A 71,365-nucleotide genomic window follows, 5' to 3' on the forward strand; every position below is an offset into this window, starting at 1 on the left:
AGTGGGAAGCAGCAGCATAGCACTGGGAGATCAGCTCGGTGCTTTGCGATGACCTAGAGGGGTGGGATAGGGAGGGTGGGAGGGAGGCTCAAGAGGGAGTGCATATGGGGACATAAGTATGGGTATGGCTGATTCACTTTGTTGTACAACAGAAACTAACACAGTATTGTGAAGCAATTATACTCCAATAAAGATCTATTTTTAAAAAAAGCAAAAGGGAAAAAAAATAAATGCTTTGTAAACCGCAACTTGTTACACCAGCGTTAATAAGTATTATGTAATATTACTGTGCTCAGGTCGGTTATTTGATATTGTTGGCCTACTCACCCATTTGATCGTAACTAATATCACATTTCAATTACATCATTCTGGTTCCTTATTATGCCCAATACTAATAAAGGCTACCACTTACTGAGCATTTAACCTGGGCTAGACTCTGCGGTGAGATTTTACATGTGTGATCTCATTTATTCCTCATTATAGCAAGCTAGGTATTATTATAAGCATTATCCCCATTTTTCAGATGAAAAAAGTAAGGCAAGCTCAAAGAGGTTAATTAGCTTTCCCAATAGCAAATAGCCAGATTTTGAATCCAGAAACTTCGAGTTTATGATCCAAACCCTGATTCTAATCATCTCCCACTTCTGCCAAAGTCTTCAGATAAGGACACTATCAACAGAGTGAAAAGCAACACACAGAATGGGAGAAAATATTTGCAAATCACATATTTGATAGGGTATTAATATCCAGAATATATAGAAAACTCTTAAAACTCAACAAAAAAAAACCCGATTTTTAAAATTTTTATTTGTTTCTTGAAATATAACTGATGTACAATATTATATGTTACAGATGTACAATATAGTGATTCACAATTTTTAAAGGTTATTCTCCATTTATAGTTATTATAAAATATTGGCTGTATTTCCTGTGTTGTACTGTATATGTTCTTGTAGCTTATTTTATACCTAATAGTTTGTGCCTCTTAGTCCCCTACCCGTATGTTGCCCCTCCTCCCTTCCCTTTCCCCACTGGAAAGGGAACTAGTTTGTTCTCTATATCTGTGAGTCTGCTTTTTTTTGTTAAATTCACTAGTTTGTTGTATTTTTTACATTCCACATAGAAGTGAGATCATACAGTACTTGTCTTTCTCTGTCTGACTTATTTCACTTAGCATAATATCCTCCAAGTCCATCCATGTTGTTGCAGATGGAAAAATTTCATTCAGCCACAAACAATCCTTTTTTAAAATGGGCAAAAGACTTTCTCCTAAGAAGATGTACAGGGCTTCCCTTGTTGCGCAGTGGTTGAGAGTCTGCCTGCAGATGCAGGGGACACGGGTTCGTGCCCCAGTCCGGGAAAATCGCACATGCCGCAGAGCGGCTGGCCCCGTGAGCCATGGCCGCTGAGCCTGCGCGTCCGGACCCTGTGCTCCACAGCGGGAGAGGCCACAGCAGTGAGGGCCCACGTACCACAAAAAAAAAAAAAAAGAAGATGTACAAATGGCCAATAAGCACATGAAAAGATGCTCAAGTCACTAGTCACTAGGTAAATGCAAATCAAAACCACAATGGTATGCCACCTCACACCCATTAGGATGGCTATTATAAAAAGAAACAACAGAAAATAACAAGTGTTGGCAAGGCTATGGAGCAATTGGTACCCTTATGCATTGCTGGTAGGAATGTAAATTGGTGCAGCCACTGTGGAAAACAGTATGGTGGTTCCTCAACATTAAAAATAGAATTACCAGGGCTTCCCTGGTGGCGCAGTGGTTGAGAGTCCACCTGCAGGGGACGCAGGTTCATGCCCCAGTCCGGGAAGATCCCACGTGCCGCGGAGCGGCTGGGCCCGTGAGCCATGGCTGCTGAGCCTGCGCCTCCAGAGCCTGTGCTCCGCAACAGGAGAGGCCACAACAGTGAGAGGCCCGCGTACCGCAAAAACAAACAAACAAACAAAAACAAAACTAGAATTACCAGGACTTCCCTGGTGGTGCAGTGGTTAAGACTCCATGCTCCCAATGCCCAGGGCCCGGGTTCGATCCCTGGTCAGAGAACTAGATCCTACATGCATGCCGCAACTAAGGAGCCCGTGAGCCGCAACTAAGGAGCCCGCCTACTGCAACTAAGACTCAGTGCAACCTAATTAATTAATTAATTAATTAATAGAATTACCATATATCTAGCAATTCCACTTCTGGGTATATATCCAAAGGAAGTAAAAGCGGGGTCTAGAAAAGATATTTGTATACTCATGTTTATAGCAGTATTATTTACAATAGCCAAAATGTGGAAGCAATCCAAGTGTCCACTGATGGATAAATGGATATGCCTACAAGAGAATATTATTCCGCCTTCAAAAGGAAAAAGTTTTGGCACATGCTACAACATGAATGAACATTTGAGGTCATTATACTAAGTGAAATACGCCAGTCACCAAAGGACAAATACCATATGATTCCACTTATTTGAGATACCAAAAGTTGTCAGATTCACAGAGACAGAAAATAGAAGGGTGATTGGCCAGGGCTGGAGGGGGTGAGGAACGGGGAGTTGTTATTTAATGGGTTCAGAGTTTCGCTTTTGCAAAATGAAAAGAAGTTCTGGAGATGGGTGGTGGTAATGGTTGCATAATAATGTGAATGACCTTAAGAGTAAACTGTACGCCTAAAAATAGCTAAAATGGTAAATTTTACATTTCGATATTTTACCACAATTTATAAAAGAAGATCCAAGCCTTGATTTTACCCATTTCCCAGTCCTGCCAAAGTCTTCAGATAATTTCCTTCTGATGAATGTTTGCTGCTTTCCCTCCAGATAACCTGCCCTTTCTTTCTTTTTCCTCCTAAGACCAGACTGCTCTCTGCCAGGATCTCTAGAGCCTCGCATTGGTCAATGCCCCTGAAGAGGGCAGAGTCCAGCCTCAGGCCTCCAGCCCACCCTCTTCCTGGGAAGAAAATGCCTCTGCTCCGAAGGCAGCCAGCACATATTTTACTCACAACAGTCGGCAGATGGCTGTGGATCCCTTCTGTTCCCAGGAATCACATCGGAACTAACCGCGCTGTGCATTTTCCATCACTGGTAGCTATCCCAACGTGACGTGGGACATCGTTATTAATAGGTGAAGGACAAAGAGAGAGGGGAAGTGGCTTGGGCTGAGTCACACAGCAAAGTTAGAACTCTGATCTCCCAGCAACTACCGTCGCCCTGGGCTCTGTCCCACACACCTGGCAGCTCCAGAGACTTGCTCCTTTTTGTACTCTGGGCAACGAACTCTCTAGCTAACCAAGCGGGTCTGACTTGTCTTACAGAGAAATGAAGCAAAATCTTCTTCGGGATGGTGTATTATGATCTTTCGGTTTCTACTGGTTGGCAAGAAACCGAGTCCCCACTACTTACTGAATGACCTGGAACACATCATCGAAAGTTTCTGGACCCTCAGTTTTCCCTTCAGTAAAATGTAGACAAGATTTATTGGTGCCTACCCCCAGAGAAGCTGGGTGCGCTAGGGAGAGGAGTGGGGTGCCCTTATCCAGTCTATTCTGCGTTACCCTTTACACGGGTGAACTTCAAACCTGGCTGAGCATGGTAATCACATGGTGGCCTTTAAAAATACAAATTCCTGGGCCTTGCCCAGCCTGGCTTACTTGGATTTCTTCTCCTTTCTCCCGGCCAAGTGGCCCCCAGGGTGAAGGGAACCCCCTTGATTTGAGCATCGGGGTGGTCTTTAACTTTTCTATGTAAATCCTCTCCAACTCAGCTTAAAGGAACCTTTGCTACGAGATGGGAAGCATTGCGTTCTGTCTCCTTTGAGCTCTCCCTTGGACTCACTGTTCCCCCAATTTTGGCACTTCTCACATACTGCTTGTTATTTTTACTTAACTGTTTCAAATCTTTGCCTCTTGTTTCCTCAGTTAGCTACTGGAGGGTAAAAACCATGACCTACCCTTCTCTTATTGCCCCGCAAATGCCAGCTCCATTAGCACCTAGTATCTCTTCAGTAAATATTTGTTGAATGGCAAATCTTGTAATTCGGAAATCTGAAATAATTTCTTATTTATTTGGGAGACGCTCTGTGTCCTTTGGAAGCTTTCTGGTCACATGGAAAGAACTTTAAACAAAGAGGCAAGAGCCCTAGCTTCCAATCTTGGCTCTGTCACAAACTCCCATTGTGACCTGCAGCAAGTCGCTCGCCTTCTCTAGCCCTTGGTTCCCTCACTTGTGAAACCGGGGCTGATCTGTAAAGTTTCTTTTAGCTTTGGATTTTTTGGCTACTCTAGATAGCAAGGGCAGCCTTTTTCATGTCAATGTCTTTAATGCCCACCATGCCTAATTTTTTTTCCTCTAAGGACTACATAATCGATGGATCATCTCCAGTTTATAAAATGAGAAACTCAAGTAAAGAACAAGTAAATGCTTTGGCCAAGCTTCCATGCTTAGTGTGAGTGTGTGTGTGTGTGTGTGTGTGTGTGTGTGTGTGAGAGAGAGAGAGAGAGAGAGAGAGAGAGAGAGAGTGTGTGTGGCGGTGTCGCTCATTCCTCACTGCAGCTCCCTGGCTTTGACTGGATTCTTCCATCCCAGAGCTGTTACCAGTCCTTCCCAAGTGTAGGACTGTTAACCCTTAATTATCTGCATGCCCTCTCTCTCTGTGAACAACCCAGGGCAAAGGTATGACATATTCTAGCTGGGTTTCCTCTTGTCCCTCTGCACACTCCCATGTAGGGTCAGAATGTCCACTGCAGTGTTCAGTACGGTCTGTTCAAATACTGTCCCCTGAGGAGGAAATGAAAGACATAAGACACTAGTCCTTGCCCTCTAGTTGGCCTGGGAGGCCGGGACAAGAATGTGTGGGGAAAAGCTGCCACCATATATAAGGGAGGACCTGGGAGCGAAGTGCTGCTTTGATATATCTCCAATACCTAGAACAGTGCCTGGTACATAGAAGATGCTCAGCAAATATGTTAAAAGAGGTGAAAACTGCTACAGTTTTCAAACTTTTTAATTTTAAGGAAGGGAAAGCCTTTCTTCAATGAAATCATCCCCAAAGCTCACTACATGAAACAGGTGGACACAAGGTTGCCCTGGTTGAGGGGAGCTAGAGTCGAACCCTGCCTGCTGTCTCCTCTGGGCCCCAGCGAGAATCCTCAGGGCCCAGTTGGAAAACTTGCTGTAAGTCAGTTGAAAAGGAGGAGCGGATCAACTCTTGCTCTTTTTCTTGGTTAACCTTAGCCAGGAGGGGATGCTGGCAAAATAACTGGAGGTTTGAAGGACCCAGCCCTTTAAAGGGAATATTGGCATCTGAAAAAGCGTTCTCAATTTCTCCTCTCCCCTCATCGTCAAGTTCTAGGGAACTTCAATCATTAAGGGCAGAGGAGAAGAAGTTTTGAGTAGGAGATTTGTGAGTTGGTCCACAAATGAATACCAATGGAATGTTTGTTTAAAGAAAGAAGGAAGGACAAGCATTGTGGTAATGTTCTCCAGTATTCAATAGAAACCCACTGGGTGTTATCCTACAGGCAGTCCTGATGTGAAAATGCAACGTAAAACTCTCACGTGGCCTGGTAGTGAGTGGATGGTGCTGCCTTTTGCACCATTGCACCCTGCAACACACTGGCAGCTTTCAACCTTCCTAAGTTCCTGGTTAGCCATGGCACACACAGCTGTCCGGAGGGGCCACCTGATGAGAGCAACTCCACTCGAAGTCTGCAGGACTGAATGAAACCCGCTACCTGACTTGGCCTTCTCCTTGCCTCCTTGCCATGGCGGGTAAGGGAGGGAAGCCAACCCAGGGAATGCTTACTTGTCGACGTGGTCCAGGGAGCAAAGGCACAGCCCAAATCTGCATCTGGAAGACAATTTTGGATAACCAATATCTATTTTTAAAACTTGTCAAAGGGATAAAATTTTTGAATTAAGAGGTCATCATTTTCCATCTCATGGCCCTTTCATATAAATCTCTTTACCTGCCCCACAGATTATCCCTCCTCACAGGCGCCAGAAGGGACAGGCAGATAATTAATGCCTGGAACCCTGCTACAGACTGTGTCCCCCCCCCCCCCGCCAAAATTCATATGTTGAAACCTAATCCCCAATGTGATGGTATTTGGAGGTGGGGCCTTTGGGAGGTGATTAAGTCATGAGGGTTCCTCATGAATGGGATTCATGCCTTTATAAAAGACCTCACAGAGATCCCTTGCCCCTTTCCACCATGTGCGGCTACAGAAAAAAGACAGCTGTCTTGAGCCAGGAAGAGGGTTCTTACCAGACACTGGATCTGCCAGCACTTTGATCTTGGACTTCCCAGTCTCCAGAAATAAATTTCTCTGTAAGCAATAAACGTTTGTTGTTTATAAGCCACCCAGTCTATGACGTTTTGTTATAGCAGCCTGAACGGACTGATAGACGCCATTCAATTAACAGGGGAAACTGAAGGTGAAAGGAGCTCCCCTTAGACAGCAAGTCAGCAGGAGCTCCAGCTTCTCCCCAACTGCCCAGCATAGTCTTCTCCTCCACCTCTTGGCCTCCTGACTCCCCCAGCTTCAAACTCTAGCTCAGGCCTGACCTTGAAGAAGAGGACAGCCATCTAGCCACCCCTGCCCTTCCACTACTACTGCTGACCTCACCCCCTTGTCCAAGCCACCATCTCCCACAACATCTGGACTAGTCTTTTGTACTTAAGTAGTTGAGTTGGGTATCATGACACCTAGTTTTAGGATAGAAGGCTGTCAAGGTTCAAGCTGGAGGGAACCTTGGACATTAGGACAAGACCTTGTCAAACTAAGACCTTGTGGGAGGACTCGCCCAAAGTCTCACAGCAAGTTATGACAAAGCCAGGGCTGCAAGCCAGGTTTTCCGATGTGTGCCTTCTTCCCTACATCCTGAGTTCCTCTGGTTTCTTTTCTTGGTCCCTTTCCCCATGTGCCCGTGTCCCTTCTCCCTTCTGACCCTCTCCCCCCATCCTGTCTCAGAGGGAGGCTCTAAGGATAGCTGCACAGTACCTGTTCTCTGGGACCTTGGTGTTGACTCAAGGGGGATTAATGACCTAAAGAGACACAGCCCGGATGGAGCCTGTGGTTCCCAGCTCTGAAACATAACTAGTCATCCTTGACACTGGTTCAGAAGCCAAAACGATGGCTCCCAGAGTTTTAGATCACTTGCCCAAGGTCACTCAGCTAAGAAATGGCCAGAGCAGGCGCCCATTGTAGGTCCTCAGGCCTCTGCGGCGGCATTCTACCTTGGCCGTGGCTCCAGGCAGTACCGAGAGCCTGCCGACTCCGCAGGCCCACTGAGCCGGAGACAAGTCCAGACCCCACCTCCCTGCTTGGAGCAGCAGGACCCTTATTTGAGCGAGTGGCTCCCGTCCGAAGTGTGGGGGTGGGAGGGAGACGTGGGGTGGGCGGTTCACTCTGGCCTTCTGGAAGGAAGCGGGGCACCCTTGAGACCCCTAGCCGTTGTGAGCCAAGCATCGCGGCTTGGGCGCAGCCCCCCACTGTGACACGCCTGCGTCGGAAGTCTCCGCTCTGGAGCGGCGGACCGGCAGGCAGCGGGGCCGGCCGCTGGAGTGCGCCGGGACTCGTGGACTTTCTCCCGAGCAGCGCTCTGGGTTCCCGCCTTCCGCCCGCCGTTCTCCCACGCCCCCGGAGTGCCCACGGACCCCAGCAGGCCTTGTGCTCGCGGCCGCGCCCATCCTGCCGGTGGCCCCCAGGGCCGGGGCGCCGGCCTCCCGCCCCAGCGCAGGTTCCAGCGTTGGAGGAGAGAGAGGTGAGGAAGCGGGGCGCGCGGGGGGCCTCCTCCGGGCGCTAGCCGGCGAGCGCATCTTCTCCGCATGTCCCTCTCCGCTCAGCGAGCGCCGCCAAACTGCTGAGCCCGCCGGGCCCGCTGCTCCGAGTCTTTCCCGGCACAGGAGATCAAGCGCCCTCGGATAACCGCACTCACTACCTTTGGGGGACTCCTTGGGGAAGGTGGCCAGGGACCCCGGGTGTGAGGAGCCGGGGCCGGTACCCGAGTGGGGGCTGCCCGGGGACCCTCCCAACCCGCTTCCCTTCGCAGACAGCCGCCGTCGCCCCTGGGAGGGCAAGCCTCCGGCGTCCCTAAAGACCTGGCGGACTGCGTGCCTCGAGGTACCGGCCTCTTGAGGGGAGAGGGGACCGCTAGCAGGCGGCTGGCAGAGAGGACCTGTTTGCTGACGGGTTTGGAGGAGGGATGGGGTAGGGTTTGGAGACGGAGAAGTCCAGGAGAAGACGCTGGGTTTTTTCTTTCTCTCCCCGTCTTCCGAAAAGGAACCACATTGCGAGGGGGAACTAAGACAGAGTGTAAATACAAACAACCGCAAAAAGAAGCCAAGAAAAGCTAAGCCCACAGAAGCAAGCACAACACTGTTACAAAACTGTCTGGTTTTGTAACAATCGCCCCGTCGCCGGCCAATGAGCGGCTTGGCGGCGCGTCACGTGGTGTCGTTTTATATAACACTTTGCTGAGACAAGACAGTTATTAGGCGGCGCGGGGCGGCCGGCATGGAGCTCGCGGAGGCATTGCAGGGACCGGCGAGCGGCAGAGCGGCGGCCGTGGCAGCCCCGATTCCCTCCAGCCGCCGCTCCCTGCTCCGCGTCCCCGGCCCCTAGACGCCTCTTCCCCACGCATGTCCCTCTCCCTATGGATTCATTTCAGACTGAACAGATGCTGAGCTTGCCCGCCGAGCTCTGCAGCAACAACTTAGAGCTGGCGGAGCCGGCGGCATCACCGGCCCGCGGAGACACGGGCCCCCACCCAGAAGCGGCTACAGAAGGCCCCGCACCTCTACCGACTCGGCCGCCGCCGCAGGAGCGTCCTCCGAGGGCCTCGACGCCGGAGTGCAAAGTCCTTCTCACGCAGGCCGACGCCCTGGCGTCTGGGGGGCGCCTCCGTGAAGCCCTCGAGGTGTACCGACAGCTCTCGGAGCGGCAGCAGCTGGTGGCCGAGCAGCTGGAGCAGCTGGTGCGCTGCCTGGCCGAGAAAGTCCCTCAAGGCGAGGAGCCGGCGCCGGAGCCCCCGGACGGGAGCCGCGGGGCGAGCTGCGCTCTGGCGGCGGAAGAGGCAGGGGCGGCGACGGCCGCCGAGGCCACCGAGGTGTGGGACGGCTTCAAGTGCCGGAAGTGCCATGGATTTCTCTCAGACCCCGTGTCCTTGTCCTGCGGACACACCTTTTGTAAACTGTGCCTGGAACGCGGGCGGGCAGCCGACCGGCGCTGTGCGCTGTGCGGGGTCAAACTCTCCGCTTTGATGGTGGCCACCGGGCGGGCGCGCGGGGCCCGGCGAGCTGGGCAGCAGGCGCCGCCGCTGCGGGTCAACGTGGTGCTCAGCGGCCTCCTCGGGAAGTTGTTCCCGGGCCCGGCAAGGGCGTCGCAACTCCGGCACGAGGGCAACCGGCTGTACCGCGAGCGCCAGGTGGAGGCGGCGCTGCTCAAGTACAACGAGGCAGTTAGGCTGGGTGAGGCCACCGTGCCGCCGGGGCCGGGGCGGGTGGGGGCACGAGCCCGGCGGGGAGCTGCGGGGTGGGCCCGGGCGGAGGAGGGCGCGCGGACCTTGGGATGGACCGCGACCGGAGTGGGGGAGGGGGGCTCTGGAGTTCCGTCTCCGACTTTTTCTCTGTCTCTGCTGGTTCATGGCCCTTTCTCTGGGTCTCTGTCTATCTCCTTGCTCTTTGTCTTCTTCTGTGTCTCCTGTTAGCTTGTGTGTTTCTGCGTGTCTCAGTCCCTGCTTCTGTTTGTGTCGCTCTGTTTCTCCGTCTTTTTCTTTCTTTCCGTATCTTTGTCACTCTGGCTCTTGCTCCGTGTCACCGTCTGTTTCTCGGGCTCGCCTTCTCCTTCTGTCGCTGCGCGCACGGGCCCCTCTTAACACCTGTCCGTAGCTTTCGGGCCAGCAGGGGAACTTCGCACCCTTCCCACTCGCGCGCCGGGGCCTCTGGGCTCCCGCCAGCCTGGGATGTTCGGTCGGCGCCTGCGTCTGCAGCTCCCTCCCGGCCTGGGGCCGCCGTGGCTGCCGGGAGTTGTCCCTTCCGGGGCCGCGGCTCCCGGTGGGGTGGGTCCGGCGTGGAATTAGGTCAGGAGAGCACTGGTTGCATAAGGGCCGCGAGCGGCCGGGGCCGGGCGGCCCCTCCTCCGCGCGGGCGGGCGGGATTGTGTAACGGCTGAGGTAGCTGAAGTGGGCCACGCTCGCCTCGGAAACCATCCCGGGAGCGTGTGCGGGCGGGGTGGGGGGAGCGCTCGCGCCCCGTCGCCCTGTGACTCATTGTCACCGCTTCCTATCACACGATCCTCGGCTGAAATAGATGCCCCCCCCCCGCGCCCGACCGCCCGCAGCCTGCGCTCTCGCCTCGAACACCAGCCCGACAGACCAGAGGGCGACCGGCCAGGCGACGGCTCGGGGATCCTCGGGGACCGTGGGCTGGCTGCCAAGGGGGCCGCCTCTGTCCCGCTTTCCCGTGCCGCCTGAGGAGGGATGGGTGGTCTTTGCGGCCTCAAGGGCGATGTGGGCAGTCCCGCGCCTCGGGCCGCACTAGGGCGCCCGAGTTCCCTCAGGGAACGACTCCCCCCTCCCCGACCCCCCGCGTCTGGACCCAGGAAGTGGCCGCCGAGCCGCGGGTATTGCCCAGCTCAGGCCGGCTGCCAGGAGCTCGGCGGCGGGGCGCGGTGTCTGGCGAAGCGTGCCGGGGAGGAGGCGACAGGGCTGGGCAGACAGGGCTCTGGGATCCCAGGGTGCCCTGAGCCCCACTCGGAAGGGTGGAGGAGGGGGTGGGCTGGCGCCTCCACGTGTTGCATCTCCACCCGAGCTTGCAACAGGTAGTGGGGGAGGGGGAGGAACGAGACCCCGTGTGCCCAAGCAAAGCACAGTGTGTGCTGCAAGGAAAGGGACAGAGAAGACTGCAAACTCTTGACTGATGTCTTAAGAGCAAGTAATGGGCACCCAGGCGAACCCTCTGCACACCCCTGGGGGAAAAACCCCAACAAAGCCTGTTCCCGCAGCAGAAGGTGGAGCCCAGTCCCTGGGGAAGAGCAGGGCAGTATGACGTAGACAGGTGGCAACCGCTTAAGCCCAGGTCTCCAAGGGAGGTTCCATTCCTTTCAGCCGACCCCCAAGGGCCACGAAAGCCCCTTCCTGCCCTCCTCCTCCTCCCCGTTTGTTGCTGTCACCACTTTCCCCTGGGGGTTCTTCCTTGCACCACCAGAGGAGTCAAGGTGAAAAATGTCAAGACCTCTTCACCCTTCTAAGAGGAAAGGGACCTCCCCAACAAAGAGTATCTTGGTGCCGGAAGATGGCCAGTCTCTCTTCCTTACTATTCGAAGTACTACACTCCCCTTCGGAAAAAAAGGAACCTGTCTCCCACCCCAGATTCAAAGTCTGCAAGTTAGTAATGAGTCTGGCCAGCTAGCTAGACTTGAGCAGGTGCCTTCCCCGCTCTGGGCTTGATTCTCCTTGAAGAATGGGTTGATTGAGCCAGATGATCTCTAAAGGCCTTTCCAGCCCTGGCATCTAGTGGTTCAGAGTATTGATGAGAGCCAACCTCACTTTATTCCCAGAAGCCTTGTCCATTCACATCTGCCTATCTGTAATGAGAGGATGGAGGCTTGCAGATGCATTTCTGTTTTCTTCAGAAGAACTTCACGTGTGCTGGGGTTTGTAGACAGAGATGTCGCTGATATCACCGGGAGACTAACTGGGACTTGTCTTCCTGGTGGCAAGGATGGGGGTCACATCTGGCCATCCCCTTCTCCTTCCTCCCTGGCCTGTTTCCTTGTGGGCAATACCTCACCCAGAAGCTAGGCTGCCAGTTGCTAGCCACGGCCATGAAGCAGGGTGCGAGAGTTCCAGGGTGCGAGAGTCAAAGTTGCTAATGCACCACTGACACCACAGGCCCTCTAAGGAACTGCTTGAGAGAAGGGGAAAAATGACTTTTTTACAGTTGGGGAAGCTCAGACCCAGAGTGGCTGGGGGGTGTGGTAGGCAGGGCAATATTAGGGCTGGAGATCGAGCTTATGCCTTTGGGTCCCTAGCAGAAAAGTCCTAGATAACTTGCCATTTTGCTCAAGGTTTTTTTGTTTGTTTTTTCTCATTTTGGCAGCTCCAAATGACCACTTGCTTTACAGCAACCGGTCTCAAATCTATTTCACCTTGGAGTCTCATGAGGATGCACTGCATGATGCAGAAATAGCATGTAAGCTCCGCCCCATGGGGTTTAAGGTGAGTGTGGGATGGGAGGGATGGGAAGGAATTGTACTGTAGACCGGAACTGGCAGGAAGGACCGCCTCCCTCACTCAGAGCAGGGAGAAGGCTCTTCAGAGGAGCTGGGGGGTCCCTTGAAAAAGGGTGACTTAGGGATCTGCAAGGGAGCTGGATTCCTCCCCAACCTGATCTTCCACTGATGACCCGCAGAGCAGCCTGGGCCTTGTGACTCTCTAGAGCAGGGACTTGGGAGCCAGACTGCCTGAGTTTATGTCCCAGCTCTGCTACTTTTACTAGCTGTGCGGCCTTGGCAAGTTACCTAACCTCCCTGTACCTCATCTCCTCATCTATAAAATGAGGATATTCAAAGCACCTACTTCACAGGGTTTGTTGTGAGAATTACATGAGCTAATGCACGCAGACACTTAGAACAGTGCCTGGCACATAGCGTTGCATGTGTCTGCCGTCAACAGCATCATTCTTTTCCCAGGACAGTAGAAACAGGAGGGAGAGAGAAGTATTGCTGGCTCATTCTGCCATCTCAAGTCCTTAATGTAGTCAGTCAGCCTGCCGGTTCCCCTAAACATGTAGGTCACGTGGAGGGGTGGGGAGAAAGACAGGTTCAGCATCTCTCAAGATGCCAGGGTGCAAAGTGTCACTTTCTGCATCTGTGTCAGGCCTCAGGACTGGCCCTCAGCCACATTTCAATATTTTGTTTAGAAGATTAGATTTGAGCCTGGGCTCTACTACCTGCAAGCTAAGTGACCATGCGGAAGTCGCTTCACTCTCTGAACCCTAAGTGTCCTAGTTTGCAAAAGGAAGATCTTGCTGTCTGCCCTGATCGCCTCACAGGGGTGCAGTGAGGGTTACAGGTGAGCATGGCCAAGAGACCATTCTGTGAGCTGTAACGCTGGCTCTTGGTGTGGTGCTCTCTCTACACAACCCCAACTCATCCAAGGCTGTGATCCCTTATCTGAATCCTGTGGGGCCAGATATGTTCAGAATCCAGAATGTTCCCAATCTCACAAAGCCCAGGTTTGAGCTCTGGACAGCGCCCCATAGTCACACACGCTATTTCTGCAGGATATTACATGAAAATACACACGAAGTGGGACAAAGACTGTAACACACATCGTTTTAGGTGAGGTTTTGCCACCTAATGATTCTGATGTCAAGCTTATGAAAATATTGGATTATCAGACTGTTTTCAGGATCTGGGAACTTCAGATAAAACATTGTGGAGCTGCATACTGGGCCATTAATGTCAGAGTGAATCTCGTATGTTCTTTCATGAGAAGGTTTTCATGAATGATGATGGATTAGTATATTCTCTTTCCCAAGGAGCACAATTACAGTTTATTCAAAGTCACCAAAGTCTTAACCCACAGGAGCTTCAGTGGGAGCTATTTCAGGCCTTGTAGTGGTGCGAGCCAGTGAGCTGCCTGGGCGTAAGAGGACTTCTCTTGCAACTCTTTCTGCTTAGGACCCCTAAGGGTTGGGGCCTCGACAGTGCAGTGGGAAACAAGGCTGAGTAAGCAGTGGACCATCTTGGATGAAACAGGAAAAGTGACTTCCCCAGTGAAGGAAGAGTTGGTGGAAATATTAAACAGGAGTTCATTTCCCCAAAGTGCTGGCGTAAGCAGAGAGGCAGTGACGAGAGACCTCTGCTGACTTGGGGGTCGAGAGAAGACTTGAACGGTGCTTCTGATTCAGAGCCGCCTCACACCCTGATTTGCATATTTCCCACCGTTTCTATATGAAACGCCCTTGTGGGAGGAGTTCATCACGTGCAGCCCTATTCCAGCCCCCCAGCCAGGGCTCGTGCTTCTCAAATTTTCCTGCAGGCGGTGCAGCTCCAGGAGGGTGAGCTGGCGGCCCTGAGCAGCTGGAGTATATACGCGTGGCTGCTTGGTATGATTGGTCAGATCCCAAAGCCTCTCGAGGCTGCCAGCACTTATCCCCTCTAGCCGCCCTGAAATGTCACACAAGCCTTTCTCCTGAGGGCCCCCGGAGCACTGCTGGGAAGATGCAACAAGCCATGCATCCGGCTCCAGAAGGAGGGGGAGTTCTTGGGGAGGCCCCCAAGAGGCTTGGAGCAGGGGCCACTGTTCAGGAAGGCAGATCCCGGCTGGCCCCTGTAGCCAGGCCCGAGCCGGAGGGCACTGCGGCCTGCAGAGGCGTGTCGGAAGGGGAGGCCCCGCATATTAGAGTGCCCAGCAGCTGCACCCTGCATTATTTCCTTCACTAAGTTACACTCGGGCTCAGCCGTGGAGCTGAGGGAGTGGGGAGCAGGCCCCTGAGGGGCAGCCTCCAAGCCAAGCTGCCAGGAGCACCTGTCCTAAGGCACGGAGAGGAGGCAGCCCTCCTCCCACCTCTTTTCTTTTTCCTCACTCTTCCCCGGGATGCACCTTTCCCAGGGCAGTTGGGCCTGGACCCTGAGGAGCCCTAAAACTTCTTATGCTATTTCAAGACGTGGCGAGGGGGCTGAGCCCACCGGAGCCAAAGCGTTTGCGCAGGCCCTGGTTAGCCCTCCAAAGGGCGGTCTGCTTCACGGGGAGGGGCACAGTTCTAGTTCCAGCTTTGCTACTAGCTACCTTCGAGGTCTTGGAGAGATCACATGCCTTGGCTCACTTGGGCCTCTTCTGATAAATGATCAGTGAGTGTAGATGGTCGCTCAGCCGGTAAGATGGACTAGGTCTCTGCTTGACAGACCAGTTACCAGGAAGGTCCATCCAGGCAGGTCCTGAAACCTGGTTAGTATGTGCTCAAATGGGGGTTCTTGCTACATTTGGTACGTCCTCCAATACAGTGGTGGGGCCGGGAGAGAGGGAGGCGGAGGTACAGTGGTTGAGAATTTGGGGTTCGGTATCAGTCAGTCCCAGGCTCAAAACTTGATTCCACAATCTCTCATTATTTTGGGTGAGTCATTTCTCTGGATCTCAGTTTCATCTCCTTGAAAATGGGCTTCAGAACAGTTGCCTACCTAGTAGGGCTATAGATGAGATAGTCCTTTTAAAACCCTTCACACGACAATGAAAACCCACGAAGCAGTTAGCTGGTGTTATGAACGATAGCAGCATCAAGAGGTGGATAAGAATGGGATTGAATGCTCATGTTTTCTTCCAGGCACACTTCAGAAAAGCGCAAGCCTTAGCCACCCTAGGCAAGGTGGAGGAAGCACTAAGGGAGTTTCTATATTGTGTGTCCCTCGATGGAAAGAACAAAAGAGCAAGAGCTGAAGCCCAAAGGGTGAGTTGAGATGACGTCAGGTCCAGCTGCCCAGTGGGCCCCCACCCCTCTGTCTCTCCGGGGTGGGGGGAGTGAGGGAACTGCCCTTCCTGGGATTGGGGGTCCTGAGTGGGTGGCTCCCTGGGTTGAGGGGACAGGAGCGAGACACAAGTGCCAACTGATGGCCCGGAAGCACCATCCTTTTGGCGTGTACAATCAGATCGAGCAGTTCCTGCATTTCTGTAGGAGCTGATGAGGGGTGTTCTTGCTTCTTTGACTCGGGGTTTGGGTTGTCAGTGGGAAACAAACAAAACAAAATAAAACCAAATAAGTTAACATGGGGATGGAGGCCCCCTGAGGAGACTCTGGCTGTTGGCAAGAGGTCCTGTGTGTGAGGCTGCCTGCAGTTGTAGAACTTTTCTTTAGCTAAGTCACAGCTTCACCAGTCACACAGGGCAGCCAGCTCCTCAGAAGGGATGTTGGGTCCCATCTGCCCTGCCATATGCAGAACTCCAACCTTCAGCTCCTTTGCTGGAAATAAAACACATACAGAATATAAGTCAAGGACTATTACAATACATGCAAACAGTCATTCCAACTCTTGAGTCCTGGGAGAATGTGGATGTTACTGTTTAAATACTGGGCGCATTAGTGAAGGCTCAAGCATCCTCAATTCGTGGACTTCGTTGCTTACTGTTCCGCAATGTATTCTCACGGTCTGGCTAACTGGCCTGGAAGTTGGATGTTAGCAATCAGTGGTGGCCTCTGCTCTCCCACTCCCTATTCACCGCCACTCCCCAAGTGCCTCTGTCCCAGTACAGTTTGGCAGAGCAGTGGATGAAGAAAGGACGCAAGAGACAGGAGTGGTTTCTGAAGGCCCCAGAAAGGAATCTTTAGCAAAATCAATGAACTAGGGGAAGCTGAGCTCTGGAGGCTATGCCTCTCACAGAAGGTTTCTTTTCCGGGAAGTTGCTTTGGCCTGGTTAGTCAGAGCGCTGGTGGCAGAGAATTGCTCCAAGCTGTGGACCCTTTCCCAAATCTTAACTGCACTCCATAGTGTGAGTAATAATAATAATAACAGCTAACATTTATTGAGCGTTTCCTGTGCACCCCACACTGTGCTATGGGCTTTATGGGGAAGATATAATTTAATTTCCCCAATGGCCCTATGAGGGTAGGTACTATTATTTATGCCCATGTTACAGATGAGACAGATGAGGAAGCTGAGGCTTGGTGACTTTCCTGAGGTCACACACCTAGTGATTGGTGAAAGAGCAATCAAACCCAACTCCACCTGCTTCCAGAGTCTGCCTTGTGAGCTGCTCCACCATCCTGCTGCCCCAGGAGGCCTTGTCAGGAGTCTTAGCGCCCACCGCTGGGGCTGGGGGGACAGCAGCAATGGAATTATCCGGGTCTGGGATGGATGGACAAAGGCGATTAGAAGAGCCTTGACTTTGGGGGACAGAGTGTGCAAAGGCCAAAAGAGGCAGGTGTTGGGCTCAGGAGGGAGTGGTTCCTTTATTCTCATTTGTCCATTTCCCAGTTGGCCTGAGAGGCTCTGGTATCATCAGTTGGATTGATCTCTCTTTACAGCCCGATTTTACAGACCACCTAGTGTCATTCCCACAGCTGCCTTAGCGGGGCAGGGGAACACACTGTGCTAAGCTCTGAGACCCAGAGAGGCATAAGCCACAGTGTCAGTCCTCAAGGACCTACCTTACAATCTTGCACTTGTTATATAGTGTAATATAAATTTCAGACAATACAAGCGAGCATTTGCCTGTGACGAGTGTTGCAGAGTTCTGAAGCTGGGGTGAGTATTTAGAGGCGAGTTTCCACTGAGTGTGGCGAGGGCATGGCAGTTACCTAAGAACACCGAGGACCTCCGCTGTGCTTATTTACTGGATTGTTCCCATTCCAGGGATAAAGGTATGACAGAGATGGTCCAGGCTCACTTGGGATGAATTAGCTGCCTTAGCCACTCACAGGCCTGGGTTTCTTTTTAATGTTTGTATTTACCTCAGATTCTTTTTTGCCCTCTTGAGCCATTTGGGCCTTTCAAAGGCAGACACTGAAGTGGAATTGACTTCCGTTCGTATGTGGAATGCTCATTCCCACTGAGAGTCGACCCCAAATTTTGTTTTCCAAAGCCACTGAGAAGGCCTAGTCTATCTTAGGTATTAAAGGAAGAAGGTCAGCGCTGCTGTTGCTTCTGCTTTGTTTCCTTCGAGTTCCCTCTCTGCCTCTCTTTCCCTCTCACCGCACTCTACCCTTTTATCCCTGTACCTTGGGATGCCCTATGGCTGATACTGTTCTTTTTGGGAGAATTCCAGGGAGATTGCTTCAGAGGTGGGTTGGTCCTGGTGGGCCACTCGGGAGGAGCCTCTGAAAGGTGGCATTTATGGCCCTGGTCACTGTGAGTACCTCCCCACCTCACTCCTTTACCAACTCCTAGCTGGGAGGAGATAGAGGCATCTGTCTGAAGACTTTGGGTCTGAACCCTAGGCCTCTCCCTGGGCCCTGGAATGGCTAGTGTCTTAATTCAGTTCCATCCAGTGTGATGAGTATTTATTGGACATCTGTCACGTGCCCTCCAGAAGGTGACCAGACTTACATCTGCAATGCAATTTGAGGCTAACACAAGACTGTGTAGTGTAAGGTGCTATCTTATGGTGCAGTCGAGAACACGGAAGGACAGGAGAGATCAGGGAGGCTGGGGGAGTAGGGGAAGGTAGTGCTGGAGCTGAGCCTTGAGGGACGAGCAGGGCTTGGCTATGTGGAAAGTGCTGGCATCAGAAGGAACATCATGAAGGAACTGCTGGGGCCCAGCAAAAGAGCAAGTCAAACCAGAGAGAGTTTGGTCAGAGTTTCGGTCAGATTCTCCTGATGAGTTAATACCCTATTACCCAGAACAAAGGGTGGAGCGCCCTTTAGTGGGTCTCAGTGGCAAACTTGTGAATATGTTTTAGAAGTGAGTGACCTGCCTTCCTGTGTTGTGTTACACATGATAGATACGTATGTATGCTGATGACTGGCGCTTTCACAGGGGAGAACTGAAACAAGGATGTGGGCAGCCGATGGCGCAGCGTCCGCGCGCCCGCACATCTTTGTCTCGCATTCCCTTCTGGGTCTTCTACCTGCCCCCGCACCACTGCCCCCAGCTTATCAATTGCAAAGGAAGCCAGCCATAGACTGGAACCGGCCTGCCCCCGGTCCTGGAAGATACCTGATATTCTCTGGAAAGTGAAGGCCAGAAACGGGGAGGAGAGACTAGGAGAAGAGGAAGGAAGGTTGGGTTCTGCTTTTCCGGACATTTCACTGCTGAAGGGATTCATGGTCCGGGGCTGATGGAGGAGGGAGCAAAATGGGCAGGGTGGGAAGAAGTAGCGAGGAACCTCGATGACATTTGTCACCTTCTACCCATGGGGGTGTCGCCGACACGACTCCAGGTCCCCCAGCTGATGTTTCTCTCCCGTCTTCACCTCTGCCTCTTTCCTCCTAGGTAGGTTTTGAAATCCCCCTGCAGATATTTCTATGGAATGGCAGCAGTGGAGTGGTGGTTTGTACCTCTGGCTAGGGTGACAAAGGCATCTGTAGTGCCTTTTCAAAATCCAGATTCTCGGGCCACACTTCAGACCTGGGGGAGCCGGGCATGGGAACTTAGAACCTGGACTTTCCCTAAGCTCCCAGGCAATTCCGATGCGCTGAAGTGAGGACCCCTACCCCACTGTGTCGGGGTCTGTGGTCCAAGGCTTCCTCCCTGGAGTTTGGCCCCGCAAGCTGTGCCCTTTGCCCCTTCCTCCCCCCACCCTTCACCCAAGCACCTGTAGAAACTTAAGTAGTGAAGTCTTCTGTTTTATGTCACAGCTTCTCCTTAGTTTCTTTTCACCATCATTCCCGGGGGCTTCTCAGGAACATTCTCCCGATATCCTGAAGCTGTTGGCACCTCACCCTAGATTAAAGGAACACGTAGAGTCATTGGCTACTGAAGGCACCAGCCATAATCTACCAAAGTTGTCACAGGTAAAACTCCACTCACCCAGCTCGCTCGTGACTCTTCGTTCGGCTGTTTTGTGGGCAAACATGGGGAGTGAGCCCTCACTCTCCTACCTCATTCGGTTCCCGAGAAAGAAGAAATGGAGTCGCTCATGGCTGCGTTCTTCGCTAGAAGGCTATTTCCTAAAGATGAAATTGGATTTTAGGCGGGGGCCCGGGGTTGATGATTTATTACGTTCAGTTTTCAGTTCTTGGTCGGATCCAGCTGAAAGAGAGAGTTGACAGAACTAGAAAGGATCTGGCCCACTTCCCCTGGAGCCCTTCAGTCGGGGTGGCTTTATCAGCTTAGGGGCGGAGCCTGGGAAGAGGGCCTGACAGCCCCTCCTTTCCTGCTTTTTGTTTGTGCAAGCTGCTCCCAGCTAAGTTCCTTGTGCAAAGACAACTCCATTTGATCCCCAAGGGGAGGTAATTTCATATTCCTGCACCGTGTCTTACACGTAAGTAGACTTCCAATACATATTTGGAGCGGGGGAGAGGGAAGCGACCTAGGAAGTCGCAGGTATTTGAGTCTTTGAAAACGATGGTCTCCAGGCCCTAGCTTTCCCAGCAGAGGGCAAGTGGGCAGAGGCTGGGGCTCAGAAGGGCAGACGTGAAGGCAGAGTTGAGCTCTGAAGGTCTAGGCACCTCGGGACCTCTGCCTGCCCACCATCTGTTATCCGTGTTCCTCCCCTGTATGTGAGCCCTGGGGTCTCTGTGGCTTCTTGGATTCTCTGACAGGTGAGAATCTTACATCTCCCTGACTTCTTTCCCCGCTCTGGAGAATGAATAAAATGCAGGTGTACCTGACTCAAAAAAGGGTGGGGGGGCAGAACTTAGAGTATCTCCTGAAATCAAAGCACCCCTAGTGCATCTCAATACGTGTTTGAGATCATTATTACAGGATTGAGAGCCCTAACACTGAACCAAAGTCCCTGGGGTGACATCTAATGGCAGCTCAATCTGAAATGAAGAAAAGTAGCACCCCTGGCTTTCCCATGTGAGCCAGCTGGGGAGCAGGGATTGGGTTTCCACCCAAACTTTGCCTTGCCAAGCGGTGTACCGTGTAGACTATGCCTGGGGCTCATGGAAAGGATGCGGCAGTGCCACAGTGCTGAAAAAACCCCTGAACTCCCCAGGTTAGGGACTCAGAAAACCCACATCCTTTTTCTCCGTACCTCATCATTTTCTCCCAGCTGTGCACTGCCCATTTTTCATCTATCTACCAATTTTTTTGGTTGGAGTTGGAGGGGAGAAAACAGCGTGAGCGTTTTGACCCATGTGCTATGGATGTGGAGTAGAGAGGGGTTCTCTAGGTAAACCTGCATAAACACCTTGTCATTGGATTTGTTTTTTTCTAGGTCCTTCTCCTGGACAAAAATTCTTTAAAAGGCTAGAGACATTATGGATCGTTTTGCCAAATGATCTTGTCTCTTTTTCAGACTTCTCACCCCAAATCTAGTGAAAAGACTAATTTGTCCCTAGTTTGACCAGTATAACACATAGCTCTGGAGCGTGAGGGCACTCGGCAGGCCTGTGAACACACCTGTGCCAGAGCCTTCCCGAAAGTTCTTTGGGAGTTGGGTGTGGGGCTCGAGGAGGGCCCGGAATGGCAGTGAGGGTGAGAGGAAGTACTGAGTGGCTGGATGTACCCTGGCTGCACTGCATGCCTTGGTTTCCCCCAGGTAGTGACTGGGGACTGATTTGGAGGGGAGCGGGGCCTGGCACTGCACTTGCCATCACCCCCTTCAGCGCGGCCCAAAGACTCTCTCCCCGCACGCCTTTCTGTCCTCGCCTCGGACAGAGGTTCCTCCGCTCCGCCCCAGCTGGGCCTGCCTGTGCCCTGTGACCGCCCATCAGTTAAGCTACACGTCCTCTAGATGATCAACACTGTGCGGTATCTTCTCATTGTGCCCCTGGGGAGAAGTATCAGAGGACGACGTTGGTCATGAGGAGATCCTGATGTTCGGCTCTTCCTTTCCAGGAAACGCTGGAGCGCCCACATTGTTCTGGTCAGGAGACGGCAGCAGCCGGGGGGCACAGAGGCAGCCCGGTGAACCTCGTGCCGGTGCAAGGGGACAGGCAGCAAGACGGCCCCGAAGACCAGGATGGAGCGGAGGAGGAGGGGGCCGCTGCCTCTCCCCAGGCTGCCTCCAGCAAGACCGGCAAATGCCAGGGGAAGAAAAGGAAGCGCGGCCAACTCGAGCCCCAAGACCCCGAGGTGCCTAGGAAAGCGTCTAAGGCAGGTGCGGACTCTCCCCGGGGGGCAAGCGGCTCGGAGGAGGGCCCGGCTCACCACTATGCGGAGGTCCCTCACCCTCCACGGGAGGGCTCCGCGGCTCTGCACGGGGCCCAGCTCTCAGCTCTGCCGCCTCCAGGGTGCCTGTGGGGCTTCTGTGAGAGCACGGCGTCCAGTAGTGACATCTCATGCCCTCGGTGGTGTCACCTCCTTCCAGGCCAGCCTCTGGCTACCCCCATCCCCATTCCGGGAACGTAGGACAAGGGCAGCGCGATCAGGCCTCACTCCGCTCCTTCCCAGTCGTGTTCCCGTAGGCAGGCATCTGAGAAGCGGCAGCCGCAGCTTGATACCTTTCCCAGAGCGCTGGCAGTGCCAAGATTCAGTGTCAGCTCTGAAGGCCTGGCTCAGTCCGCGGAGTTGCTGCCGCCGCCGCTTGTTCAGTGAGGCGCCTGTTGCATTTGAAGGAAGCCCCCAGGGCTCCGGACGGTCCCTGACTTGCGCGTCTCTTTATGGGACTGTTGGAAGCCCGTGAGCGCCTGTTTCAGGGTACCCCATTCTCAGTGGCTCACGTGGCCACTAAATCAATTCTCTGGGAGGTGGTGAGAGTGGCAGGCTGAAAAAATAATTGGGTTCTTTTGCCTCAGAAGTGCTGTTTGTGAAACCAAGGTTGGTTCAGCTCTGACTTCTGCTCTCTAAACTACAGATCCTCCCGCTGCTCCGGGGGCCAAACCTGCTCTCAGTGTTCCACTCACATCTTTTGACGCCTCTGACCTTGAATGCTCCCTCTGTATGAGGTATGTGATGTGTACTGTCACTGCCTGAGTGTTCTTCCCCTCTGGTGTCAGGACTTGTCTGCTAGTGAACTACTGCTTGGTTGGTTAGCACGGAAAAGCGTGGTTCTAACAAAATGGAAATCACGCCGTTAACTGTCACACGGGCTAGCTTGTGTCCCTTGCTTACAGAATGCATTCCCCGCACTCCTGACTTGGAAATACCTAGAGAGTGGAAAGGAAACGGTCTACTCAGAGGTCACAGACTGATGGCGCACAGGCTGGATGTCTTTTGTTCGGCCTTCACGGGATTTGGGGGCTTGTGAAAAGTGAATGTTCTGAGACAGGACACGCACTCCAGTTGGTCACGGCCCCCCTCCCATGGCCACTGCCTTACACCAGCCTTCCTCTCGCATTTGCTTTGCTTTCCGGGTGCCTTGTAGGCGTTTAAGTTTGTGACCCTGGAACTAATCTCAACTGGCTACTTGATCAAGGTCTCAAAGCTCAAGGGCCAGTGTCAGCACCACAGGCCTATTCCTTGGAAGCCAAGAGAGGGCCTGATTAGTTTTTGTTCTGTGCCCTGCACAGTAGTCAGTAGTAGGCATGTACCACTTGGCCAAGCGTCTCTCCTCCACCCACTGCCACGTCATCTCTACTTTCTCAGACCTCTGGACACACAAATTATCCACATGCCTGCCCACCCGCCAACATACACAAAAAGGAAACTGCTACAGCAGTGGTCTGTGCAAAGAAATGACTTTCACTTGTTTCATTTCACAGCTGTGGCTTTGTGGCTAAGAGGAGCTGCTCCAAAGCCAGGGTGCCTGGGTTTCAACCAAGGCTCTGCCACTTACTGGCTGTTTGACCTGGAGCAAGTGACTTTCTCTGCCACTGTTTTCTCATGAGTAAAATAGAAAACAGTAGTACCTGCTCTATGGGCTTGTTATGACTGAGAAAATCTATTTAAGACACTTAGAATAGTGCTTGACATATAGTAAGTACTCAATAAATGTTAACTTTTTTTCCTAGACCAGAGGTTCTTTAACTTTAGGTCCATGGACCCCTGAGGGGGTTCTGTCTATGGATTCTAATAGATCTAAGAATTCCCTGCAGTTATATGTAAAAGTGTGTGTGTGTGTGTGTGTCTGTGTGCGTGTGTGTGAGTTTTCCAGGACGAGGTCCACAGCTTTCAGTAGATTCTCAAGTGTGCCTTATTCCCCCAAAAGAGCTTTAAAAGGAGGCTGAGATATTTGCACAAAAGTTGTTTAGATGGTTGAACCAAGAGAAGAGAAGTCAGGAAAAATCTTTCGGTCCACCACACAGATGGATCCAGCCAGCGGAGGCTCCTCAGAGGTCTTCTTGCCCTTTACAAGCACATATGCCTTCCGTATCAATCCCAGGCATACTCGGAATGACTTTTCTTGTCCTCTGAAGAAAAATGAGTAAGGTGGCCATTACCCGAACACATACTTTTTCTCTCTCTTAAAAAAATTAGAGTTGTCAGATTTGCTCATAAGCTCAGACAGACTCGATAAAGAAGGTAGCAGCAAGCCTGCCGTATACTGTCTGAGTTTAGGTGGAGTGGGCGAGGGTAGGATGGGCTGTATAACCAGTTCCCCCTCCCCCTCACAGCAACATAGCAGACAAATGGGCCTCCACAGGTAATAACGCCTTTGTGGCTCTCAGCCCACGATGTGAGCCGTGGTCCTTCAGATGTCAGACTTTGATAGACTTGATTCAGCTCACTCAGAAAGCCTGGGTCTTTGGTGTACTTATCCTCCTTAACACTCCTCCCTAACACTCCTCCCGGCATCCCGGGGACGCAGAATCAAACATGCAGACTCATCCTGTTTGTGTTTTCCCTGCGGGCTAAGAATCCTGAGGTTGAAGTTCTTTTGTTCCCTTTCCTCTGCTTTTCTCCCTTTCATCTTGTTTGTCCCTGATCTCAACAGGGAGCTTCAGAGAAGGGTTAGAAATTTGGTCCAAGAAATAAACACCAAGAGGATAAGACCCCCTTCTAGTTGGCTCGCTCTGAGTTTAAAAGCCATTATTTCCCTTATCCTGCCCCTCTGTTCTAAATGAGACTTCAAAGCAAAAACCCATCTTTGCCTGGAGAAGTTATTGTATGGGCTGGTAAGTTACCGGGGCCGGGGGTGGGGTGGGTGGGACTCTAGCTGCTTTAAGGTGAAAAGAAGCCTGCCAGGTCTAGAGAACGTTTCTGATCGCAAGGCTCTTACAACTAGTTCAAAAGCATGTAGTTCCCCTTCCAACAGGGCTTGTCTCCAAGTCAGAAATCACATATCGACAGAGGCCATTTCAAATATATGCTTTAGCTGGAATTATTGCAGTCTTGGAAAAGCTCCTGTTTCTACCTCTCTTCAGTGCTTTTCTTTTTTAAATTGTTATTAGGATTATTATTACGTTCCGTTATGACCCTCATGTGTCTTTGGTGGAGAGGGTTTAAGGGTAGATATTTTCAAACAATCTGCCGAGTCATGAAACTATAGACATTTGTACCTCCTGTGCAGGTTTCTAGAATGAAATCCAGTGGCCGTGGTGCTGCATTGGTAGAAGACAAGTTAGAGTGTGAATTTATTTGTTCTGATTCTAGAGGGAAAGTCCCGAGGGGCTTATAAATTCCTCAGGGAGAATGGTGGAGAGAGTGAATGGAGCAGCAGTTGGAGGGTGAGCTAATGAGAAACTTTCCAGTCTCCATTCCGAGTTTCCCTTGCTGGATCCCTTGCTGGACGGGGAGAGCTGTGCTGAGGGAAGTCACTCTCTGCCCCTCAGTCTTCAGTGAGTGCAGATCCTCCCTTGGGATCTACCTGCTCCAGATATCCTAGCCCTGGGGGCCACCTCTGGGGCTGCTGTGGAGCAGGACTTTTGGGGTGACAAGGATATTTTGAGATGTGGAGCAAGAATGTTTGATATTTGAACCAGTTACCTAATGGCCCAGTGACCTCTTTGTCAATTGAAATGAAAAGCTTTATATTTAACCTAGTTTTAGCTGCTCAGTTCTCTCTCTCTCTCTCTCTCCCCCTGCCCCCTCCCTCCTCCTGATTCCCTCTTTGCTCTCATTTGATAGCAGCAAAAGAGCACAATACAAGGATGTAACTGGTGGGAAAAGATAGCTATTTCCAGACAGGCCAAACATCTTATCCGGGCTGACATCTAACTGAAAGCATTTATTATTACTATTGTTTACTCCATCACTGTGACAATGTAAAATGCCCTCTTGTGAGAAAATCTGGCCCTACTCTGATTTATAAATGCCCCCCTGAAGTGTTTTCCGAAATCATTACCTAAACTGGTAAGTAAAAGGGAGAGGGATTTGAGTATATATCTATTTCTAGCTCTGTCTACATAGAGAGAGTCTCTCTCTCTCTGGCAGTGGGGAGAAGGAAGGGAGAGAGACAGAGGGAGAGAGGAAAGGGTGTGTGTGTGAGTGTGTGCACCTACATATACACGGATGGTGTGTGTTCTAGATATAGATGAACACAACAGTCGTGGCTGTGTCATGTAGTGGAGAAGGAAGATGGGCTTGTGACTCACATGTGACTTAGAATCCCAAGCCCTGATACTTATTAGCTAGCTGTGTGACCTTGCACAAGTTCTTTAACTTGTCTGAGTCCTAATTTCCTCAATAGTAAAATGGAGCTAGTCCAATTATTGCCTGTGACTGTATAAAGTTAATTTATATGAAAAACAGTATTGTACACATCCAGGATAGCGAGAGAAATATATTCCATCTGTCCCCAGTCACTTTACTCAGTCAGCCTGAATATAGAAGTGGGTTGAGTATTGAAAGATGATCTATTCTAAGCATCTGAACCTTGAATTATTTCAAAGCAATAATCATGCAGCATCTGTGGCAGCATTCTTGTTTGTGACCACTGAGATCAGGAGCATTTTAATCATAGCTCTTGCTAAGAGTTGCTGTATCCTTCTGTGTCTGTTTCATTCGTCTGCTCATTAATTGTCAGTATTTGTTGCAATTAATTGGCCAGCTATATCATTATTATTTGTATGTGGATTACATTCTTCAATGAACAAAAGGCTTGAAATTCTCAAGAAAAATCGTTTTGCAGATACAGATTCATCAGTCAGTGTTCATCATTAGCGTCGTCAAGTAATGTATAAAAAGCATTCGGATTCATAGGTCTCAAATTACTGAGGAAATGAGATCATCTGCTTTGGCTGCTTCTAGGAGTTAGATCACAGCAGTAGTTCCCAAAATCAGCCTGCAAATCTCAATTTTGAAAAACACTTTAAATTGTGAAATAGACACAGTGGGAAAGTATGTAAAAATATGAATATATTCTCTTAACAAAATATTGTAAAGAGGATACTCATGGAACCCCTCTCAGCCCAAGAAATAAAACATTGCCAGGACTCCAGAAGCTGCCCGTGTGCCCCTTCCAAAGCATGACACCCCCCCCGACACTGAAACCACTAACTTGACACCTTTGTATGTATCTCTAAACTGTGTAATTTCGTTTTTCCTATTTTTAAAAAAACTTCATATAAGTTGAATTATCCAGAATGGATTCTTTTTTTGTGGCTTCTTTTCCTCAGGATGAAGATTTATCCATGTTATTACATGTAGGTGAAGTTTGTTCATTTTCATTAGTGTATAGTGTCCCATTGTATGAATCGACCAAAATCAGTTATATTCTGGATGGATATTTGGGTTGTTTCTAGTTTAGGGCTATTATGGACAGCGTTACTATGAACAGTTTTTATGTCTGCTGGTGCGTATATAACTCTTTGCCCAGTTTTGATTGGGTTATCTCTCTTTTTCTTACTGACTTGTAGGAGCTCTATGTATGTTCTACATATAAGTCCTTTGTTAGTCACGTGTGCTGCAGATATCTTCTCCCTCTCTGGCTTGCCTTCTTGCTCTCTTAATGGCCCCTTTCGACGTGCTAACAAGTTCTTAAGTTTAATGCAGTAACAATGATCACTCTTTTCATTTACAGTTAGCTTTTTCGTGTGTGTGTCCTGTTTAAGAAATCTTTTTCCCCCCCTTGAGGTCAGAAAGATGTTCTATCTTGTCTTCTAAAAGCTGTACTGTTTGCCCTTCACATTTATTTTTACAGCCCACATGGAATTGCTTTTTGTGTATGGTGTGAGAGGCAGTCCAACTTCTTTGCCGCCTATGGATAGCCAACTATCCCAGATAGCGTTATTGAGAATGCTATTTATGTATTGAAAATCCTCCCTCTGCTTTGAAGCGCCACGCTTGTCATAAATCAAGAATCTGGGTCTCGGTCTATTTCTGGGTTTTCTTTTCTATTCCACGGATCTATTTGTCCTTGTGCTAGTCTTACTCTGTTTTAATCACTATATAGTAAGTTCTGATGTCTGGTAGAGCGTGTCCTCCTACATCGCTGCTATTCAAAAGTGTCTCAGCTCTTCTTGGCCCTTTGCCTTGCCTTATAAAGTTTAGAAATCAACTTGCCAAGTTCCACAAAAACAAACAAGTAAAATAACCCATTGGGGTTTTTATTGGGACTCAGTTAGGTCTTCTTTACTTTCTTTCAATGAAATGTTTACAGTTTCTTTCAATAGACGTCTCATAAACTTTTGTTAGATTTATTCCCGGGCACTCAATTTTCAAAAGCAATTGTAAACGTCATCTTTTCAAAAATGTATTCTCTCATGCTTGTTGCTGGTATATAGAGCTACAGTTGAATGGGGTGTGTGTGTGTGTGTGTGTGTATTTCTCTAGCTTCTTTGCTAATTCTATCAATTCTTATTAATTCTAATAATCATTCTATAGATTCTTTTAGATTTTCTAAGTCCATCATCATACCATTTGTGAATAACAGCAGATTTGGTTTTTCCCCTTTTAAGTCCTCAAACTTTTTTTCTCCTTGCCTCAGTACACTGGTTAGGACCTTCATCAAAGAGGTTTTCTGAAAATTAATTTTACTTTTTGACCAATTTAGTAACTAAAATTTATTAACTCGGTTAAACAAATTAACTGCTTTTTAAACAGGTTGATAACATTTAAAAAGTAGAAAACAGTAAATATATGAAAAATCTCTCTCCTAGCCCACACCTTCATTGGCTTGTTAAAAATATCAAATCTCTGCTCCTCCCCTTGACCTCCCGAATTGTAAACTTTATCCAGTGAGACTTTGCCACGTCTGCGTTTTTAAAGTTCCACCTGGGACTCTGATAATTAGGTTTGGAGACCAATAGAGTAGATTCGCCCACGCAGAGGTTAGTAGGATTGTATAATACAGTGATTCCCAACCCTGGCTACACATTAAAACCACCCCAGGAGCTCGACAAATCCTGATGCCTGGCCCTTACCCTGGACCAACTGATCTGCATCTCTGTAGGTGAGATCCTGGGCCTCTGTAGTTTTTTAAAGTTCCCCAGGTGATGGTGGGAGGGCGGTGGTCTGGGGAGGAGCAAGAGGGAGGGTTTACTCAGGGGCACAAGGAGACACTTGGGGGTGACAAGCATGTTCATTATCTTGGTTGTGGAGGTGGCCCCGTAGGTGTGTACGTGTGTCAGAACTTCTCAAGCTGTACGCTTAAAGTATGTGCAGTCTATACCTCTATGTCAATAATACATCTATAAAGCTATTTAAAGAAAAAGCAACACAGGTGGTTCTCACACACAGCAGGGGTTGAGAATCACTGTTCTAACAGAAAAGGCACACTACTGGAAGGGGAAGACGTGTACCTTTTCTTTTTCCATGTCATCTGCCAACAGTTGGCTGTGTACTCTTAGATCAACCACTTCATCCTCTCTGGATCTCAGTTTCATTCTGATTGGCGGGTTCGATTTTTTTCCTCAAGTACTTTTCAGCTCTGACGCTCTGATTCCTCTGTTCAGCCTGGCTGTGCGGGCCAGGCTGCTGGTGCACCTCCTGGCCACACGAGGGGGCTGTGCAGCCTGCAGCCTCTTCCTGTCAACTGAACACTCTTGTGAGGTCAAAATAGGCTGGTCAGGCGTCTTTCCCTTCTCTCTGTCCTCTTGGTGAGTGCGAGCTCCGCTTCTGAAGCATCATCTTCAGCTGCCCCCATCCAGTGGTCCTGCTGCAGGTGAGCCTTTCTTTAAGCAAAATAAATCCATGAATCTCTGAATGTACAGAACCGCTTTTTAAGAGATCCTCAGATTGCTTTGAAAAAATAGCTCCTGCAAAACAATTAAAATAGGATCTAATTAAAGTATGTGTATACATACACATGTATATATGTATGTGTCTGTCTGTCTATCCATCAGTAAGCACATTAATAATATTACTCTGTTGTCCCTAGGAAAATGATCCATCCATATAAAAGGCAGTTATGTTTGTTACAGGTGCAATTTTGAGATCCTTCAGGCTGTAAACATTGCTTAGGTGAAAAATGGAATCAAGGTTAGCAAATAAGCCTAGTCTTTTTCCAGTGTAATATGATATAAAGTACTTAAATATGGGAGTGTGTGTTTGTTTATCTATGTGTTTACATATATTCAGGTGAACAGGTTGGCTGAGTATTTTAGAATGGAAGCTATTCAAGACACTCTGGGCATTCATCTTCATCTCTCTAGGACCTGACAGGGAAAAAAGTGTGGATGCCCTGGAAGAGACTGACTAGAACTAATGTTACAAAATGATCTAGCTATGTCCTAAATTTTAATAAATGCATAATTTAATGCATTTAAATCCAGCTCAGAAATAAAAAGCAAATGCTTTTCTGAACTGCAACAACAGCAGGGGTTTTTTTTTTAAAAAAAGGAAAAAGAACCACCCCCGCACATAGAATTTCCCAAATAATACTATAACACCTGAACATTGAATAGCTCTGTCTTTCATGTTTGGTCTGATTGCAGTTTTCTTGCCTTCTGATTCCTAAATTTCAGATTATTCTATGAGCCAGTCACAACACCTTGTGGACACACCTTTTGCTTAAAATGCCTTGAAAGATGCCTAGATCACAATGCGAAGTGCCCACTGTGCAAAGATGGTCTTTCACAGGTAAAACGTTCTTTCTTTCTTGATTGGGTTAGCTTATTGGGGATTGGGTACGAAGACAGCATCCTATTGGATCCCAAGCCACTGCACTGTGCTAGAGCAAAACACCCCCTCAGACCATTTATTTCTCCTGTCTTAGAGCCACCCCTCCCCTCTCCACAAAGTCCTCCAGGGAAATGAGGCAACATCTAGCTTTTTATGAACTGTCAGTAGTGAAATTAATTTGTGTTGGAAACAAAAGTATCAAAATGATGATAAACATGGATTCTTGTTCTAATCCCATCATGGCACCTGATTCACTATCATGTTGGGTGAATCTTTTGTCCTCCCTGGGCTTGGACCAGATGAGCTCCGATGTCCCCTTATCATCAATGTTTATTCTGTGGTTTGAAGAGATCACTCCCAGGTCCCCAGGAAAACCTCACAGACCTTCACTGTGGTCCTTGCCCCACTCCTCAGCTGCCACTGTACTTATTAGCAGACATTTGTCTGCTGGAAAATCTCTGGGGCTTCCAGATTCTCTAAAATGAATCACCCAAACTGCCACCTTTGTCTTTCAAATGGACTTGCTGTAATTTTCTATAGCACAAGCAGATGTGGGCATCCGTCTTGTCCCCCCATCCCAGGGACTTGTGTACCATATTTTACAGTCAGTATAAATGTTCCTTGACCCCTGTCATCCCTGAGGAGAGGTTGGAGATGATGCAAGGCTACCTCTAGGTGAATGTAGATCCAGAGGAGTCATGTGTCAAGCTTTCCCAACACCCCAGCATTTAAATTAAGGGAAGGGAGTGAAATAATCATCCAGGATAGCCCTGAAGCTGTGTATTGGGCTGCCGGGCAGGGTCAGTGTCATATCTGGCCTAGGTGAAGAGGTGGTACTTGCTGTCCTGATTGTAGGTGAGAAGCCCATGGTCCTTATACTTCAATAATACATTGGTGTTGTGGCAACACTACAACATTCAGATTAACAGAAAGAAGGAAAATCTACCGTTAAAATTTTAGTATGTACCTTTACTGGGTTTTTGTTTCAGCATCAGCGGAGGAGTCACCTCCCTCTTGGAGAGGCTACCTCCTGAGTCATTGCTTTTCCCCAAAGACTGGGACTGGTCAAAGCAGCCGGTTTTTCTGCAGCCAGGCAATGGCAGTGGCTGAGAAGGCATCGTGGAGGCAGAGGCTGTGAGGTCCTGGACTTAGGGGCTAGAAGATATTCCCATCTATCTCTGTGTCTTCGCACAGGGTCACACTTGCACCATTTTCCAGAGAGAGAAATATCTTATTCCGATCATGTTCACTGCGGAATAGGCAGACGTAGCCCGTACTGGGAAAGGAAAAAATGTCTGAAGCCTGCCGTTTTATACTCAGGAGCTCCCCCTGCTGGGTCTGTGTGGCTGGTTTCCATAGCCAGCAGTTCTCTGCAGATGTTTTCTTTCCCATTGCCTGGTTCACACAAACACCCACTCCTTGCAGATCCCTGGATATGCACGGACTAGGGGTGTTTGGGAGGAGAGTAATAGTGACAATTGACAACTGAGCCCGAGTTAGGTTATGAAATCAGGGTTTATAACATAAATCCAGTGATACCTAGACGGTATAATAAAAAAAATAGGCAAATGAAATCACCAGTATAGCTTTTCTTTTTAAAACTAAAGTTAGAGGAGAAAAAACTATGTATAATATATAGACTTGAAATATCCCGAAGGCCAAGCATTGGGGTGGGGTTGGGGGTGGGGCACAGCAGGAAAGGATCAATAATTGAAAATTGCTTTTTAGTTCCCTGAACCTTTTGACCACGGACTTTCAGCATATCCCAGATGGAGACCATTTCTGGGAGCTTATAAACGCAATAATCAGAAAAAGGAAAGGAAAGGATTTTCTCCCTTTTTTGACAAGAACGTGATCTCAGTCAATTTCAGCGTTGTAGGAAAGCTATGACATTTTTAAAACTCCATTGCAGGTCTTTTCCCCTTTTTAAAATAATTTTTCTAATTATAAAAGTAATTCATTGCATGTGGGGTTTTTTTAAGCTAAACTCTAACCTCCAGAGAATATATACATTATGATAGTATCAGCTGGGTCTAAATTACTCCAGTATGTGGGACATTTAACTGTTCTACTGATTACATCACAAGTGGTTTGTGTTTTTCTGTTGACTGCATAATATCTAATTGCCTTGTTCCCCGTATAGTGCTTGGCATCAAGAAAATACAGTAAAAATGTCATAATGGAAGAGCTAATAGCTAAATTCCTGCCAGAAGAACTCAAGGAACGAAGAAGGCTTTATGAAGAGGAAATGGAAGAACTTTCTAAGTATGCATATGCACATTGCTGTTTTCAGTTTCACTCATACCAGGTCATAGAACTGAAAGTGTACATTCCCTCCTAACTCCTCATTTAGTGATACCATGTTGGTAGCTTGAAATTGGCCACAGTGAGAGTATTTAACACCACAGAAATTGGCAAATGCTGTAACAAGGGCTTACCCGCTCCATCCTCAGAAAGCGAGTTGTTCATTTACCAGCACCCACTGAAGAAACCTAAGCCGAACCACTGACCAGGTCACATATTGGCACTAGTAACTGGGTATCACGGATACCAAATTATTGGAATAATTTAATCAGGGGGGCTTAATGAAGTGCAGTTGACCCTTAAACAACATGGATTTGAACTGCGCGGTTCCACTTATACGTGGGTTTTTTTCAGTAGTAAATATTATAGTCCTACACTATCCGATCCGTGGTTGGTTGAATCCACGAATGCAGAACCGCGGATACAGAGGAACTTCGGATACCGAGGGCGACTCTAAGTCATATGCTGATTTTCAACTGGGCAGAGGGTTGGCGCCCCAACCCCCGTGTTGTTCAAGGGTCAGCTGTATCCAGAAGACGGTTTTCAGGTACATAAGGAGGTTCTATGAGGTTAAGAACTTTGATATCAGCCAGACCTGGGCTTATGATGCAGTTTTGCCACAAAGTGAGTATACTTCATGACCCTAGGCAAGTCACTTAACGTCTCTGGGCCTCAGTCTCCTCATCTGTAACTTGGGGATAATAACAGACTTGGACTTGTTATGAAGATCAAATGAGCTAGTGCATAGTAAGCACTTAATAAAAGCAATAGTAAGAATGCTGCTTGTTATTATGCTTCCTCTTCCATCACAGGTATTGTGAGAGGTAGAGAGTAGGGGTGGAGAAAGAAGTGAGGCTCCAAGCTCTCTGCCTGGCCGGAAGAACAACTCACCTAGCAGAAAAAGCAGGAAGGAAATCACTGATTTCTGTCTCTCATACTGCTGACCCCCCATCTCCCCATCCCTGGTGGAATTCTCACAGCATTCTGGGGGCAAAGTTCCCAACGGCAAAAGCTGTTCTGGATTTATGCTCACCCTGTAGAGAACATTTCTAAACTGCCACCAGTTCGTTTGTGCCTCTCACTTTGAATAACACGCTGTGCTGGGGAGCCAGAAATGAAATCGTTCTTTGCTCATTAACATATTAGATCTACTCAAGGCATCTTTATCTTTATTTCTGATTCTTAAGTTCACCTTGAGTCTCTCTGGGCTCTCTTCTCAAATACCATTTAATGTCTGATTAACAAACACTGGAATATACTAGGTGGATTTCTCTTAAAAGGAATCCTAAATTTAATCCTTTTGAGATTTGGGCAAATGATCTTATATATCTATTGGTAAGTTTATGTTCAGATGTCCCTGTATTGGATTTACTAGACAAATAAAATAACAGTGATCCAGGAGGAGCTGGCCCGATTGGTGGTTCCCCATCAGGCCATGTGTCTGAGTCTTCGTGGGCACATGTTGAGAGGCAGACTCGTAGGTGTCGATTTCAGAGCTACTGCACTAGTGTCTCTGGGGGGGTGCAGTGGCCTGTTGTCTGCGTTTAAGGGCCTCCGGTGATTCTGATGCACACACAGGAGTGTTTGAACATCACTGGGCTAGATTACTCTTGCCTCTCCACTGCTCCCTCCTCCTCCCAGCTGGGCCTGCCATGCAGATCCTCTGGGGGCTTTGCAAATATGTGAGATGTTCACGGGGGTTTTGCAGAGATTTTCCCACCATTCCTCTGGAGAGCTGGGTCCACTTTTACCACCCTTCCCCATACTGCCAGCAAGACACCTGGAGAGATTGTTTGGAGTGGAGAGCATGAAAGAAAGAAAGAATAATATGAGGTATAACTATCACCGACAATGTTAAGGTACTAGAGAACTTCATTACCCAAATTAGAATGTGTAGAATGTCAATTTTAATCGTAGCCCTTAGGCTAACCTGTGCACCGGATAATGGGATTCAGCCCACAGCACCAGATGCATTTTCGTATTTTTTATCAGTCTCAACCTGATGTCTCCTTGCCTTCCTGCGGGGGAACCACATGGTGAAATTTGACCAGACTTTCTGTGTTCTGCTTCAACGCTGTGAGATGCATGTCCTTTGCTCTTCCTGACAGCTTAAATAAGAACGTGCCTATTTTCGTGTGTACCATGGCATATCCCACGGTTCCTTGTCCCCTGCACATCTTTGAGCCTTGTTACCGTCTGATGATTCGTAGATGCATTGAGACAGGCACACGACAGTTTGGCATGTGCCTTGGAGATCCTGTCAAAAGGTAAGTGAGGAGCTATGCAAGTAAAGGGAGGTTGGGTGGAAAGGGTTTTTTGTTTTACTTTGGGGCCCTCCCAGGAGCATTTGTAAGGATCAGGGTCCCTCTGGCCCCTAGTTTACCGTGTGAGAGGCTGCCTGTTTAAAGGAACCCCAGGATCAACCTTTTGTTAAACAGGTGGTATATAGTCTAAAACGTGTTTTATAAGAGTGTGGTCCCTGGAGTCAAACTGCCTGGGTTCATATTCTGGCTCCATCCTTGGAGCAAGTTTGACTTCGGGCAAGTTACTGAACCTTCGGTGACTCAGTTTCCTTATCTGTAAAGTGGGTACAATAATAGTGCCTACCTCGTGGGGTTTGTTGGGAGGATTGGTGAGTTAATAATGCACATGTGAGCACAGTACAATAAATGGTAGCAGTTACACGTTAAAATTTTTTCTCATACAGGCACTGCCTGTGGTGTTATTGCAGCTATAGACCCTGGGACAGGCAAGAAGGCAGAAGTCCCTCAAGGCCCAACATGGGGTTATAAAAATGGGGGGAGGTGCGCAGGCCAGGGAAACAGCTCATCAAGAATTTACTTTCTTGAGTCCATTCCCCATAAACAGGTTTGCGGAATATGGCTGCATCCTAGAGATCAGAAATGTTCAGTTCTTTGCTGACGGCCGCTCAGTGGTCGACAGCATAGGCAAGAGACGCTTCAAGGTCCTCCATCAGGGCCAGCGGGATGGTTACAACACAGCTGACATCGAATACATTGAAGACCAAAAGGTGAGGGTGGTCAGTGCCACGAATCCTGAAGCCAAGCTAGCCCCGTAGCTTGGCAGACCAAGATGATTGCAAAAGGATTTCTGGGCATGGATGGGGGCCTTGGGATTTCTCACCGATTTGCTGCTGCCACACTGAATGCTGCCAGGCTGCTGTTCGATTGTGGAATGGCAGTGATTGCGCCCCTTGTCTGGGCTTTCCCTGCTTAGTTGCTGATTTATATTCATGCATAAGAGATGCCAAGCCAGGCCAACCCTGGGGCCCATTCAGCATAGGAGTTAGGTCTCTGCCAGGGATACCAAGATCTGGAGCTGGATCTATACATATGTATTTTATTTTTTGCTTTATTTATATCTTAAACCTTTTTCTTTTGAGATAATTGTAGATTCACATGCACATGTCTATTTTTAACTGTGCAGCCTGGCCAAGAGCCCTTCCCAATAATCCATCATCCCATAAGGCAGAAAGATGACATGTCCAGTTAATCCTTGGTTTTCTGAACTAACGGGTAGAAGAAGAGGTAAATAATCCCATAAGTGTTTATATTTACATTCACTACACAGTACAAGATTAATAAACATTTGCTCAACGAATAAATGTATTTGACATGGAAGATAAAGTTACATACGGAGACACAGACACTGCTCCCTCTCTTCCCGGGGAGCAGTGGGAAAGCAGATGTTTAAACAATGAAAAGGAGAGAGGCGTGAACAAGCACAACCTAGTTTAACAGCACGCCTCCACTCAGGCCAGTTAGCATCACTGGTTTTCTATATGTCTGGCTGTTTCAGCTCATTTACCCAGCTGAACCTTTCTCTGTCCTCCACCCTCAGCAATACTTACACACAGTCCATCCTCTGGCTGAGGAGCCTTTCACACGCTACACAGGAGAAAGCCAGAAGCGTGAGTCTTCCCGTAGGATGACAGGCTGGATGCTCAGATAGGCAGGTGTCGAAAGGGGCTCTAGGCATGAGGGAGAAGGTACAGAATGCGTCACTTCCACTTTGATACTTTCAGGTTCAAGGAGAGGATTGTGCTGAGCTCATGGGATTACATAACTGTGTCTATGAGCAAGCGTCGTCATGGTTTCATTCACTCAAATCATCTCTGAAGAATCGGATACTCAATCATTTTGGTCCAATGCCAGAGAAAGATGCTGATCCCCAGGTATATAAAAATGTCTCTTTGTAATCAGTCACCCCCTCCAGATGAGAGAGCCTGGGGTTTGTGATTAGATGCGTGTGTGGTTTCCACCCAGCAAATTTAGCGTAGAGAGGAAGATGGATCCGAATCGGTCTTGTTCGGCTGGGCAGTAGGCATCATGGGTAAGAACAAAAGGACCCCACATCAGAACTGGAGGAGCTAAAGTAAAGCAGTAGGAACTTGGATCCAAGATAGGTTTTAAGAGATTAGTTAAGTGAGAGGATGGGCACACAGGCACCATCAACAGAAGAACCTTTAATTGTGAGTCCAGATTCCCACCATGATGATGTGTTAGGGTGACAGGATTCACAAAAGGCCAGGCTTAAGAGAAGGGTACCTAGGGAGCTGAGACCAAAGGCTGCCACTTCCTGGAGGCTTCATAACTCTCTCCCTGATTGCTGCAGGAGCAAGGAGTGAGGAGCTAGGGCCAGCCGCCTTACAGGCTTCCAACTGCAGGATCACAGAAACCTTTCACCCCCAGGTCCCTCCACGCTTAGCCCTGCAGGTCCAGACCCCTGCCATTGTCCTCATCAGGGATGAACAAGTTTTCCTGAGACAACTGACCCAATCCTTAAATTTACCCTTGGCTGAGTTATACTAGAAAAGAGTTCATTAGATTCTACTGGATCAGTCTATTTCCCGGAGGGACAGGTCCATTTGAGAGATCAAGCTGCAGATCTGGAGCTCTCCAGGAAAGTGGAGATAGTTAAGTTTCACCAAGCTTTGTTTGCCTGGTGTACGTCAGGGAATACTCTCTCTAGGACAAGGCTGGAGATATCCTAGTCAAATATTTTCCCCCCATCACCTTTCCACATTCTGACCTGGTTCCTGCATAATCGCCTCCATAACTTCCTTGATTCTTTCCCTGTACTCATTCCTGACTTTATCACAATAGTAAAATAGAATATGTATATTCTGACTTCCATGCCAAAAAACTGGTCCTCCTTACCTCTCTAGCTGTGTGACCTCGGCTAAGTCCTTTCCCCTTTCTGACTTTTCCGCCCATCTCTGAAATGAGGGAGGTAGACGAGGAGGTCTCTAAAGTCCCTTCTTCCTCTTGCATTCCGAGGCTGTAAAACACCAGTCTGTTCCCTAATGCGCTGCAGTGTCTTGGTTTCTCCGGGCCGCAGAGGTGGCTCCTTTTCCCGCCCCCATTCAAAGGCATCGTGAATGTTGGAGGGAGAAAGGCCATTGCTTCCAGATGATCCAGCTCCTGGCTCTGGGCCACTGTGACTCAGGACTACGGCAGAGCTCTGAGAAGCCTCATGGTCAAGCTGAATGTTCCCCTTCACCTTCTGGAAAGCATTCTCCCCTAGTCAGGCAGAAGATAGCGATCAGCAGTGGTAACAGCATCTTCCACAAGACAAAACACAGGTGCCACTGTGTGATTCATAAGGGCTCAGTGACACAGAAAGCCGAAATCTTGGGTTTCATTTCACGTCTTATTAGGACTGTTGCTTTGGCAGCAGCAGCAGCAGAAAAAATAAAACCCATCCAGTTTGATCGAGTCAATGCTGTAGCCCCAGTGGTCCCATTAATAAGAATGTTCTAAGCCTCTGCAGGAGGTTTCTTAGGAACCACCACGTGTATTCACATCAGCTTAAACATCTTTGTTAATGGTCCTGGGAAATACAGTTCAGGATATGGCAGTCTAACATTCAGAACTCATCATAGGAGGGATAGCACGTTACAGACTGCAGCGAGGGACAAAAAGAATCCAAATGGAGCTAGAGGCACAGAGAAGCAAAGAGGCAGTGAAGGTTGTGGGAGAATCAGGTGACCAGTTTGGAAGCAAACAATCCCGCGTGTAGAATGTGGTTCTCTGCAGTCCTAAAGCCAACCTTCTGAAGGGTGTGGGCAGAAAGCTCATTTGGGGCTTAGTAGGAAATTAAGTCACCAATGTCTGAAACGTGTACCTGGGACGCTGCTGACAAACAGAATTTTGGTGCAGGATCACTGTAGGATAGGAAAGCTCTTTATTAGAGGAAACCTGGGATGGAATATATTTCTATGTGACTGTGTTTTCCAATTGGAATTTTTGCAAAGTGGGATTGCTGTGCTTTGGGGCTGTGAATCATAGGCTCTGGTTTTAGGGGAGAAGCTAGCCGTGGCCCCGTTTAGTGAGCTGGCATATGTGGACTCTGTTGCCTTCAGCCAGAAACAGGGAAATGGAGGTAAGAGACATGCAAAGCCTAAGGGGTCATGAGAACTGAAGACCCATATGCTCTATGCATCAGGCCAAAGGGCCTAAACAGAATCTAAGAGGTGGAAGAGGCTGAGTAGCTGTCTCTCAGTATCCATGGGGGTTTGGTTCTAGGAGGCCCCATGGATACCAAAATCCCTTCTATAAAATTATGTAGTGCAATGAGTACAATCAGCCCTCTGCATCTACAGGTTTCACATCTACAGATTCAACCAACCAGTTTTGATCCATAGTTGGTTGAATCCATGGATATGGAGGGCCGACTGTAGTAGATAGTTCGGCTTGTAAAATCACACTGGCTAGAAGGTATGGTGTATTTGTTAGGAAATTGATGTGTTTGCTTTAACCACTACCAAAAATAACTGTAGCTTAAACTAGATAGAGAGTGTAAGTCATAGAGATGGAGGGCTGGGGCATCCCTGTTCCGTGAGATCATTCAGACCCAGGCTCCTTCCTGACAAAGCCCTTTGAGTGTTGCCCTCATCCTCCCGATGGAAGAGGGCTGATCATCAGCATGTCTGTGTGCTAGCTAGGGGAAGGGGAGACAAAGAGGAAATGAGGGCGCATGCCCCTTTCCCAGAGCATGGCCTAGAAGTCACACTTACCACTGCCTTTTACATCTCCTTAGCCAGGACTTTGTCTTATGGCCTCACCTAGCTGCAAGGGAGGCTGAGAAACGTAGCCTTCCCACCCCCACCCCCTGGGTGGCTGTATGCCCAGCTAAGATAAAGGGAAATAGAGATGGGGGGTAATTAGCAGTCCTTGCCACACGCGGAAGCAGTTCCACCTGGGATGTTTCCTGGCAACTTTGGAAGCCTACAGGCTAGGATCACTTCCACAGGAATAAGACGAACCCATTGCATTTCTCTTGCAGATCAACCCCAATGGCCCGGCCTGGTGCTGGTGGACGTTAGCGGTTCTTCCATTGGAAAGCCGAGCTCAGCTCCCGTTCCTAGCCATGAGGTCCCTAAAGGATAGACTGAACGGTATTCGGCGAGTCCTGGCCTTTATATCCCGAAACCAAAACTAGTGAGTGGATTGCTGAAAAGGAGCTCCCACGCTCCCCTCACCACCATGGGGGAGTCGTCTTGTAAATACACCTAATTGCAATAACATCTTAGAAGGAAGCATCAAACAGAGGCATTAGCGTGCTATTGATCAGAAAGAGATTAAGTAGAAAGACCAAAAGAATGTGATCTGTTTGAAACTTTCTTTCTTAAGATGCTTCTTGACATGCTGCACAACTACATGCACAGCAGAGGTTGTTTAAGAGCCCAGAAGAAAAAAAATTTTTTTTGATTTTGACGTAAAATTTTCTCAAAGTTTAAAGTGATTTTGCTTTAATTTTCTGTCTTTCATAGACGAATGACTGTGTGGTTGAAATGTGATGCCCAGTTACTAATCATGTTGCTGCATTATTTCACTGACTTTTGAGGTGTCATTCCAAATGGTTCATATTTTATATAGCGTTGTGTAAAATAATGTTCATACTTCCTTCTGTATTAATAATTTATTTTCTGCACTATCATATCCTTTTTTTCTACATGTATGTTTGTAACTATTTAAGTGTGCATTACTGAAAAATACTGCTTTATTTATTGATGTGGTTTACCATGTACCTAGGGGGAAGTAACAATACTAGAAATGTGCAATTTTTGCTTTAACAGTTTTTGCTACATTTGATCCCAGTTCTTGAACCATTTTTGTATCTATCCAATTGGATGCTTAAAGGAAATTCAGAATCATGCCAAGATCATCTATCCTTACAGATTCTATTTTGCTTTCAGTTTGAATCCAACAATATAAAATACTTAAGGGATTTGGCATAGGTTGTGGAATAAGCCAGGGTACAATAAAAGTAATCCATTTTCTATGTGTCATACAGAGCCAGGATGAAGGAATTATTTTCCTGGAATCAAGAGATGAATTAGAGGAGTGTCTTCTATTACAATCTCTTATAGGCATTTATTTCAGCAGTCTAATTACATCTTAATTTCTCCCCAGGGCAGTTAGTAATGGGACTTTCAGGCAGGATAATACTTAACCCTTCAGAGGTAATGGTTTTCAGTCTGGCGTGTCACAGCCATGCCCAGCTAGCCTCCATACCTCACCTCTTCTCAGGGTTCTGAGGATCAGGGCCTGGCTAGCGTGTGTGCAAACACTTGATGAAGGACGGTTCATTATTAAAAGTGTAAAGAAGCCAGGAAAGAGGGTAGAACCCTTTAAGAAACCCTCAAACTATCTTTTTGGCTTTTAAATCTTTTCAAAGGAAGCAATTAATCCATGATTTTATCTAAACACGGTCTTTCCTCCTCACTGAGATGGGCCAAAGATTTCAATACAGGGGAAGAATAGTGGTAAAGGGGGTAAGAGTGAGGTCTTGTTTAGCTTGCTTAGTGCCAGTTTGATTTCTTTAGTGCCAGGACAACCTGAAAACAGGAGTGTTATAATGACAGAGTGAAAAGACTAGGACAGCGAAGAAGTGAATCGTGTTGTTCCTACCTTCACGCAAATTATCCTCCCCCCATGTGACTCTGGACAGCTGCAGTGCGAGACTCCCACACAGCCCATCCACTCTGTTCCCGCTAGAGGTTAATGCCTCAGGTAATCAGTCTGGCTTCTTCCATCACCACCTGTGGCCAGAAACGGAAAAGGGAGAATGAGATGATCCAGGCAACAAAAAAGAGATTCATGTAAGCAGAAACCAAATAACCTTTTCTGCACTTTCTTAATGAACACCGTGTTGTCAGAACATTATGTTACCAGGTTTGATGTTTGGAGCCCAGCTGGGCTGGTAAAGAATGGAAGCATAGGTGTGGTTACTGCCTAAGCAAACTCTACAAGGCTCAGGTAGGAGGAAATGAAAGGCTCCCTCTCCCACCTGGTGCCCAACCATGTGGTCATAACACAGTCCTAGGACAGTAATTTCCTACTGTCTAGTGTAAATGCAAGAAAGAAAAGGGTCATAAGTGTCTTGGATTGCTAGATGTGTTACTTTTGTGATTTCACTTTTTCTGAGCACCAGTTTGTCAACTAGCAAGTGGTGGGGATAAATACTGCATGTAGGGTTCTTATAACGTTACATGAGATAATATGCATACATCACTTAGCATAGTGCCTAGCACATAGGAGTCATTCAACAAATAGTAGCTACGATTAGATTATTCATAGTTACAAATATCATCAGGGGACTACATTGGCATAAAACCCTGCCTTTACACACAATACCCATTTCCAATTCCTTTAAACTTGGTTGGGGGAATCCACACCTCTGATTTTCAGACCATAACTTGATGAAATATTTACATGTAATGCCTTTGAGAGTCAAGTCTGTTTGGGAAAATGAAAAGACTGGAAAACAAATTAGGGTCAGAGATAAGGGAGAATCCCATACCAGCAAATTTTTCCTCTTTCAAGAGGGCTAAAAATTAGTGTTGTTTGGAGGTCTAGAATTTCTGATATAACGGAAGCCTTAAGTTCTAGCTCCATTAGAATAACCATCTCATCACTTCCTGCTCTCCAAAATGTCTAAAAGTCCGCATCATAGAATATTTCGCGTTGGTAAGAGAGGACCTAACCCCAGCAAATGTAGCTTGGCTGGGCAGAGTTGCACTTTTCTCTCAGTAGCCTGGATACACATTTGGACTGTTTTACAGCAAGCTTTTGTTTCAGTAGTGGCGGGAGGCAAAGTGCAAGGCTAAGCCTTGGCTTTCTTTGATATGTACTTGAATGGGGTAATCAATTGGACATGACTATTTCACTGCTTGTAAATTGATTTTGCTGCAAAGCTTGGGAATAAAGAGTATATACAGGAAAAACATAAAGTTAAATCTAGGCCAGAAGGACAAGACTTCCCCCTTGGTAGTTAGTGCCATTTATTCAGCTAATTTTCCTGTTTATTGTGATTTACCTAGTCTTTTCCTAGTAGGTTATTTTCTGTGTGTATGTGTGTGTGTGTGTGTGTGTATGTATATAGATGTGTGTGTGTGTGTATGTATATAGATGTGTGTGTGTGTGTATATATATATATATATATGAGTGTGTTTGTGTATATATGTACATGTGTGTATATATATTAGGTACCAAGCAGACATTATGCCTTTCTGCTTTGTACTGTACTATTGCTGCTAGCTAATAACCAGCAAAATGTAGAAAATGAAAAATGATAAAACTAATTTTCTGTAGACAACTTGGAGAAAAGAGTGCTTGCTCCTTACTCAGTGGGGTAGAGAACTGACTGTGTCAACAGTTTGCCTTTTCTGAAGGCCGACTGCTTCTAGCCCCTTGCTGCTGCAGCATGCTGGGACTCATGGAATCACTGCACATGTGGCCCTTCCAGTTCTGCCTGTGGAGCCGGACTGGGCTCAGATAGTCCCCTGTGGCTGGCTGTTGGAGCAGTGGAGCTCTGAGGCTGGTTCACAGCGCTCAGAAGTCTCTTACTGTCAATAGATCGCATACTGTTGATAGACTGGAACCCGCTGGGGGCTGTGTTTCCCCTCACCAACTCCATTTCCAAGATGGGAGTTTTATTCAGGGACTCATTCCTTGAGTTCCCAACATGTTGACTTTGCATCCATTTCTGTTTCCTAAGGCAGAATCATAGCAGAGATATGTAATCGAGATGCAAATAGAAGGCAGCCCAAATAAGAGAAAAGGACAGATTTTCAGCCCATTCTTGGGCTTGAGGAATGAGGTTTTGATTTGATAGAAGACAGTTCTGAGAAGCAGCCAGCTGCATGGGCTGCAATTTGTGGCCTTTCCTGAGTGCAGAAAGAAGGAAAAGGAGCCAAGTAAAATGTACACGTTTGGTTCCTCTTAGAATGATAGCTCCCACTGTTCGACTATTTAATAATCTGGATTATGCACATCCAGAGGTGAAATGAAGACATTTTCCTTTACAAATGGGTATTTTCAAATGAGCTAAATTAACCTTGAGAGAGAAGTGCCTGTAATCTCTGTTCCTGGTGTCATTTTCAAGCTTTTGCTTCGTGACTGTGTAGCCATTTAAAGTTTACAAAGCAACACTGTAGCTTATGCATCATTTTAAAACTTGCTTGACATTTATCTGTAGTCAAAGCAAAAATAATAAACAACAACAAAATCAAAGGAGAGCAAATAGTTCAATGTGGCATCGTAAGCTTATTAGATAAACTAGTTCCGTCATTTTATGCAGTTCTCAGTAATGCCAGGATTAAAATATCCAGCAAGCCATTTAAACAGTGGCAAATGTGTCTTTGTGTTTGTAATTCCAGTTGTTTGTTAAGCAGCCATTTTACTCTTGCACTGTAATGAGCTGAAAGGGGAATTAAGATAATGCTTTTTTTTTCTTCCCATATTGCTATTCAACTACCTCTATATGCTTGATGTCTCTTTAGGGTCTTCTTTCCTCTAAATCTGTACAAAAGAAGTTTCAGCTCATCTATGTTGTAATAACAATGTGATATAGACAGTCTTTGTGAAAGCTTGTTGTTCATTAAAAAATGTTTCCTGTTGTCTCACTTTGTATCTAACACAACTCTACCCATACTTTAGGGCAAGAATTGCCCAAATAACTTCAGCTTTTTGTTTTTTTTTTTTTTACGTGGGCCTCTCACTGCTGTGGCCTCTCCTGTTGCGGAGCACAGGCTCCGGACGCGCAAGCTCAGCGGCCATGGCTCACGGGCCCAGCCGCTCTACGGCATGTGGGATCTTCCCGGACCGGGGCACGAACCCGTGTCCCCTGCATCGGCAGGCGGACTCTCAACCACTGCGCCACCAGGGAAGCCCAGTATCTTTTTGATGGAAACTGAATAGAAAGGAAAGGGATCAGAACATCTATTTTGTTCTTGTTCCTATTGGTTGTAATACATTTGACCAGGAGATCTTCCAAGGAAATAGACCTGCACTCAGAAAGCAAGCTCTTATGTACGTGACAGTGAGGCAGGTGTGAACTGATTAAACTAATTGTTTAAAAATGCACCAGAAAAGCTTGTTGTTACTAATTATATTGAACCTTTTTGCTAATAATCTGCCCCTACTTTATTTGTCAATCCATTCATATATTGAGTTTGCTTAAAGCAGAGCGCACTACCTACTCTGTTTTCTTTGGCATGATAAAATGTTCATGAAAGCAAATTACACGTTTTATTTCAATTAAATGGTTTCTCAACAATAGGCTAAAGCTAAGGCCCACAGCATGAACCCTTTGACAGGAAAATTGGTAAAATTGACTAGGGCAATGAGCAGTGTCGACTGAGCTGACTGTGGCACGAGAGCTTCAGCAACATCTCACCTCCTTTACGGTACAGATGTTAGTCTCGTGCCGTTGAGGACTTCACACAGGTTCTATTTTACCACTGAAGAAAAAAAGACATAGGAGTAAAACAATTAAAAAAAAAACAAAATGACAGAACACTCCACTTGGGCCTGACCTTGTTCTTTGTAACAGGATCTTTCGGGTAGTTGAGAAAAATCAGAACTCCTGCCAACCAGGGCCCAAAGGGGACGCTTGGCTCTGTTGGACTTCGCCCTTCTGTGCCTCGTCTGCTACTGTCTGGTTCTCATGAGATAGAGCACACGCTGGCCAAAGGCACGATCTTCCCTCCGAGGCAGTTCTTCTGCCCAGAATGCCTGTCTAATCCTTTCTGGAGAACTGGATTGGATCATCGAAAAAGAAGGTCTTGTTTGAGCAAAGCCAAAGCCAACACTTGCTGCTTCCTCTCCTCTGGGATCCACCCTTTTGAATTCTCCAGGGCCAAAGATGCCTCCCTAGAAGGAACTCCCAGTCTCAAAATAAGATAGGAGCAAGAGAAGGGAAGGACAAATGCCCTAAATCCACAGGCTCTCAGATGTTTAAACATTTCCTTCCCCTCTTATGTTTTATGAGTTCTTAACTCCAGGAGGGGCTGAGGTGGGATGGGAAGGGGATGGTGTCAATACTTTCCATATTGGCTTCTTCCAGGCAATGCAGAAGCTTCCCAGCCAGACTTGTCCATGGTCAGCCCAGTGCAGAGCCATGCCTTGGTCAAGGCAGAAGAGCGGAGGCCCCAAGGAGCCCTGCTTCTGGATCTCGGAGCCCACCTCTCCCACCCTCTGTTTCTGCCGATTTCCCCATTTCAACTGATCCTCCCATTGACTGGCCACCCATGTTTACTGTCCTCTTATACACATGTATTAGCCAGTGTCATTGTTGCATTAGAAAGCCCTGAAAAACCCTTTCCTCTGCTTATTGAAGTGTTGCCCTCTAGCCCTCCTGCAGAACACCACCTACCTCCCAGTAAGGCAATATCAACAATTTCTGGATACCACAAGGGCAATGAAATTAAGTAAGTCCCCAAATAGCTTACTTAACAGAAGTCCAGTTTCGCTATAAAAATCTTGCTTCTCTTGAATATTAGAGGTGCATTATGGAAATACTCAGCACGGTCTCGGGAACAGGGGAGATCACTGGCCCCTTTGACCCATCAGGACGCCCATTGCCACACCTGGCGTGCAACTGCATTCTCAGGACCACGTACTCCTCCTGCAAGCCCCAGTGAGCACTTTCGTAAGAGGACCAGGGAGGAGGGCTAGGGAAGCATGAAGTCCACAAATGGAGTTAAGCTCTTCAGTTCCGGCAGTCTACAGGGATGAGTTCCAAATGGTGGGAGGGAAGGAGGGAGGGAAAGAAGGGTGTGGAAATGGTTAATCATGACAAATGAAGTGACTTCCTTTTCACCGCCTTCTAGACAGAACTTCAGGCATCCTCTTCTCGTGGTGACTGGATTTGATCTTCCATCCTGATTGGGGATGCCACTTATGTCCAAACCAAGACTGCAGTCATGTCTTCAGGAAGCAATGACTGTCATGTTCTTAAACCTTAGGCATTCAAAGACCCTGCTAACATGCACCGAGTGTCTCCTGCATGCCACGCTCTTTTCTAGGTTTTTAAATATTTAGCTTCTTGTGGGATCCTCCCTATGATCTAGGAAGTAGATCCCTAGTTCCATGTTATAGGGGAGTAAACTGCAGCACAGGGTGGTTACGTTACTTACCTAGGGTCATACAGACTAAAACCTGGGCAATGTGATTCCAGAGCCCACACCCTTAACCAGTATTATGAGCTGCCCACCATGCGGTGCTACGGACCCAGGAGAACAACTCAGCTGGTGGATACTCGGTTGGGGAACCTGCAGTAAGGGGGACAGCAAAAGAGCAGCTCCCATTTACCGAATGTGAACAATGTGCTGGGTGCTGTGCTTCACATTGTCTTGTTTGGTCCTGAGGTAGGTGCTGTTATCACCCATCATTTACAGAGGAGGATGCTGCGGTTCGGAAAAATAAAGCAACTCGTTGAAGGCCACGCAGCTGGGAGGCAGGGAGGCTGGGCGTGGGATCCAGGCTGTCTCACTCCACAGTTGTTAGACTGCGTCTCATGAAGCCCACCGCTCTCACTTCTCGGGCCTTGGGTTTGCTGTATTCCCACCACTGCCTCCCCACCCCCACCAACAGACATTTATCTACCTTAACAGGAAGACCAGAAGCAAGAGATTTCAAGGTTGGTTCGTAGGTCCAATAATCCCATCAAGTGCCTGGTCCACTTCCATCTTTCCTGAATGTTTTTAAAGCCTCATTATTAATGAAACAGCTTCACAAAGAAAAGAAGGCTGTCTACCTAATCCTTCCCACTGGGGCCAGATGCCTGAAGCAGGGGGGTTTGTTGGCCATCAATACAGGACTATAAATCCACAGATGAAGGGATTTTTTAAGTAGAATAAGGTACTTTGAATTCTCCCTAGAACAGGTTGCGACATCTTACTGGTTCCGTCATTAATTATGAATTAAATAAAATCTTTGACGTGTGTTCAAAAATAAGTGGAAAAGGGGGGTCTTCTGATGCTCACCTCTACTTCAAAGTTCAGATGGGAGGGTGTTCACCAGAGGCCTTTCTGCCTATAGGAACTGGCAGCAAAATAGAGGCTCAGCGACAGTGGTAATTCTTAGTCCAGGCCCTGCAAGGGCAGTAGCACCTCCGACTCATTCACTTGTTAATGGAACAAGTATTTACAGGACACATTATATGCTAGGCACTGGGCTACAGAGAAGAACACAACATGTCTGTTTCCTTGAGAGGCTCACAGCCTAGGGAAGAAAACACAGAGCATCATACAGAGCATTACTTTCCTCAAAGGAAAATCACCTAATCTTGCTTGGGGAGGTATTCAGGGAAGGCTTCCTGGAGGAGATGGTGCAGAAGCTGAATCCTGAAGGACGAGAAATTTTCCAGATGAAAGAGTGGAGGGGTTGAAGAACATTCCAGGCAGAAGAAACACATGAAAAAAATCTAGTGGTCCATCAGCCAATCGTGTGGAATATTGTGAGCAGTTCAGCCTGGCAGAGCACAGGGTTCAAGGCACGGTGGTTCCTGACAGGGAAACAGGGCCCAGTGCCAAACACTTTTGTTTTATCCTGATTGAAACCACCAGCTGCTCTGTTGCAGGGCTAGCGTGTGAGAGCCCAGCCTGCCAGCCAAGTCAGGGTTCGTGGGGTAACCGCCACGGGAGTCCTCTCGGCACAGCCTGACTCCTGCTGCTGAGCCCAGGAGCCCCATTAGGGTTTGGACGAGAGAAAGAGAAGTGAGGGTTTGTGGGTTGGACATGCTTTGCAGAGTGATTGGAACCTTCAGAAGTGGGGAGGCCAGGGTGGAGTGGGGAAAGAAAGGAGTTGGCAGGGCTGGAGTGAGGGTTGTGATTTATAAGACCTGAAGGCTTTGGGACAATGGGCCCAGATGAATCTCTTCACCTTGATCAACCAAACATAAGCCAGGGCCCCGGCTGTGGGCCGCTGGAGCTGGCTCATCCTGGCTCACAAAAGCCAACTGTTATGATTTCAGAAATTTTACAGGGCGGTTGTTAAACACGGCCATTATTTTAAAACGAGTTATATAAACTTAAAATTAAATACATTACGTTAAAAACAAAGTAATGGATACTCAAAGTTTATCACTTCCTAATTGTTGTACTACTTTTCATTCTCATCAGTGACATCAGGTTGGTAGCCAAAACCAGCCATGGTGTGTGCTGTACAGCACACTGGAAGTTAGGGGTCCTCTCCCAGGGAGCCGTTTGCTACATTTTTACCAGCACAGCACTGGCTCTGGGTCTTTTTCCTTTCTCCAACTCTCAGCTTACCCCCAATGCCAATAGCTGTTTTCAGGAAAATGCAATCCTGAAAACTAATTCATGTGGACATGCAAAGTTCTAGGAGTCCAGATTTCTGGTTTGGGCTCTTAGATAATTTATTCGTGCTTTAACAGAGTCTTCTGGGGACGCCAAGATGGTGTGATCGACAAGACATTTTCAGACCAACCTTTTCAGCGGCTGTTGAAATGGACGTAATAGACAACAATCCCCTCTATGCTTTTGTTTGAGGTCATCCCTCCACACTCACCCCCTTCAGATCACAAGCCTGAAACTATTCCCCCGGCCTAGGATTTCTGTGGAATTAAGCAGCTGAATCCTCATCATTCATCCCACTAAGGTCATGACAAAATGGACTGACAGGTCCTCAGCCCAGGAGATCCCAGCTAGAGAGATTCACTTTTACCACCACTACACAAGGGTAAATAATAATAATAATAGCAGAAGCAGGTAATATATATTGAGTGCTTACTGTGTACCAGGCAGTGCACTTTAGTGCTCACAAGAGTTCTGGAAGGCAAATACCATTACCATTACCATTTTATAGAAGAGGAAACTGAGGTTCAGAGAGGTTAAGGAACCTGCTCAAAGGCACAGAGCAATCAAGCTGCGGAGGGAGATAGGAATCCAGGCAGTCTGCTTCCAGAATGCTGCTTTCTTACCATGGCAGGGAGCTTTCTCCCATCAAAGGTGTCCTCATGGCTCTTCCCCGGGCTTGGCTGGGACTCATCCTCTCCTCTCTCTGACCAGCTTATTCTCTCTCCCTGCCCACTACAGGATGGCACACCTAGGGGCTTAGATGTATGGCTGAACTTGACCGTTAAGTGAGAAAATCACAGATCATTTTGTGATCCTTCCAATGTATTAAAACAAACAAAAATATGAGGAAATGCCAAAGATAAGGTTACAAAATTTGTGGTAACACATTCACACATTTAATACAGAGCTTAATGCAATATAATTTTGCTATTCACAAGAGAAGTGGGGAGTTTGTTCAATGAGGATAGAGTTTATTTTGCAAGATTAAAAAGTTCTAAGAATCTGTTGCACGACAATATGAATATAGTGAACACACCGGAACTTTACACTTAAAGTTGATTAAGATGGTATATTTTATGTTATGTGCTTTTTACCACAATTTTTAAAAAAATTTTATAGTGAGTATACAGAAAAAAAAAAAAAAAGGAAACCCCAAAGATAAGGTTACAAAATTTGTGGTAACACATTCACATATTTAATTACAGAGCAGTTTAATACAGCATGACTTTACTATTCACAAGATAAATCCAATATTTATATAAAAATTAATTTGTGTTGCACTATACGCAGTGTTGTCTGAAAATGGGACACAAGCTTTAAGTTGTATGATGAATGGTGTCTTTGTCCAGACCTATCAGTGAAACTCTGTGAATGTATGAAAAATAGCCTCGTTGTGAGATAACCTCAAACCCTGAAGTCGGTCGTGAATGTAAGGCCTTGATCAAATGACTTTCCTAGCTGCCCCGGCCATGTTTTGCCCTGCCCTGACATAAGCCTTCTGGCAGCAGAGGGCCTCTCGCAAGTACTGTCAATTTCATCCTCGGTTTCACAGCTCTGACCCGCACTGTAGTTTCCAGAGGGACTGCCCAAGCTTGAAAACCCTTCCAGGCTGAAACAACCTTGTCCCGACTTTTTTGGTCATTCAAGCAGATAGTTTAACCTTATTTCGTCATTCTTTTGTTGTAACTTTTAAAAATTGACGTATAGTTGATTTACAGTATTGTGTTAGTTTCTGGTGTACAGCAAAGTGATTCAACTATATATATATATTTTTTTCTTTTTCATTGTAGTTTACGACAAGTCGTTGAATATAGTTTCCTGTGCTATACAGTAGGACCTTGTTGTTTCATCATTCTTTATATTGCTGTATCTCACTAGTTATCACCTTTATTGTGTCACACACAAATGCAGAACTTTATGTATCTGCTCTCTAGAAAAAGGCATACACACTGTTTTGAATACACTTTGCATATATACAGTTTACAGACCTCCTCGGAATCAATGAAGCCCATTCATGTTCTCTCTGTCTAAGAACTTTCTACACACTAAAGTCCACACTCTTTTTTTTTTTTTTTTTTTAGTTTTTGGCATTTTACTAATTTTCCACATGTGAAAACCATAGTTATAATGTTTTGATTTTATCAATATAAAGGAATAGTTGTCAAGGTAGGAGAATATTATTTTATTTAACGTTTTGTTAGCTTTATCTGCAACTTTTCAATATGTATAAACATGATACACATACTTCTGTTGGTACACTTGCTCTGGACCCTGAAGATTTAGGGATAGGCCTGGCTTTCACTATGAGTGTGAATGTAAAGTCCACACTCTTTAATAGGAAGTTCTAAGCCATAATTGTTTGAGGTCACCAAGGTTAACATAAGAGCCCCATAATATACCAGTGATTTGGTGGTGGTTCAGCATATCAGGACCACATGCTAAATTTGAACTTGACCCAAACTCCCAACTTTCCCAGTCTGACCAGTATGAGGACCCAAACTACCAACTTTCCCAGTCTTGACCAGTTTGAGGACTGCACCCCACACCTCCCTCTGACTTGGTCTCCCCAGCATGCTGACTATTTGGCTACAGCCTAGAATTGACCCAGAAAACAAGCAAATGTAAATACTCACTGAATCTCTCTGGGGCCATTCTGTGTAAATAGAAAATGTATATAAGTCGTTCTGCCTTTGAGAATCTGCTAAAAGCCATATACATAGGTACATATATTTGGGGGCTCTTAGAGCCCCCTGACATGCATTTATGGACCAGCCTGCCTAGAGGACCATAGGCAGCTCTATTTACTTTCTGCCTTCTGACCTGGGCCCTTCTTGAAATAGTCTTTCTCTGACTCTAGGGTCTAAGCTAAAGCCAATCGGACGTTCACCTCCTGGTTTCCCCCGTTTTATTCGTCTGGTAGTCTCTGTCCTTGCCCCACCACACCTGAGCTCTCCCATCTTGAATCCATAGTTATATTTCCACCTGGTTTCCCTCCTTTACACCTTTAGCCCTTATTTTCTGAGGCTCGCATTACATCATTCTGGTCTTTTGGTCTCAGCGTCCCTTTTTCCCCATTAGCCTCCGAACACCGCGTGCCTTGTCATCCTCTGCCTGGCCCAGCTCATGGTTCCCAGCATCTCCCACAAACAGGCTTTGCCTTATTCTCCTGAAGAGCTTCCTTATGGCTTCCCAATATACATTTGCATTTTGATTATGGTCCCCATAGATTTTGGCTTTGCCAAAAGAGAAACAAAACCCACACCTCAGGAAGCCATGTTATATATATTTTTTAAAGTCTCATTCTGACTCTCCTTCTATCCTCTACTGGCTTCCACCATTCAAAAACCCTCCTTTTCCAGGAGTAGCCTTACACCTCTCCCCACCTCTCCCATCCCTTAGCTGTGGAGCTAAATGGTAGAACATTCTGTCTATATGGCTAAAGAAAAGTCATCACATCGAGTCCAGAGATGTATATGTGGGGTCACAAATAAAACCAGCTCATTTTACTCTTTTCAAACAGAATTTTAGCCAGGTCACTTCTAATAAAGCCATCCATTGGGGAAAATGAATAACTACCAATTTACAAAATGGGATTATGGAATTTTTCAAAATGAGCACTAGATAGACAAACTCTTGGGTTAACACTCCTCGTTGACCTAGAAGTGCATTGCAAAAAGAAGATAGTGTATTTCTGATAATGAAAACATTGCCCCTGTACCTAACCTTTTTTAGGTTAACAGTGGTGCACATACACTGTGATCCCTCTAAGGGCAGTGGGACCACATTCTAAATCATTTTCTTCAGAACTTATCTTGAGGAACATGGTAGTCATATCTTCCTGGATATCCCCACCTATCTGGTCCTTGGGACATGAGTTGATACCTTATATAGGAACCAACTGCTGTTAGAGGAAGGAGTTTGAAGTTCAATGGTTCATCTAGAAGAATATCAGATCAGGAGATTTAAGAACTCCAGATGTATTAATTTGGGTAAGTGCAGCCACAAAACTTGCTGGGACCTCAATAGAGGACTGGTAGAGAAGGAAAAGTAGCTGGTATTAGATAAGATTGCGGGAGGGGAAGACAACCTGGTTTGCCCCCACAAGGGTCAAGGGGATGGAGTAGTGAGTCCTCCCAAACTAATAGTGCAGGGTGGCAAACTTGGGGAAATAAACATTTGTCCCTGTTGTGGGCTGAACTGTGTCCCCTGCAAAATTCATATGTTGAAGCCCTAACCCAACCCCACCCCCGCCCAGTACCTCAGAATGTGACTGTATTTGGAAATACTGCCTTTAAAGAGTTAAATAAGTTAAAATTAGGCCATTAGGATGGGTCCCAGTCCCATCTGACCAGTGTCCTTATAAGTAAAGGAAGGGGCACATGAGAATACAGTGAGAAGGTGGCCATCTGCAAGCCAAGGAGAGAAGCCTCAGGAGAACCAGACCTGTTGGCACTTGATCTTGGACTTCTAGCCTCCAGAACTGTGAGAGAATAAATTTCTGTTGTTTAAGCCACCAATCTGTGTTATTTTGTTATGGCAGCCTTAGTGAATGAATTCCACGCCCTTTCTTTTGAACTTCCCAGACTCTAAACCCCCTTCCAATATTTGAGGAAGTCCCCACTGATGAATATTGGGGGAGGCAGAGCCTCTCTAGCAGCAGCAATGGTTGCATCAAGATGGAATTCAACGTTGAGAGCATTAATAGTTCAGGCTGCCATGTCTAGTGCCCATTGAAGGCAACTGTAGGAATGTCCTGGGTGGGCTAGCTCTACAGCTAGCTTGCTCCCTAGCTCCTCCAGGGATTCTGTGAGCTACCAAGAACCTTTAAATAAATACATTTTCTCCCTATATCAGTTAGAGATGGCTTCTGTGGCTTATGATTAAGACCACTGACCGCTATGGTTCAGGTCTGCATCTGTAACCTGAGAGTAATTCAACTGCAGAAGTTTCTAGGTGTCAGGCACGTTCAAGGTTGGATGGGTGATGGCCTCAGAGCTCCCAGGATTGAGGTAATTTTGAGCAGTGCTCCAGCCATCGGAGGTGCTCTCAAGAGGAACACCTGACCTGAGGTGCTCCTTTCTTTTCTCTTTCCCACTTCCTTTTTTTCCTTCCTTTTCATTCCTCATCCTTAGCTAATGCTTTGGCTAGCCCACCAACGTTGTTCAGCCCTAAGTGGGGCCCTTGGGAGAAGGAAGCTGTGAGCCCTGCTTAGTCTGGGCTGTCTTGGGAATGAAAGCTGCCTTAGAATGTGTCCCCCTCTGCCCTATCCCAGACCTTCTTGGACTCAGCCATGAAGACTGGTAAATAAGGAAAATGCAACATTATTTCTGTGTAACCGTTGATTCTCTATTACTTGGAAACCAAGGGTCATCCTGAGACCAAGCGGTAGCTCTAAAATATCTATAAAGAAAGAATATCTATATATCTATTAAGGGCAACAAATAGTTACTAGTGGGAGGTGGGGAGTTGGGCCAAGAAGCAGGGGCACTCCGTGTGGCCGGGGGCTGGCTTGAAGCTGAGTTTCTATAACTAGCACACTACTTCTATTTAGGTGGTACATAGTGGAGGAGTAGGAAAACCAGAAGTCTCCAAATATGGTCCTTTGGAACTTTTACCCAATATTTTAAAATATAGGTTGTCCTCATCAAAGAAGGCTTTTAATATTTTTATTTGAGGGTAACTTTGGGAGACGGATATGAGGGGGTCTATATAGCTCTCCCAGGCTACTAGTTGGTGCCGCCACTCCTGGACAGGAGGCATCTATGGTCCCCAACATTATATCAGAAGGCAGTTATTCAGCCCCGAGTTCATTTTTGCTCTTAGGGACTTACACTGTTCCTCAGCCACCTGCCTGGGGCCTGACTTCCGGTTGCCTGGCCCCTACCTCTGCTCATTGGTCTCCCAGGCACAGGACTCAGGGCTTTTGTGGCCTAATCCCTTGGGCCTAGAACATAGTTTTAGCTGATCGTTTTGCGGTGTGACCTCAGGCTTGCCAGACTTCGATACCTCCAACTCTTCTTTGCCATATCTTATAAATGCCCTGGTCTTTCCTTCTCCATTCCAGCCTATGGAGTCTAGGCGTGACATTGAAGACAATCCTTTGGCAAGAGCATACACAATTAAGGGTAATTTTCAGGTTATTATTTCTCCTTTTGGGGAACTTAATAAGATTATTTGATTGAAAATGTAAAAACACAAAACAAAACAAAAAACCCAGGAGACAAATTGAATTTGTCTGAGGTAAAAGGCTTTCAAGCATTCAGCGGTGTGGAAGAGCACATTATACTTAAAATATACCCAATCCCTTATTGGATAGTTGATTTAACTTTGTTTTAAAATTTTATTAGGGGGGAAACTAAAAGGTCAGTGGAGCAAAAGTTTCTATAGCAACCTGGCGGCCACACCTCTTGTAACTTATGAAATCATTAAATTATGAGGTGCAACTAAGTCTGAGATGGGCCTTGTGGGAATTGGCTGACCAATGGTTATATAACTGGAATGAGTGACGGTTTCAGCCCACTTATCAAGGAGGAGCCTGAGGCTGTGTAATATGGCCCTATTGTCAGGAAGGCCTTCAACCTGGGGTGGGGATTGGGGGTTGGGAGTATATATGTTGTGTACATGTCTTCAGGAATGGGGGGGTGGGGAGTGCCCTAAAGAGTGGGAGGACAAAACCTGAGAAAACAGAAAGCCTAAGACTTCATTCTGAAAAGCTTGGTGCTACTCGGACTAGGTAATCCCTGCTGGTCTGGTTCCCTGGCAAGAATGGGCAGGCCTCCTTTTTGGGGGGGAAGGGTGGGTGGAGATGAGTACAAGCCAGATGTACTTGAGAGTAAAGTGATGTGTGGGCAAGAAAACACAGGAAGACCAGGATTGCATGCTGGCGGGTACCAAAAAAACAAATAAAAAACAACAAAAAACCTAGGCCTGGGAACCTGAGGATTTACCAAGGCTAAAAGGGCTAAATTGCCCAGTAGACACGTCCCCCGCAGCCCTCAGTCTCCTCCATCCCAAACCTATGACAACAACCGGAAATTCCCATTTATGCTCAGGTAGAAAATTGATGATAAGTATAGAGACTGCTGGAAATGAATCCCCGCCATTAGTTTCTTTTATCTCAGCCACACCTCTGCAAACCAGATGTAAATAGATGAATCAGCCCACTTTCGCTAAATGCGGGGAATTGCAGCGCCTCATATAAGGCAGCTCCTTTATTTTGCACCTGTGGATGAGAATGGTGTTTGACTTAGAGAAATTTGTTCCCAGTCTGGGTAATACGATGAAGGAGAGAGAGAAGGACATGCGTTCTATTTTCTCAGCATCCTGTGGGAGGGAAGTCTGTCACCTGATCAACACCAGCGCCACCAGAGGGGCCGAAGTCCCCATTCTCACCAGCTGCGTGAATGTTGACAGACCGGTCTGGGGGGCTGCCCAATTCTTGGACCCTGGAAATCGCTTCTGTGTCAACCTCCCTTGTGTCTCAGAACCCACCTCTGCCCTCCCCACCCCCCCAACCAGCACAATCAGGCACCTTATTTGCGTCTTTGATCACATGTGTCTGAGAGAAGGCAGGCGTGGGAGACGGAAGAATGTTTAATTCCGTGGGAGTGGTGGTGAGGGAGGTCAGTTTGGGATAACACCCAGTACCACAGCGCTCATGTGTTGGCTCTAATACTGAAGTCCAGGTCATTTCCAAGTTGCTGAGCGACCTTCAGTCTTCTGTGAGTCACAGCTGCAGCTGAGTCACAGGCACAAGGAGAGAGGGTGTGCTTGCTTCTCATAAGCCTTCTTCCTTATCCCCGCCCCATAGTCTTCCTAGTTCTTCTTCGAGGAAGGGGCTGTGTCTTCTATTACTATTATGACAGAAGTCATGACGGCTTTGGAGTCACAGAGATCTGTCATTTACTACCTATAGATGACTTCCTCTGTCTGAGGCTTAATTTCCTTGGCTACAGTATGGGGGGAAAATAGTACCTCATGGTGTATATCAGAGGATTACTGTGAAGTTTAAACAAGATCACTCATAGAAAGAAATTTTCAGAGTCCCTGTCACACGTAAGTACTGAATGAGTGTGAGTCATTATTAAGTCATTCCCCCAAATCATTTTGGAAATATTTTTGGAAGTTTCTCTGTTATGAGCTTGGTTATTGAGAATCATTTCCTCAAAACCTCATCACCCTGGAGGAAGAGGCAGTGATCCAATCCAACTTCTCAAGCGAAGGGCTGCCCCTAAGCATGTGTTGACCACATCAAAGGGCACATACCCCACAAAGTTGTGCGTGAAACATCACATGGGCTTCTCCCTGTACCTCTCCTGTACACGGTAAGGAGTGGATTATGCAGTAACTACCTCCCGCTTGTTACACTTCTGTGAGGGCAAGTGGTGTCCCAGGTTTCTCCATGTTTATGCTGATGGAATGGTTTGTCCAAGCCACATAGAAACATGATGCTTTTCCTCACTGTCAGTAGAACCTGTCCTTTGGCCACCTGGGTGCCCCCTGGGTTCCCTCTGGGTTCCCTGCACACTTGACATCCCTTATAGGTATCCCTTGGGTGCCCTGACATCACACTCAACCAATGGAACTGACCAACCCTCGAACTGAAGGCTATTTTGCTAGTTTCTTTCTCTGGAAACAGCACATTACAGTAATTGAGATGTTTACCTCTAAACTTCTACATTTACCTTTTTTTTCTTTATTTTTTTTCCTCCAGAGAAAGGAAAGTCTGCAAGTGAGCTTCTATGAAATGTTGCTGTCTTTTCTACAACAGGTGCAGACAGACAATTTCAGGACTGGGTGTGCTTTTAATATCCTCCCCCCAAATCAATAAGGACCAATTTTCCACACAGCCTTTCAATTCCGGATTGTAGTCATGAGAAATCGACAGGCTTCCAGGCTCTGGAGAGAGCTCTTTTTTTTCAGGAACAAATTTTCGGTAATGGTTCATACGCACAAGGCCAAAGGCTAGATCAGTGCGATGTTTTAATTGTTCCAGACACGGTCATCAAAGAACTATTATGGGGGTGCCTCTGAAGCACGCCCATGTGTTCCACATGCGAAGGGTAGAGGCACATAAATGTCGGTGATAAGGCGCGGGTTCCTCAGCCTCGTTTGGTGTGCTCATGACGCGCCCCTGGACTGTGCCAACCTTCTCCTGCAGGTTCCTGCAGGGCTTCCGCTGTCATCCACCCCTCACGACAGGCTACAGCCACGGGCAGAAAAGTTCTGCAGTGCTGCTGAGGAGCCTGTGCAACTTTGCCTCTGATCGTCTCATGGATATATTCTTAAATCCAGTAATTCACGCATTTTAGTTTTTCTTACCTTTGGGCTAGTAGGTAGCAGAGAGAGTGGACTTTTCTGTCATAGGGGACTTATGGAATTATTGTGGAATGATATTTAAAATTGGGCAGGTCCTTAGAAACCATCTAGTCCAAGGTCTTCATTTTTTACAAGTGAATAAAGTCCAGAGAGATTTTTGTCATTTACCCAAGGCCATTATGGCAATTTAGTAGCAGAATCAGAGCTAGAATCCAGTTCGGTGCTCTTTCTGGGACAACGTGTACTTTCCACTGTATTGGCATTTGTTTTACCTTAGATAATAACAGCTAATATTTTTTGACCGCTCTCTATGTGCCAGGAATTGTGTTAAGCACATTATCGGTTTCAATCCCCAAAACAACTCTAAGATGTAGGGACTTATATTTTCCACACTTTTTTTTTTTTTTTTTTTGCTGTACGCGGGCCTCTCACTGTTGTGGCCTCTCCCGTTGCGGAGCACAGCCTGCGGAGCACGCGCAGGCTCAGCGGCCACGGCTCATGGGCCCAGCTGCTCCGCAGCATGTGGGATCTTCCCGGACTGGGGCACGAACCCGTGTCCCCTGCATCGGCAGGCGGACTCTCAACCACTGCACCACCAGGGAAGCCAATTTTCCCCACTTTTATAGACAAAGAGATGGAGGCTTAGAAAGGTCAGGTAACTGAGCCAAGGTTACACATCACACCATACAACTCTCTTAATATTTAATTTACTAAACTAACTAATCTAATCCAAGGAGAAGAGTACTCAGACTAGAGGGGATATTTATGTTGACCAGACTCTATAAGGCAGAATGTCAGAACTGATTTGTACATTTGTTAATTTGTATCCTGAGAAGATGATTTCCTGCGTTAACATTTACAAAGCCATTTCTAGGAGGTTCTCTTCCCTTCTGAATGCTCTCATTGACATTCACCACTGTGATAAGCCCTTGCAAACGTGCACAGGTTGGCATTAAGAGGGGGAAGGCAAAAATTGAAGAATTAAAATATTGATTGAATAGGTATCCTGGGATGTTTGGAAAGGATAAATCCATTTATTCTATTTGTCTTTTCCAATTATTCATACATCTCCTCCCACTGAATTTTGGTAGAATAAAGCCACTTGAGGTAATGGATCTATCCTCTGTGTTCGTACCTATTTGGTTTTTTCCCGCACAAAATGTCTTCATACACATTTCCCACCTTCCTTCTCCTCTGCAACTGAGCACTAGGTACCCTCTACAGCACCCAGATAAACCATAAAGCAACACTTTGAAGCAACTCATTTAATCCCTCATATGGGCAAAAAAACCCACAAGAGAAACCATGCTAGGATGTACAGGTTATGAGGACCTATCTGATTATTTAGTGAATACCTCTTTCAGTTTCCATTCAAATCACTTGGGTCCCTATTATTTCCATGACATTGTCCAAACATTTTACTGTTCCTTGGAAGTAGAGTTTGAGCTGGTAGATGGAGTTGGTAATCTGGAGAGTTGGACTTTAGTCTCAGTTACCCTTTCAGAGGCTCAGTTTCCCCTAGGCTATTTAATACCTACCTTTCCGACATACAGAGTGGCTATTAAGTCAACGAGAAGAAATATGTGAATGTTCTTGAAAAGTTACAGGTTATGCAAATGCAAATTATCACTTGTGACGGTTAATTTTATGTGTCAACTTGACCAGCCATATGGTGCCCAGATATTTGGACAAACATTATTCTGAGTGTGTCTGTGAAAGTGTTTCTGGATGAGATTAACATTTGAATCGGTAGACTGAGGAAAGCAGATTGCTCCACCCAGTGTGGGTGGGCCTCATCCAATCAGTTGAAGACCTGAATAGACCAAAAGGGCTGACCCTTCCCTAAGTAAGAGAGAATTTCTCCTGCCTGACTGCCTGCAAGCATAGACATCAGCTTTTTCCTGCTTTTAGATTCAATTGAAACATTAGCTCTTCCTGGGTCTCAAGCCTTTGGCCTTCAGACTGCAATTACACTATTGGCTGCCCTGAGACCATGATCTGATTTATGTTTTTAAAAGATAACTCTGGTATGGAGACTGGAGTGTGAGTGTTTGTGAAGAATTAAAGCAGAAAGACCAGGTTGGAGGCCATTGTAGTCATCTGGGAATGAAATAATAGTGGCTTAGCTTAACGTGGTGGTAGTTGAGATGGAGATAAGTGGATGGATTTGGAATATGTTTTGAAGGTAGAGGAAATAGGACTTGATAAGAGATTTCAGGTGAGAGGTAAAAGGATGGAAGGAATCAAAGATGACTTTTAGGTGTTGGGCTTGAGCAACTTGGTACTGAAGTGGGAAACACTGTAACTGGAGGTGGGGGAAAATCAAGAGTACAGTTTTGGACATATTAAGTTTGAGATGCCATACAAGTGGGAAGCTGGATACACATGTCTGGAATTCATGGAAAAAGTCAGTCCTGGAGATAAACTTTTGAGAGTCATCAGTATTGACAGTATTTAAAGCCATGGGACTGGCTGAGATTGCTAGAGAGAGTGTATGGGAAACAAGAGTCCCAGGACAGGGCCCAACACTTAGAGATTTAGCAGACCAGTAGGATCCAAAAAAGGAAATATAAAATAAGGAGTTGGTGAGGTATGAAGAAAATCAGAAGAGCACTTTCCCAGAAGTGAAGAAAGGAGAGTGTTTCATGAAGGAGAGTGTGAGCAAATGTGTTAAGTGTTGCTAAAAGGTAATGGAAGAGGGGAGGAGAAATGACCGCTAGGTTTGGCAATATATCAGATTTATGGTGTAAAAGATCACTCTAGTGTCAACATGGAGAAGGCATTTGAGTGGATGGGAGATGGTGGCAAGACTGGAAACCGGGAGATTCCAGTCAGAAAATCACTGTTACCAAAATTTCAAGAGAAAGACCATAAGGGCCTGGATTGAGGTAGTGGTATTGAGGGAGACGAGGAGGAGACAGACAAGGAAAATCTCTTAAAAATAAAACAAAGTTCTCTCATAAACACTTCTTTCTCTCCATTTCAACTGTTCCTATTTCAAGACCTCATTAGCCCTAAAAGCACAGGGTTTAGAAAAACCCAGGGATTATCCAAACGAAGCTCTGATATGATGCTTCCCGAATTAAGCATTAAGAAGTCATTCCCCTGGGCAAAAGCTTTCCATAGCAGAAATAAAATTAATATACAAAAATCAGTTGTATTTATCTATACTAGCAATGAACATTCCAAAAATGAAATTAAGTAAACAATTCTAATTACAATAGCATAAAAATCATAAAATACTTAGGAGTAAATTTAACCAAGGAGGTAAGACTTGTACATTGAAAACTACAAAACACTGTTGAAAGAAATTAAAGTAGATTCAAATAAATGGAAAGACATCCTATATTCATGGATTGGAAGACTTACTGTTGTTCAATGGCATACTTCCCAAATTGATCTACAGATTCAAGGCAATCCCTCTCAAAATCACAGCTGTATTTTTTTAGACAAAATGGATAATCTGATTCTAAAATTCATATGGAAGTGCAAGGGACCCTGAATAGCCAAGACAATCTTTTAAAAGAAGAACAAAGTTGAAGGACTTTTCACTTCCAATTTCAAAACTTACTACAAAGCTACAGTAATCTAGACAATGTGGCTCTAGCATAAGGATAGACATATAGGCCAATGGAATAGAATTGAGAGTCCAGAAAGGAGCCCATACATCAATGGTTAATTGATTTTCCACAAAGGTACCAAGACAATTCAATGTAGAAAGAATACTCTCTTCAATAAATGGTGCTGGGACAACTAGATATCCACATGCAGAAAAACGAAGTTAGATCCTTACCACGTACTATACATAAAACTTGGCTCCAAAGAGATCCAAGACCTAAATGTAAGAGCTAAAACTCTTAGAAGAAAATATAGATGTAAATCTTTGTGACCTTGGTTAGACAATGGTTTCCTAGGTATGACACCAAATGCACAAGCAGCCAAAGAAAAAATAAATAAATTGGACATCACCACAATTAAAATAGTTTGCACTTTATTATGTATTAACTTGCTCTTATACAGATTGATTTTGTTTACTGACTTATTTTAGACTTTCTGTTGTCCCTTTTCTAGAAATTGAATACTAATATTGAACCCTGTGATTTCCTAATTTAGAAGACATGATCTCTAGCCATCTGATCAAGTTATACAGAAATATAATAATATACAGAAATAGAAAATGCCCATTTTATCATCAGTGGCTTCATCTGATTAGGCTTAAGAATGTTTTCACCAACAGGGGGTGAAATTTATACTTGAATATAGGCCACAGATGTTCTTAGAAATAAAGGGGACAAAAACATGGATTTCCTAATTCAGGAGTTATCCACTATTTACTTCTATTAAAGTCATATTTACTTACTTTCCTAAATTTACCATAAACAAAAGTTTAAAAATCCTAAAATAGCTTGATAATCACAACTTTCCTTATATTCTTGCAATTCTCTTTTGCTTTATTTGGCACTAACAAAAATGTTTGAGAAAGGGGGTCTAAATGGATAAAAGATGTTCTAGGAACGTCAGTAAAAAAGCACAGCGCAGGGAAACCAACCACAAAAATGCCTGAGGGAGCTGTATTCTGATTAACGGAGGGTTAGATAGAATGCATAATTTACTATGTTTTGACCCTTACAAAATTTCCTGCCCTTGTCCTAATATTGGTGCTCTTCTCAGCCAGGTTGTCCTTGGACCTCTGTTTAAAAATCTCACCTCTACATATCCTATACCTCTTTCCTCTATTTTTCTTTTTTAATTTCTTGTTTTCTTTTCTTTTAATTTATTTTTAATTTTTTATAACAACTTTATTGGGGTATAATTGCTTTACAATGGTGTGTTAGTTTCTGCTTTATAACAAAGTGAATCAGCTATACATATACATATATCTCCATATCTCCTCCCTCTTGCTTCTCCCTCCCACCCTCCTTATCCCACCCCACAGGTGGCCACAGAGCACCAAGCTGATCTCCCTGTGCTATGTAGTTGCTTCCCACTAGCTATTTTACATTTGGTAGTATATATAAGTACATGCCACTCTCTCACTTCATCCCAGATTACCCTTCCCCCTTCCTGTGTCCTCAGGTCCATTCTCTACGTCTGCATCTTTATTCTGGTCCTGCCCCTAGATTCTTCAGAACCATTTTTTTTTTTAGATTCCATATATATGTGTGAGCATATGGTATTTGTTTTTCTCTCTGACTTACTTCACTCTGTATGACAGTCTCTAGATCCATCCACCTCACTACAAATAACTCAGTTTCGTTTCTTTTTATGGCTGAGTAATATTCCATTGTATGTATGTGCCACATGTTCTTTATCCATTCATCTGTTGATGGACACTTAGGTTGCTTCCATGTCCTGGCTATTGTAAATAGAGCTGCAGTGAACACTGTGGTACATGACTCTTTTTGCATTATGGTTTTCTCAGGGTATATGCCCAGTAGTGGGATTGCTGGGTCGTATGGTAGTTCTATTATTAGTTTTTCAAGGAACCTCCATACTGTTCTCCATAGTGGCTGTATCAATTTACATTCCCACCAACAGTGCAGGAGGGTTCCCTTTCCTCCACACCCTCTCCAGCATTTATTGTTTCTAGATTTTTTGATGATGGCCATTCTGACCTGTGTGAGGTGATACCTCATTGTTATTTTGATTTGTATTTCTCTGATTAGTGATTTGAGCATCCTTTCACGTGTTTGTTGGTAATCTGTATATCTTCTTTGGAGAAATGTCTACTTAGGATTTCTGCCCATTTTTGGATTGGGTTGTTTGTTTTTTTGATATTGAGCTGCATGAGCTGTTTGTATATTTTGGAGATTAATCCTTTGTCAATTGCTTCATTTGCAAATATTTTCTCGCATTCTGAGGGCTGTCTTTTCATCTTATTTATGGTTTACTTTGTTGCGCAAAGCTTTTAAGTCTCATTAGGTCCCTTTTGTTTATTTTTGTTTTATTTCCACTTCTCTAAGAGATGGGTGAAAAAGGGTCTTGCTGTGATTTATGTCATTGAGTGTTCTGCCTATTTTTTCCTCTAAGTGTTTTATAGTGTCTGGCCTTACATTTTGTTCTTTAATCCATTTTGAGTTTATTTTTATTAGTCATCATCTAACATATTACGCAATTTTGTTCATTGCCTGTCCACCCTCACTAAAATGTCAGATCCATGAGCCAAGGATTTTTTTGTCATTTTATTCATTACTATGTTCCTCCCAGTGCCTAAACCACACTAAAAACAAAACATGTACTAAACATGCAATTACTATTTAAATAAACTTTTTATTTTAGAATCCTTTAAGAAAATAGTTGCAAAGAGAATACAGAGTTCCTGTATACTTCACACACAGTTTCTCCTATTGCTAACATCTTACACTAGTATGATGTATTTGTTACAATTAGAGAATCAATATTGGTATTGAATACATTAATATTACCTGCAGTTCATACTTTATTCAGATGTCCAGAGTTTTTACCTACTGTCCTTTTTCTGTTCTAGGATCCCATCAAGGACACTGCATTACATTTCGTTGTCATGTCTCCTTAGACTCCTTTTGCCTGTGACAGTTTCTCAGAGTTTCCTTGTTTTTGATGACCTTGATAGTTCTGAGGCCTACTCGTCAGGTATTTCATAGACTGTCCCTCACTGGGATATATCTGATGCTTTTTGTTTTTTAACGTTTTTATTCGAGTATAATTGCTTTACAATGGTGTGTTAGTTTCTGCTATATAACAAAGTGAATCAGTTATACATATACATATATCCCCATATCTCTTCCCTCTTGTGTCTCCCTCCCTCCCACCCTCCTAATCCCACCCTCCTAGCTGGTCACAAAGCACTGAGCTGATCTCCCTGTACTATGCGACTGCTTCCCACTAGCTATCTATTTTACATTTGGTAGTGTATATATGTCCATATATACACTACCACTCTCTCACTTTGTCCCAGCTTACCCCTTCCACCCCATGTCCTCAAGTCCATTCTCTAGTAAGTCTGCGTCTTTATTCCCGAAGTGCCCCTAGGTTCTTCATCACCATTTTTTTGTTTGTTTTTTAGATTCCATATATATGTGTTAGCATACGGTATTTGTTTTTCTCTTTCTGACTTACTTCACTCTGTATGACAGACTCTAGGTCCATCCACCTCACTACAAATAACTCAATTTCATTTCTTTTTTATGGCTGAGTAATATTCCATTGTATATATGTGCCACATCTTCTTTATCCATTCATCTGTCAATGGACACTTAGGTTGCTTCCATGTCCTGGCTATTGTAAATAGAGCTGCAATGAACATGGGGGTACATGACTCTTTTTGAATTATGGTTTCCTCAGGGTAGATGCCCAGTAGTGGGATTGCTGGGTCACATGGTAGTTCTATTATTAGTTTTTCAAGGAACCTCCATACTGTTCTCCATAGTGGCTGTATCAATTTACATTACCACCAACAGTGCAAGAGGGTTCTCTTTTCTCCACACCCTCTCCAGCATTTATTGTTTGTAGATTTTTTGATGAGGGCCTTTCTGACCGCTGTGAGATGATATCACATTGTAGTTTTGATTTGCATTTCTCTAATGATTAATGATGTTGAGCATTTTTTCATGTGTTTGTTGGCAATCTGTATATCTTCTTTGGAGAAATGTCTGTTTAGGTGTTCTGCCCATTTTTGGATTGAGTTGTTTGTTTTTTTTGATATTGAGCTGCATGAGCTGCTTGTAAATTTTGGAGATTAATCCGTTGTCAGTTGCTTCATTTGCAAATATTTTCTCCCATTCTGAGGGTTGTCTTTTTGTCTTGTTTATGGCTTCATTTGCTGTGCAAAAGCTTTTAGTTCATTAGGTACCATTTGGGTTTTTTGTTGTTGTTTTTATTTCCATTTCTCTAGGAGGTGGGTCAAAAAGATCTTGCTGTGATTTGTGTCATAGAGTGTTCTGCCTATGTTTGCCTCTAAGAGTTTGATAGTGTCTGGCCTTACATTTAGGTCTTTAATCCATTTTGAGTTTATTTTGGGGTGTGGTATTAAGGAGTGATCTAATTTCATTCTTTTACATTTAGCTGTCCAGTTTGCCCAGCACCAGTTATTGAAGAGGATGTCTTTTCTCCATTATATATTCTTGCCTCCTTTATCAAAGATAAGGTGACCATATGTGTGTGGGTTTACCTCTGGGCTTTCTATCCTGTTCCATTGATCTATATTTCTGTTTTTGTGCCAGTACCATACTGTTTTGATTACTGTAGCTTTGTAGTATAGTCTGAAGTCTGGGAGCCTGATTCCTCCAGCTCCATTTTTCTTTCTCAAGATTGCTTTGGCTATTCAGGGTCTTTTGTGTTTCCATGCAAATTGTGAAATTCTTTGTTCTAGTTCTGTGAAAAATGCCAGTGGTAGTTTGATAAGGATTGCATTGAATCTGTAGATTGCTTTGGGTAGTAGAGTCATTTTCACAATGTTGATTCTTCCAATCCAAGAACACGGTATATCTCTCCATCTATTTGTATCATCTTTAATTTCTTTCATCAGTGTCTTATAGTTTTCTACATACAGGTCTTTTCTCTCCTTAGGTAGGTTTATTCCTAGGTATTTTATTCCTTTTGTTGCAGTGGTAAATGGGAGTGTTTTCTTAATTTCACTTTCAGATTTTTCATCATTAGTGTATAGGAATGCCAGAGATTTCTGTGCATTAATTTTGTATCCTGCTACTTTACCAAATTCACTGATTAGCTCTAGTAGTTTTCTAGTAATCCTAAAGTAACATCTTTAGGATTCTCTATGTATAGTATCATGTCATCTGCAAACAGTGAAAGCTTTACTTCTTCTTTCCGATTTGGATTCCTTTTATTTCTTTATTTTTTTCTCTGATTGCTGTGGCTAAAACTTCCAAAACTATGTCGAATAATACTGGTGAGAGTGGGCAACCTTGTCTTTTTCCTGATCTTAGTGGAAATGGTTTCAGTTTTTCACCATTGAGGATGATGTTGGCTGTGGGTTTGTCATATATGGCCTTTATTATGTTGAGGTAAGTTCGCTCTATGCCTGCTTTCTGGAGGGTTTTTTCATAAATGGGTGTTGAATTTTGTCGAAAGCTTTCCCTGCATCTATTGAGATGATCATATGGTTTTTCTCCTTCAATCTGTTAATATGGTGTATCACATTGATTGATTTGCGTATATTGAAGCATCCTTGCATTCCTGGAATAAACCTCACTTGATCATGGTGTATGATCCTTTTAATGTGCTGTTGGATTCTGTTTGCTAGTATTTTGTTGAGGATTTTTGCACCTATGTTCATCAGTGATACTGGTCTGTAATTTTCTTTTTTTTGTGACATCCTTGTCTGGTTTTGGTATCAGGGTGATGGGTGCCTCGTAGAATGAGTTTGGGAGTGTTCCTCCTCCTGCTATATTTTGGAAGAGTTTGAGAAGAATAGGTGTTAGCTCTTCTCTAAATATTTGATAGAATTCGCCTGTGAAGCCATCTGGGCCTGGGCTTTTGTTTGTTGGAAGATTTTTAATCACAGTTTCAATTTCAGTGATTGTGATTGGTCTGTTCATATTTTCTATTTCTTCCTGTTTCAGTCTCGGAAGGCTGTGCATTTCAAAGAATTTTTCCATTTTTTCCAGGTTGCCCATTTTATTGGCATAGAGTTGCTTATAGTAATCTCTCATGATCCTTTGTATTTCTGCAGTGTCAGTTGTTACTTCCCCTTTTTCATTTCTAATTCTATTGATTTGAGTCTTCTCCCCTTTTTTCTTGAAGAGTCTGGCTAATGGTTTATCAATTTTGTTTATCTTCTCAAAGAACCAGCTTTTAGTTTTATTGATCTTTGCTATCATTTCCTTCATTTCTTTTTCATTTATTTCTGATCTGATCTTTATGATTTCTTTCCTTCTGCTAACTTTGGGATTTTTTTGTTCTTCTTTCTCTAATTGTGTTAGGTGTAAAGTTAGGTTGTTTATTTGAGATGTTTCTTGTTTCTTAAGGTAGGATTGTATTGCTATAAACTTCCCTCTTAGAACTGCTTTTGCTGCATCACATAGGTTTTGGGTCATCGTGTTTTCATTGTCATTTGTTTCCAGATATTTTTTGATTTCCTCTTTGATTTCTTCAGTAATCTTTTGGTTATTAAGTAGTGTATTGTTCAGCCTCCATGTGTTTGTATTCTTTTTACAGATTTTTTCCTGTAATTGATAGCTAGTTTCATAGCATTGTGGTCAGAAAAGATACTTGGTATGATTTCAATTTTCTTAAATTTACCAAGGCTTGACTTGTGACCCAAGATATGATCTATCCTGGAGAATGTTCCATGAGCACTTGAGAAGAAAGTTTATTCTGTTGTTTTTGGATGGAATGTCCTATAAATATCAATTAAGTCCATCTTGTTTAATGTGTCATTTAAAGCTTGTGCTTCCTTATTTATTTTCATTTCAGATGATCGGTCCGTTGGTGAAAATGGGGTGTTAAAGTCCCATACTGTGATTGTGTTACTGTTGATTTCCCCTTTTTTGGCTGTTAGTATTTGCCTTATGTATTGAGGTGCTCCTATGTTGGGTGCTTAAATATTTACAATGGTTATATCTTCTTCTTGGATCAATCCCTTGATCATTATGTAGTGTCCTTCTTTGTCTCTTGTAATAGTCTTTGTTTTAAAGTCTATTTTGTGTGATATGAGAATTGCTACTCCAGCTTTCTTTTGGTTTCCATTTGCATGGAATATCTTTTTCCATCCCCTCACTTTCAGTCTGTATGTGTCCCTAGGTCTGAAGTGGGTCTCTTGTAGACAGCATATATACGGGTCTTGTTTTTGTATCCATTCAGCCAGTCTATGTCTTTTCGTTGAAGCATTTAATCCATTTACAGTTAAGGTAATTATCGATATGTATGTTCCTATGACCATTTTCTTAATTATTTTGGGTTTGTTATTGTAGGTCCTTTTCTTGTCTTGTGTTTCCTGCCTAGAGAAGTTCCTTTAGCATTTGTTGTAGAGCTGGTTTGTTGGTGCTGAATTCTCTTAGCTTTTGCTTATCTGTAAATGTTTTAATTTCTCTGTGAAATCTGAATGAGATCCTTGCTGGATAGAGTAATCTTGCTTGTAGTTTTTTCCCTTTCATCACTTTAAATATGTCCTGCCACTTCCTTCTGGCTTGCAGAGTTTCTGCTGAAAGATCAGCTGTTAACCATATGGGGATTCCCTTGTGTGTTATTTGTTGTTTTTCCCTTGCTGCTTTTAATATTTTTTCTTTGCACTTATTTTTTGATAGTTTGATTAATATGTGTCTTGGCAGGTTTCTTCTTGTATTTATCCTGTATGGGACTCTCTGTGCTTCCTGGGTTTGATTAACTATTTCCTTACCCATATTATGGAAGTTTTCAGCTATAATCTCTTCAAATATTTTCTCAGTCCCTTTCTTTTTCTCTTCTTCTTCTGGGACCCCTATAATTCGAATGTTGGTATGTTTAATATTGTCTCAGAGGTCTCTGAGACTGTCCTCAATTCTTTTCATTATTTTTTCTTTATTCTGCTCTGCAGTAGTTATTTCCACTATTTTATTTTCAAGGTCACTTATCCGTTCTTCTGCCTCAGTTATTCTGCTATTGATCCCTTCTAGAGAATTTTTAATCTCATTTATTGTGTTGTTTGTGATTTTTTCTTTTCTCTTTAGTTCTTCTAGGTCCTTGTTAACTGTTTCTTGTATTTTCTCCATTCTATTTCCAAGATTTTGGATCATCTTTACTATCATTATTCTGAATTCTTTTTCAGGTATACTGCCTGCTTCCTCTTCATTTGTTAGGTCTGGTGGGTTTTTACCTTGGTCCTTCATCTGCTGTGTGTTTCTTTGTCTTCTCATTTTGCTTGACTTATCGTGTTAGGGGTCTCCTGATGCTTTTAACACAAGGTTATGGGTTTTGAGGGAGGAAAACCACAGAGGTCAAGTGCCTTTCTCATCACATCATATCAAGGGTACATGCTAGCAATGTAACTTGTCATTATTATTATTTTTTATTTTTGCGGTAAGCGGAACTCTCACCGCTGTGGCCTCTCCCGCCACATAGCACAGGCTCTGGATGCGCAGTCTCAGCGGCCATGGCCCACAGGTCTAGCCACTCCACGGCATGTGGGATCCTCCCAGACCAGGGCACGAACCCGTGTCCCCTGCATCGGCAGGCAGACTCTCAACCACTGCGCCACCAGGGAAGCCCAACTTGTCATTATTGATGTTGACTTTAGTCACCTGGCTGGAGGTACTGTCTGTCAGCTTTCTCCACTGTAACATTACTCTTCCCAGCCCACCCCCTTTACATACTGCACTCTTCAGAAGGAGCTCACTATGCCCAGCCCACAGTTAAAGAGTGCGGGGTTACACTCCACCTCCTTGAAGGCAGAGTATCTACATAAATTATTTGGAATTCTTCAGCACAGGAGCTTTGTCTCTTCTCCCCCATTTATTTATTTATTAATTATTTATTTAATATCAGCATGGACACATGGATATTTATTTTTTACTTTGGGTTATAATCCAATATTCTCATTATGTATATTTTGACTCAGCTTATTTCAGCTTTGTTCACTGGAAACTCTTTCATATCAGTTCCTGTGTCTCTTCGATATACCCTCATCATTTGGGGATTTTGGTTTTAGCATG

General features: G+C 45.7%; 1 protein-coding gene and 1 long non-coding RNA gene across 3 annotated transcripts; one reads left to right on the plus strand and one right to left on the minus strand.

Moving 5' to 3' along the window:
• The first annotated feature begins 8,509 nt into the window (after nucleotides 1–8,509).
• Nucleotides 8,510–41,904, plus strand: LONRF3 (LON peptidase N-terminal domain and ring finger 3). Of its 2 annotated transcripts, XM_082680782.1 has the most exons (12): nucleotides 8,510–9,465; nucleotides 12,097–12,215; nucleotides 15,325–15,447; nucleotides 19,294–19,449; nucleotides 21,443–21,704; nucleotides 22,401–22,491; nucleotides 30,331–30,445; nucleotides 32,631–32,752; nucleotides 34,900–35,058; nucleotides 35,660–35,822; nucleotides 36,837–36,986; nucleotides 40,100–41,904. In XM_082680782.1, the coding sequence occupies exons 1-12, from the start codon at nucleotides 8,652–8,654 to the stop codon at nucleotides 40,253–40,255; spliced, it is 2,430 nt and encodes an 809-aa protein (XP_082536908.1). In that variant the 5' UTR covers nucleotides 8,510–8,651; the 3' UTR covers nucleotides 40,256–41,904. The 2 variants fall into 2 exon arrangements, with proteins under 2 accessions (XP_082536908.1, XP_082536909.1); XM_082680783.1 differs by lacking the exon at nucleotides 19,294–19,449.
• Nucleotides 15,898–19,592, minus strand: LOC309839162. Its single transcript, XR_014298477.1, has 3 exons — nucleotides 19,466–19,592; nucleotides 19,251–19,378; nucleotides 15,898–15,957 (listed from the first exon to the last, which is right to left on the minus strand). It is a non-coding gene; the product is annotated as an uncharacterized lncRNA (long non-coding RNA).
• Nucleotides 41,905–71,365: the final 29,461 nt, after the last annotated feature.

The sequence above is a fragment of the Grampus griseus genome (genome assembly GCF_964374135.1).
Source record: "Grampus griseus genome assembly, chromosome: X".
Classification (NCBI taxonomy): Eukaryota; Metazoa; Chordata; class Mammalia; order Artiodactyla; family Delphinidae; genus Grampus; species Grampus griseus.

Bases quoted from the DNA above. Each gene is read 5' to 3' on its own strand.
- LONRF3 (XM_082680782.1), top strand. From the start codon at position 8,652: ATGGATTCATTTCAGACTGAACAGATGCTGAGCTTGCCCGCCGAGCTC. The intron at 12,216-15,324 runs GTGAGTGTGGGA...GTTTTCTTCCAG, and splicing joins TCCGCCCCATGGGGTTTAAG to GCACACTTCAGAAAAGCGCA. The intron at 15,448-19,293 runs GTGAGTTGAGAT...TTTATGTCACAG, and splicing joins CAAGAGCTGAAGCCCAAAGG to CTTCTCCTTAGTTTCTTTTC.